This window comes from Citrus clementina, unplaced genomic scaffold (assembly GCF_000493195.1).
Source record: "Citrus clementina cultivar Clemenules unplaced genomic scaffold, Citrus_clementina_v1.0 scaffold_3, whole genome shotgun sequence".
Classification (NCBI taxonomy): domain Eukaryota; kingdom Viridiplantae; phylum Streptophyta; class Magnoliopsida; order Sapindales; family Rutaceae; genus Citrus; species Citrus x clementina.
The window spans coordinates 23,418,872-23,485,374 of record NW_006262339.1 but is presented as its reverse complement, the minus strand read 5'-3'; the positions used below and the strand labels follow the sequence as shown (position 1 = coordinate 23,485,374).

Genomic DNA, 66,503 nt, shown 5'->3' with positions numbered 1-66,503 from the left:
GGGGGGGGACACCCCCTTTTTTTTTCAACTTTTCCCCCCCGGGTTTAATAAAAAATTTTTTTTTTTCCTTTTGGCCCCCCCCCCCCCCCCCCCTTTCCAGTGCCAACGATTTTGAAATATTAATTGATTCCCACTGGTGGAGATAACGTTCATTAATGGTCTACTATTGCAACAGTCTTAGGACTTTGGTAGAGGAAGATCAAATTTCAGACATCAATAGTTGCGGTGGGTACACCTCTGTTCTTGAGCAGTTACAGATTATTCCTTGTCCATCTCTGACATCCTTATGGTCAAAAAGTGAGCTACCCGCCACGCTTGAAAATATTTATGTTGATCGTTGCTCGAAGCTTGCTTTCTTGTCATTGAGAGGCAATCTATCGAAGGCTCTTAAGCACCTTTATATTATTAGTTGCTCAAACCTGGAGTCAATAGCAGAAGGGTTGGACGACAACACATCTCTTGAAACTATGGAAATTTTTATTTGTCAAAATCTGAAAGTTTTACCTGATAACTTGCACAAGGCCCGCCATCTTCGACTATTGAGGATAAATGAATGTCCAAACCTTGTTTCCTTTCCAGAAGGAGGGCTGGCGCCTTTTAGGAAACTGACTACGCTTGAGATATTTAATTGTAAGAAACTGTAGGCCCTCCCCAACGGCCTGCGCAATCTCACATCTCTTCAATACTTATTAATACAAGATTGTCCAACCATAGGATCTTTCACTGCGAATTGCTTTCCCACCAACCTTGCTTCAGTTTGTATTGACTATGAGAAGATTTATAAGCCATTGATATTGGAGCGTGGCCCGGGATTGCACAGATTCACCTCTGTTAGACTACTCACGCTATTTGGAGGAGAATGTTGCGGCGTGGTGTCATTTCCACCAGAGAAAGATACAGGAAAGGCACTTCCTGCCTCTCTAAAGCATCTGTCAATTTGGAATTTTCCTAATTTGGAACGCATATCCTCAATTGAAAACCTCACTTCATTTGAATCTCTTCAGCTCTGTTGTTGTCCAAAGCTCCAGAAGTTTCCAGACAATGGCCTGCCTACCTCACTTTTGAGACTAGAAATCTATGGATGTCCGTTGATTGAAGAAAGGTTCGAGAAGGATAAAGGACAATATTGGTCCTTGATAGCCGATATACCTTGTGTCCGGATAGATTGCCATTATGTGATAGATCCCAAAGCACAGAGACAACTGTATCCTGTTTAAATTCACGAAATCCAATCCCAGGTATGTGTAGTTAATAAATATCCAACCAATTACAATTACGTTTTAATTATATTTCTTTCTTTTTAAAAAAATTAAATCTCATGGATTCTTCTTCTTCTTGATGTTCTGATCAGGATCCAAACAGGTGATTACACAATTCCCCACTCATCCGCTCATTTCTTTCCATATCAGCTTATCAAGGTAATTTTTTTTTTTTTTTTTATCTTTTCATGGTGAGAAATACTTTTATTTATTATTCTTATTTTGTTTCTTTTCTTGATAATTGACATAGCTGAGCTACATCTAAGTCCTTTTCCTTTCTGATGCTGACCACTAATGGTTGGTAGTCAACTATTGCATAGTAAGATGATTTGAAACTTCTTTTAAAACTTCTCTGTCATCTAGCTTAGAGAACTTGACTGTCCACCAAGAGTCTGGAGTCACCTGTTGCATCTCAAGTTGATTTGGTATTTGTTATTTTTAATGAGGAAATACTTTGCTAGAACTTTCAGATTGAACATTGCAGGTAGGATTATTATTCAAGTCGTGACCTTCGAGAACTTGTTGCAGTTGAGTGTTTTTTTTTTTTTTTTGGGTAATGACAAAAATTATTAATGTTTAGGAACAACTCTTTAGGGGAGAAGCATATATATCTGGCTGGCAATTTTGGCATATTCAACTGTTGATAGTAGAATGGATGTATGAAGGGTTGACTTCAGTGACCACAATTAATTAAGTCATTGTACGGTTAAATGGTTGCATTATGGAAAGCAGAGATGCGTTAGAAAATGACATGGCCTTTGTCACGCTTAATCTGTGCCTATGCAGCTATTGTATTATCTTGGTTAACCTGTGCTTTTTAAATTCTTGTACTATGACTGCCTGGTCCTAAGCGATATTGATGGAAATGACATCCAGCTTGAAGTTTATGTATATCTTTCAAAATAAATTCTGAATACCCTTGGATTTGGTGTGTACAAAGTCAAAGAATCCATTTAGCTGGTCCTACAAGTTTTAGACTTTGCAGGGAGGCTTCAGATTTATAAATATGTAACAAAAAAGGTGTAGACTACATAAAAAGACTTTAAAAAAAAAGTGTATAGAATTATTAGCTATGCGTAGATAAATTCCCGGTAATTACCTTTCTAGTATTACTTTTTTTCTTCTTGTTTCTTTGAGATATTTCAAGAAATATACAATATATGCAAACATATAACTTCTTGAAATTTGTAATTATAGGATTCTGTTGACTGGTTGGTTCTATACCTCTTTGTGGGAATGGGCGAAACATCCTGATACCTTTCCCAAGATCAGTTAGTGCTGAGGTTTTGGCTATTACTGGAGCTGGCGTGTGACTGCATGACCAAGATGCATCAAACCTTCCACTGTTCTATTGGTTTGCCTTTATCATTCAGAATCCAAGTTTGATATTAACAGAGATCACATCAATAATATCCTATTTGGGTAGATGTAGGTGAGGATTTAAAATCAAATTTGAAATTGAGAGGAAAGAAAAGGAACCAAAATAATTAAACAAAATAATTCTGATGAGTTTTAATCTTGAGAGGAACAATTTTCAAATGCAAATTTAACTGCTAGAGAAATTGTAGCTTTTTGTCATTAGTTAAAAGGAAAAAGAATAAGAACTATCCGGCCCTTTCCTTCATGAATGTGTGTTGAGGTTGCTGTATTATTTAGTCAGTATTTGTAATTTTCTTCCCTGCAGTGCTCTCTGCCTCCTGAATTTGCTTCCTATTGCTGTTACAGGTGCAAATCTGGGCAAGCAATAAGATACACCGGGAGGAAAGGTCATCAATGGGAAAATGGGATGTCCAATCCCTCATCACATCTTCTTCAGATTTGTATGGTCCAGAAAAGTCAGCTAGTGTTGAAAAATTACCTAGGCATGTAAAATTTACTTTTAAGAATCCTGTTAGGTGCTGCATTATTTGGATCACATTACGTCTTCAGAGACCTGGTTCGGCTTCAGTTAATTTCGGGAAGGACTACAGCATTTGCAGATGAACCTTCAGAACAAGATGATTCAGGATTGAGAGCTCCACTTGTGGTTACAGGTTTGTCTTTGTCAAACAGAATCAAGTTATATTATTATTGTGATCCTTATGAGCTTGGAAAATGGGCAAGCCTTTCTGGAGTTTGATCGTTATTTATATGTCAGAGAAAGGGTTTTGGGTTTGATTTTGATTTGTAATTTTTGTCAGTTTATTGAAATTTTTTGTTGCATAAAAGCAGAACGTAAAGGTATAAAAATTCATTGATGCTGCAATATCTGTGCTTTTGAGAAAGAAGAATTCAATGTCTTTTCTATGCCATTGGATTTTCCACTGCTTGTAAACTTGGGCTGTCGAATGCTCTGTGAACCTTAAGGGCTAAAGTAATTTTCAAGAATGAAGGATTTATTAATCGAGTTCAAAAGATTGCAAGTTGGTGAGCGTTGGCATTTAAAAATCAATTGTTATTCTCTCAATAATCTCTCTCTTCCGCCGACACCCCAAGCTCAGAAACCCATTGTTCCGACGGACGTGTAACACTTCCAGAAATTAGCCTTTTCTTCTATATGAAGGTTGATCTCTCCTCGTGAAGTGAAGGTAGTTTTCCACTTACATACGTCGGGGGCCTTATGATATCTAATGTGTAAAATTTCTTCCTCATTTTGCCATAAAGAAACGTTGGCCTTATGATATCTAATGTGTGAAATTTCTTCCTCATTTTACCATAAAGAAACGTTCTGTAATGATCTAAAGTTGGAGTCTTAAATTATCTTAAATTTATATTTAGAGTGGAGCTATTGGCACCCCTACATTATTCTTACAAAACCCCATTTTAAATAAAATTACAATTAAAGACAATTAAAAATTAAACACTTATAGATTTTTTTTACAGCAAATTACTTAAGTCATAATCAATCCTTTAAAAAAAAAAATCTATATGTTACTTCTTATCTAACTAAAATAAATTGTATAAATTTAGAATAATCTATTGTTCTCTTTCGATTTCTTATTGATTAAATATTTTTATACTTAAAATTCTTTGAAATTATAATTTTGAAATATGTGTTATTTCAGCTAATGATCAGTACTAAAAAACTTATCACCCATATAACTTTTTAATTTGTGTATAGGGTAATAATAAAATTAAAAATAATTAAAAAAATAGCACAATAATGAGTTTTAACAATAAAACAAATCTTGTTTTGTCTAATGTTAATAATGAAAACAACAACAGAGAATTAACCGATGCTTTGACTTATTAGCAGATTGCAATGAATTATTAACTGATGCTTTGACTTATTAGTTCTGCAGCTAAGTTAAATAAAATAAGTTATTTTCAAAAGTAATAAGGAATACATAGACAAAACATCATCTTAAGCAAATCATAATCTAGAATTGGAGCATTTTGGACATACCTAAGGAGAAAGAATACGTGAAAATGGGTGATTCATTTGTTAAGAAGTGTTGATTTGGTCGTCTCTGCAAATTCTTTAGGGACTCAGTTCCAGTTCCTCTTCATCAAAACTGTAACATAATTCCCCTTCATCAGAACTCGAATCGATGCAATATAATTCCCCTTCATTAGAACAGCACAAACAAGGAGAATTGAAAGCTGACGTGAAAATTGCATGAACAAGGAGAATCAACTTTCTTAAAATCAAGAACAGCACAAAAAGCAAACCCGATTAAGTTTCCGCAAAAAGAGTGCGGTGGCAGTTGAATACATATCGAAGATCATGAACTTTGATTGCTGAACTAGTCAGGAATTTCGCTCCCAGGTAAAACAATTAGGGATCCCCTGAGTTCAGAAAGTTTCTGTGAAATGACATTTAAAAAATGAAAATTGTAAAATTAAAACCATGATTTCAGATATAACAAAGAGGGACAGAGTAAACAAGAGAGGGAATTTGATACCTCGTTGTTTGCCTTTTCATAGCCCAGTCTCAGTGATGCAATTGCCATATGCCGAATTCTTAGTCGAGAATCTGCCAAAATCTTGTTGTTTGCTTTTCCATTCAGTTTCAAGCAGTTAGTAAAATTGAAATTAATTGTTGCTGACTTCACAGAGTGCGGTGCCAATTTAATAAGGTCAGGAGAGGGTTTGGATAGCTTTTCGAGTACGGATGCATCTAGTTCTTATAGACATGGCGGAATCTCTGGCAAAGATTGAAGCTGGTTGCAGTTGTCTGCATTTAGTGATTGTAGACACAATGGAAGTGTTGGTAATGACCGAAACATCTTACAATCCCTCAAGTAAAGATATTTTAGACATGATGGAAGTTCTGGTAATGACCGAAACATGTTACAACCCGTCAAGTCAAGAGATTCTAGACATGATGGAAGTGTTGGTAATGACTGAAGCATTTTACAATCCCTCAAGTCAAGAGATTTTAGGCACGATGGAAGTGCTGGTAATGACTGAAGCATCTTACAATCCCTCAAGTCAAGAGATTTTAGGCACGATGGAAGTGCTGGTAATGACTGAAGGATCTTACAATCCCTTAAGTAAAGATATTTTAGACACGATGGAAGTGCTGGTAATGACCGAAACATGTTACAATCCGTCAAGTCAAGAGATTCTAGGCACGATGGAAGTGCTGGTAATGACTGAAGCATCTTACAATCCCTCAAGTCAAGAGATTTTAGGCACGATGGAAGTGCTGGTAATGACTGAAGCAGCTTACAATCATTCAAGTAAAGATATTTTAGACACAATGGAAGTGCTGGTAATGACCGAACCATGTTACAACCCGTCAAGTCAAGAGATTCTAGACACGATGGAAGTTCTGGTAATGACTGAAGCATCTTACAATCCCTCAAGTCGATATTTTAGGCACGATGGAAGTGCTGGTAATGACTGAAGCATCTTGCAATCCCTCAAGTCAAGAGATTTTAGGCACGATGGAACTGCTGGTAATGACTGAAGTATCTTACAATCCCCCAAGTCAAGAGATTTTAGGCACGATGGAAGTGCTGGTAATGACTGAAGCATCTTACAATCCCTCAAGTAAAGACATTTTAGACACAATGGAAGTTCTGGTAATGACCGAACCATGTTACAACTCGTCAAGTCAAGAGCTTCTAGACACGATGGAAGTTCTGGTAATGACTGAAGCATCTTACAATCCCTCAAGTCAAGAGATTTTAGGCACAATGGAAGTGCTGGTAATGACTGAAGGTTCAAGCAGCCATGAAGAAAAAGATCAACCAAAGATCTCAATTTACAAAACCTAGTTGAAATCCTCTTCAGCCGTTTGCAATCCCTCAAATCCAACACTTCAAGATCAGTTAGGCACTCTATTGATGATGGAACTTCTTCTATTGCAGACTGGCCTAAGTATAGCCGTGTAATTTTCCCAGAAATCTGTGGAAACTCTATGAGATTAACACAAGAGGAGAAATTAATAGTTACTGGACAAACAAAACGAAAGTTGCTTGGAAAAGACCTAAGACTTTTGCAACCCTCAAAAGACAACGCACTGAGATACTTGAAATTCTGGATAGATGAGGGAACACAAGCCAAGTTTGTATAATCCAAAAGATATGTTTCAAGATTTGGGGCTGATGGGTATGACATGTCAATGAAATGTCGACAATGGCTGAGGTTAATAGATTTTAACTTGAAAGCTTCCTGCAATGAAAGATATATAAATACTATATTAATCAAAAAGCAACATTGAATTCAACAATTAATTGCATGTATATTTAAAGAAAGAAAAAATTAATATTTTAGTTTTAGTAAAAAAACTTACCTTTTTTCCTTCCCAAAGTTGCTCAACTTTACTAAAATGCAAATTCAGTTCAACAAGGTTCTCTGGCTTGAAATTTGATGGCAGCGTCCTTAATGGATATTTGTCCCAATGAAGATATCTCAAGTTTTTAGGAAGATAATCTAGGCCATCTGGAAGCAGCACTTTAGAGTCTGAAAGTTGCTCTTCAATGCTCATACCTAGTAACTTAGGTACATAAAATTTGAGCAATCTCAGATTAGACATATTTGTGAAGGCTCCTGAGTCTAAATTGATGCCTTTTATTTTGGACAAATCCAGAGATATGCCTTCAATTGCATCGGTCCCCTTATAAAGAAAAACAAAGAATGAGTAAGCCTAAAATTCAAAAGAAACATTTGTAAACTTTATTAACTAAGAGCTCCTTGAACAAAAACAAATTCTGCAATCTTTGAATTTTTTTAATACATTAAATATCCATATGCAAGAAAAGAAAATTTTGGGGACCATCGCAAAATTAAACTAACTAAAAAAAAAAATTCAAAATTTCTCTAATTTACAAACCTGTTATCTTAATATCTAGAAGTTGAGAAGACAGGACCTATTTGATTGGTATAAAATCTCAATTTTTTTTTAGTCGATAGAATCCAAAATGTTAATTCAAAATTAGGGGAAAAAATGAAAAAGATTTTCCACTAGCTGTAATTGTATCCAAGTCAAATTAAGATACGACCCTTTTCAAAAGGATTTAACAATCTTACAGGCTCCTTAAGGTACATTTAAACTAAATGGAGTGATTGGAGGCAGAACTAGGTGGGCCAATCAATCCATTTTATTAGCAACTGTTGCTTAAAAAAAAATTATACGCTAAAACACACTTACTTTTTTTAAAAAAATATATAATTACATTGAAGTAGAACCAGGTGGGCCAATCCTCATGGCACTTACTTTATTCTGACACTCTTCACTAAATTTGAAGAAAAATAAAATTATACTCTTCACACTCTTATTCAACATTCCAAAATTGATAAAATCTGGAGTTTTAATTTCTTTAAAAATTTAAAATTTGAAGACTACCCTCAGTCATTAATTTTACCTAATTATGGTTTTTATGATTTTGGTTGTTTCGTTCATAAAAGTGATTTTACTAAAGGATGTTCTGGTAATAATAAAATTTATAAAAAAAAACATGGGTGTGCTGGTATGGTTGGAAAAATATGAGTGCATAACTCCAAACAAATAAAAGATATATAAAACAAATGGAGGCTTCTTACCTTATTATGCTTGAGTACGCGGCGGATTTCCTTAGGATCGCACAACCTGCTGCGTTTGCCAGGCTCTTTCTCAGATTCTTGGCGAACAATCTGTCGCCCCATTTCTTGCAATAAATCATGCATTTGCAAGCAATTACCTGATATTGATATGAGTGACTTATCAATAAGGACATCCAGTCCATCAGACTCAGAGTCATCAAGAATCCTTGCCACAAAATCTTTATCCTCTCCCTCAAAGAAACACGCAATATCTAGAAATATGCTCTGCACCCTGGGCGTTAGTTCATCAAAAGTAATCTTTAATTTCTTATAAATATCATGAATATCAGATTCACAAATCCGATTTAAGTCGTGCAATAAATTTTCCCAATGGCTTTTCCTCTTGAGGCACAGGGAGGAACCCAACACTTTAGGAACTAATGGATTGCCATCGGCATACTCTACAACCCTCTGTGAGTGCCAGTTGAGATCTTCAGGACAATGATTTTCTTCAAAAGCGAAGTTACAAAAATGCTCGAAAGCCTCTTCAAATTCCAATCCATTAACCCTATATATTTTCTTCTCCCCTCTAAATTTTTCGAGAACTCGTTTGTCTCTAGTGGTTACAACAATTCTACTTCCTGGACCAAATTGATCAAGCTCTCCAATCAGACCCTCTAATTGTCCAACTTCATTCACATCATCGAGTACTATCAACACCTTCATGCGCCGGACCCTCTCTTTAGTAAAATGTGGAATATTGGCACCAGCTACTTCAAGTTTTTCGCTTAATATTGTTGAAAGCATTTGCTTTTGGAGATGTTCTAATCCACCTCCTGTTTCTGAATTTTTCCTAATATCTGACAAAAAGCACCTACCTTCAAACTCACTGGAGAATTGATTGAAAATAGCTGTGGCAAGGGTGGTTTTGCCGATACCACCCATGCCCCAAATTCCAACAATTTGGACAGTATCCGACAAATCCATGCACAGAAATGGTTTAATCTGCTCAATTCGTGAATTTAATCCAACCAGGCCATTGGATGAGTCCGTTGCGACTGTTGCTTTTTCCAAATTCTTTAAAACATCTTCGACAATTTTGTTTACAAGTTGCGCGTCATTGCTAATATAAAGGTGCAAAGATGCAAAAACATTGAGTCAAATCGGGCCAAGACAGAAACAGAGAAATGATGAATGAGAAATGAGAGTTACCTGAATTTCGTGGATTCTAGGCCAGCTAGATGGGATGTACCTGTCAGTGCATTCTTCCACTTCAGAACCATTTCTGCCTTCTCTTCGAACTGTTTTTTGAGCTCTTTAAAACCGTTTCCAAAAGTTTCCTCTTGATGCCGCACATTGGATGGACTGACGCCATAGAAAACTGGAATAACGATTTGGCCGTTTGTGTTCTTGCATTCAAGAATCTTGACAAGTTCATTCAGGCACCATTTTGAAGAAGCGTAGTCCTTTGAGAAAATGACCACCGAAATTTTTGAACCTTGGATTGCGTTCAATAGGGCATCTGAAATCTCATCTCCTCGCCCAAGCCCTTCATCATCAATAAATGTCCTGATTTTCTTTCTTTCATTCAAAGCATCATAGAGATAGCAAGTAAAGCTCCTACGAGTGTCCTCCCCTCTAAAGTTGAGGAAGACTTCATAATTGCCAGAAGAAGAAGAAGAGGAAGCCATCAAGGAAATTTTAGAAATTTGGTGACAGAAATAGCGAATTATTGTTGAGAATTGGGATCAAGCTACGGTACCACTGTTTTTGTCTTTCCTTAATAAATGACAAAGCCATTTCATTTCTCTTGTACATGTTATTAATTTTTGTAACACGGGGTGGCAACATATGCATAATCAAGTAAAGCAAAAGGGTTTCAAATTATGGTGGCAAAACGTAAAGTAGGATGGCAACTGAATAATTCCTTCGATAAAACGAAAAATAATCACAGAAAAAGGAATCTCTTATAAAATGTTTGTGTATTTTTTATAAGGTTTGAAACTTTAGGTGGTCGGTAAATAATTTATTAATTGAATAATATATAAAAAAAGTTAATTATTTATAATTTTAAATAATCCGGATTGGTATGTTAGAAATTTATCTCTTTGATTTTTGAGATTTTTTCATAAAGAAATGGGAATATAATGTTAATATTTAAAGTAACACATCTCAATTGTTGAAATTATTTTTCTATTAAATCCAACGTTGACGAATTAAAGTCAGACAAGGACAAAATTAGTGGTGGCTTGCAATAATTGCAATAATTTCAAGTGTCCACTAATTGCAAAATTAGTGGACACTTGAAAATGTGTGAAAGTAAATAATTGAATGCACGGAGCTCGCTTTCTTACTTTCGTTCCGGTTTCCTGGAAATTTCTTGGAGCTTTCATATACAGGATTTGCCAAGTCAAGAAACATAATCATGATAATGGGGCAAACATTTGATTCAACCAATAAAGTAAGGAAAATTTGAAATTATAAGAAGCTAAAGGAACATTCAACGTCATTATCTTATCTTACACCAATGGGCCTTTGGTCCAGTGGGAGAACTCTTGCACTTAGAATAATGAGTGCAAGGGTTCGAGCCTCCATAAAAATATTTATGGGGCTTAGTTACAATCCTTCCTAAATTATCAAATAATTGAGTGGAGCCAGTCTATTTCTCACGAAATGTGAGTAGAGTGGACAGCTCTCGAATATTTGAGAGGGTTTGAAGAATTTGGACAGCGCTTCAGAGGAGTATACGCCACGAAGAAGGTCCCAATTGTAGAATCTGTTTGTAAATATTAATTGTAATACCTACAGTCCTGTATAACAGTATTCAAAAAAAAAAAAACGTCATTATCTTACTGTTATAATTTTTATTGAGATTTGAATAAGCATTTACCTAAATTTTATCTCCGTCTGTAAATTCATAAGTTTTGAAAATTATAAGACCTTGGTAGATATTATAATCGAATTAAAATTTAGAATTTCAATATTATTATTATTTTAAAAAAAAAATTGAGATAACAGAGTGATTGATAATATAGGAGAACTTGTCCACGGTAAGCCAAAAGTCTAAGCAAGCACATGCATACGCAGAAATGTGATGGATTCAGACAGAAATTAAAGTAATAATGTACGTGGGTCCTTAAAATAAAAAGCCAAATCGCTTGGTGGCCCAGTAAAATTAAGACTGAATATTTTTTACACGAGAATTCAAGCTCATAAATGACAAAAGCCATTTCATTTCACTTTTACGGGTCATTGACTTTTGTAACACGGTGTATGCATCGTCAAGTGAGGCAAAAGGGTTTCGATTACAGTGGAAAAACATGAACAAGAATGTATAATGAATAATTCTTTAGATAAAGTGAAAATTAAACACAGAATAATTCTAAAATTTAAACTCTAATATCTTATAATTTATTGATTAAAAATAATCCTAAGAGTTCCCAATTGAAACTTTAAGAGATAATAGAAAATAGCTATGCTTTAAAAGGCCAAAGATTAGAGAACAAAGAAGAATTAGTTATTGATATAAATATTATTAATTTTTTTGATTTCAAGCAAAAATAGTTTCATATACCATTTCGATTTTGGAAGGGGTGAGGTTTTGAACTTTAATAGTTTCCTCTAAGATCAAAAGGCAGCAATTAAGTTAGAAAGAACAAAGAAGACTTATTGGTACCTTATTAAAGGTAACATTATGAAACTTTTAATGTCATTACCTCACTGTTTAATTTTTATTGAGATTTATGCAAATATTTACCTAAATCTTACCTCCGTCTGTAAATTTATAAGTTTTGAAAATTATGAGACCTTATATTGGGAGATATTATAATCGAACTAAAACTTAAAGTTTCAATATATTATTATTCTTTAAAAAAAAATTGAGATATCAGAGTAATATCTCAATGTCATTATAAGTTTTGAAAAACTTGCCCACGGTAAGCCAAAAGTCTAGTCAACCACATGCATAAAACGAAAAACGCGTGGGTCCCTAAAAGAAAAGGCAAGCACATAGATGTAAAAGCCATTACATTTCTATTTTACATGTCATTAATTTTTGTGGCACGGTGTGGCTGCATATGCACAATCAAGCGAGGCAAAAGGGTTTCAATTATTGTGGCAGAACATGAACGAGGACGCGTGATGAATAATTCCTTCGATAAAACGAAAAACAAACGCAGAGAAAAGAATTTCTTATATGCCTTGATATTGATTAATATTCAGCGATAGCTTAATGCTTACCATCAAGCAACTTTGAAAGCAGGAAGCTATATATGACAAGAAATCAAAGTAATGCGAAGGCACATGATGATGAAATTGCAGGCCAGCACAAAAACACCCATACCCCTGATTTGTTTAGATGTACACGAAGACCTTAAGGTTTGGAAAAAGAAAATTGAATTTATATTGTACTATAATATAATTTTTTTAAACCATCAATCATAAAATCTTCATACTTCTTCCCATCCTTTGGATCAATAAGTACAAATTTCTCATCTAAATCTTCATACTTTTTACAAATGACTTTTGTGCCATAGATATATATATTTTTTTTTGGTTTTGCCGAAAAAACAAAACAAATTCATAAACAACATTGTATTTCACCAATTAACAGTGCAAGTGTCATTATTGTTTCCACATATTAGTTCTGTTTTTGTTAGTTTCATTTTCTTTCTGTTATGTAACTGATGTTTCATTGCTATAAAATTGATTGTCTGTTTCTCTTCACAACTGTTATTTTGAATGATTTTTTCTGAATTTTATAAAGAATTTGTATATGACAGGAAATGAAGCAGAGTGCGAGCAACTTGTATGGATTCCTAAAAGGTCTGGTCAGAGTGTTCCTTTCAATGCATACATACATCTGGCGGCGAGGGACTATTCCAATATGGTGGGGTGCAGAATTAAAGCTTACTGCTGCTGAAGCAGAAATTTATGTTGCAGATCGGGATCCTTATAAAGGAGGAAAAAGCTATTTACCCCGAAATGCGCCCCGACTTGCGCCCCAATGAAACTCACCGTTTTACTAAAATTGAAAACGCACCGTTTGGAAACTTTTTTTCCTTTCGTTTGGAAAGACTTAGCTAAATTGAAAACACCCCGAATGAAGCTCCAAAACGAACCGTTTTCATGAAGCATTCCTCTGTCAAAAATAGATGTTGCAGCGTGCCAACCACCATTTGTCAAGATCAACTTCTGCAGCATCTTCTTCATTCTTCTTTCTTCCTTTTTCTTCATTCCAAAATTACTACTGTCGAATTCTTCTTTCTTCTTCAACAAATGTTAGCATCTTCGAGTTCTCCAGCCACAGATCATACAATATTATTAGAATCAAAAGGTTATAGAACAAGATTTACAGATGCGGGAAACGAGGTGTAAATGATCAAGATTCGTGACTAAATTCTTCTACACCCAGTTTGCATCATACAAACCCTTCAACAAAAATTACTATCATATAGGAACAAAGCCATCTACGTTTGTAACAAAATATCATTCAGAAAACAGATCCCAGACGCAAATCAATTCATAATTGCGTGCAAATAAAATTTTAGGATGAGGAATATAAGCAGGAGTGCGCAAGCACGTAATGGTGCACAACCGTTTTCACGTTAGCTTTGTGGCCGGGTGATGGCTAGCGTGATGGCAATTGTGGCTGGAGGCTCGCGGCTGAATCAAAACGATTCGTTTGGAAATTAAAAGGAAACAGATTACAGCGAATCGGCGTCGTTTTGGAGATTTTCGGGGTTTGACTCGGGGTTTGACTCGGGGTAAATAGCAGCGCTCTATAAAGGAAGTCTGCAGTATTATTAGAGGTTGAGTAATCGTTATGATGCCCGAAACTTTGACTTAGCTGTTGGGGAACATCAGAAGAAAAAGCCTTTTATTCCAATTGTATGCATTAACTTGCTTAGGAATGCGGAAGGGAAATCAGAATCTATTTTAGTTCAGCATTTTGAGGAATCTTTGAACTATGTCAGATCAACTGGAAAACTTCCTTATACTCGAATTATTTTAATAAATTATGACTGGCATGCCAGTACAAAATTAAAAGGTGAACAACTTACAATTGAAGGATTATGGAAGCATCTAAAAGCACCCACTCAGGCTGAAGGGGACTATTTGCCATCACGGCAACGACTTAATGATTGCCGAGGTGAAGTCATCTGCAATGATGACTTTGTGGGTGCCTTTTGGTTAAGATCCCATCAGAATGGAGTGATACGCTTTAACTGTGCAGACTCTCTTGATCGGACCAATGCTGCTAGTTATTTTGGTGCTCTGCAAGTATTTGTGGAGCAATGTAGGCGGCTTGGGGTCTCCCTTGACAGTGATTTTGCATATGGCTATCAGTCAGCTAATAACTATGGTGGATATACTGCTCCTTTGCCACGAGGATGGGAGAAACGAGCTGATGCAGTGACAGGAAAAACATATTATATCGATCACAACACTAGGACCACAACATGGATTCATCCATGCCCAGACAAACCTTGGAAGAGATTTGATATGACATTTGAGGAGTTCAAGCAATCAACAATTTTATCACCAATGACTCAGCTAGCAGATCTTTTTCTGCTTTCTGGTGATATCCATGCAACCCTTTATACTGGTTCAAAAGCAATGCATAGCCAAATTCTTAATATATATGGGCTGGCTGGCCCTTTTTGGTGTATTTGATGAACCATTTCATATCATGCTGGTAACTGCAGGTTCTTTCTCGACCATCTGGTGGTGTGAATATAGTAAACTTTGTCAAACGCAGCTAAGATGAACAAATTGTTTCATTAGCCTTTATCTTATCTGCTGTGATGATTCAAATTAATGCTGTTTGGTAGGTTGTAAAAAACGAAATGAGCTGACTGTTCGTATTATTTAGTCAGATCTATAGCCAATAAGTTGAAAGTTCATCGTCACATGGGTTGGGAGTAGCGTGGGCTGTGAGTAGTAGAACGGATTTATGGAGTTGATACAAGTGCCCACAATCTATCATGTCATTTGTAACAATAAAAGAGGAAGCTTGAAACAGGGAATATACTCACACGTGAGATGGAGAGAAGGAAGCTGCCAAACCGACCCAACTACATACCCAAAACCCGACCCGTTTGACCCGAAACCGACCCCGCCTTATCTTCCGATTCCGGCCACCCCACCGGTCAAGCTTGGTACCAATCTGAAGCTTGAAGACCGGCCATCATTTGTTGTTTAGAAGTAATAGCTAAACTAGATACACTCCCACTAATTAGCGATTCTGATGAACAGTGCCCATAGCTTCTTTTATACCTTGAAGTTGCAGAAATTGATTCTTGGTGAATTAAGTCACTTACAGACATAACTTTTTCTTCCATCTAACTTTTATTAGGTTAGATAGGAGAAGACTTGTTTCAGGGTGTCCTGACCCTAGTATTAGTTTTCTTGTCAGACTTTTCAAGAAAATTTACAATGCACGCTACATACAACTTCTAGTAATCCTAGGACTTTGTTGACAGGGTGCTTCTATTCCTCGTTGTGGAAATGGGACAAACCTTTTGATACCTTTACCAGGATCAGTTAGTGCTTAGGATATGGCTATTACTGGAGCTGGTGCACGACTTCATGATCAAGATGCACCAACCCTTCCACTGTTGTTTGATTTTGAAGCATTAGAGGGAGAATTGGATTTTCTTACTCGTTTTGTGGCAGTTACCTTTTATCCTGCTATTTCTGGAACAAGCTCCATGACTCTTGGTGAGGTAGAAAATATTTTCATAAAATGTTAATTGATGTATCTACGCACTTTATTCTTAAATTAGTATTTTAGACCATGAGCTTTGTGGAGCGGGTTTGCTGTAACTGCTGCTGGTGACAACATAATTGTTAATATTATTACAGATAGAGATTCTTGGAGTTTCTCTTCCATGGAGGGGGGTATTCAATAATGAAGGCCCTGGTGCTAGATTAATTGAGCTAGGCAAAAAGTTTCAGAAGGAAACCGATCCATTTTTGTCAAATTCAGTTACAAATACAGTTCCGTTTTCCAATGAAAATGTGTCAACATCAATGCAAACAGAAGCTGCTTCCAATCGTTGGGTTGACCTGTTGTCTGGAGGGGACACATTTTCTGATCCTCTTTCAGAGCCGTTTTCTAACCCTCTTTCTGAGCCATTCTCTGATCCTCTTTCTGAGCCAGTGACAAGAAATGTTGCGTCTGGAGGGGCTAATTTGCTTGATTTCTTGGACCAGCCTATAGTTGAAGATCATGGCGTGGAAACTTATAAAAGATCTTCAACACAGGATGGCTGTTCTCTAGCTAGTGGTGCCCAGCAGTACATAAGCTCTCTAAAATCCCTTGCAGGGCCACGCGAGGTATACTGCTCTCTTGTGTTTTTTGCAGCTCTACATCTTAGCAACTTCATCTTTTTTATGGAATAAGTTCTAGAAGTTCAACAAATTTTGCTTTGCTAAATGTATAACTTATTAATCAGAGTCCTGTTATTATGTTTTGACACTACTGAACATATTGTGTTGGTAATTTATTTGTACTTCCGTTGGTTGAATTATTTGTTGTCTCCATGCCATTCGATATGGTGCTACTTGGTTTTTGATCATCCATGATTTGGTTTTTGATCATCCATGACACTATATATATGTAAAGGATGAATTGATTGTTTTGGCTTGTATTCTCACATTTTATGATTGATCGATGGAAAGGTCTTCATGAAATTCAACCTCATTAGCGTAAGATTGACAGATTCTGGGCAAATTTTCAGGAAAAGAAACTAGACTTCATGGAATCAATGAAGATTGAAATTGAACGTCTGCAGCTGAATCTTTCTGTAGCTGAAAGGATAGAGCTTTATTGTCAATTGGAACTGATCCTGCCTCTATAAATCCAAATGTATTGCTTGGTGAATCTTACATGGGAAGACTGTGTCGAGTAGCAAACACTCTTGCATTACTTGGCCAAGCTTCCCTAGAAGACAAGATTGTTGGTGCAATTGGCCTTGAGAATAGTGATGATAGTGTTTTAGACTTCTGGAATATTACTAGAATCGGAGAGAATTGTTCTGGTGGAGGTTGCGAGGTTCGTGCAGAAACTAAGGTGCCGGCTCTTGCTTCCTCAACTGCAACATCAGTTCTCATCATATTATGTTTTCCTTTTAAATTTCTTTTCTTGATTAAAATTTTTAGAAATATGTTTTAGCATTTATTCTTATGACATATGCCCAGAACATTCATCCCACTTATCCATGAGAATCCTTGTCTGGTTTGATTTTCAATTGAGACATTTTTGGAAACCCTGAGCAGGTTTCATATGCTAATAATCTTTGAGGTAAGGTGTTGTAGGATGCCTTGAGAAGCTAAAAACCTCTTACAAGGAAAAGCTCTTGCATTGTTTTGTGCAATCTGTGTGCTAGCTAGTCATGTCTCTCATAATTTCATAGTTTGCTTGATTGGAATTTTTTATCTTGATATGGATTGTTTATTCTAGATTCCTTGGTGCCACTGTAGGTTGAAACAACAAAAGATTCAGCACCGATTTTGTCACTGCTTGCTCCATTAAATTCTGGATCAAGGCACTCATATTGGAGAGCTCCACCTAGTACTACTTCTGTTGAATTTGTTATTGTTCTCGGTTCTGTTCCTGATGTCAGTGGGGTTATCTTGCTTGTTTGTCGTTGCGGCTATTCTGTGGCTGACACTCCGATGGTAAGTGCCATATTTATTCCCTGATTTCCTTGTTGTTCAATAAATTTGGTGATAAGCCAAGTGGCCTTAATAATGAAGCCCAGTACCAGGGGTGGCAGGTAATAGATATTCAACTTGTGAATATTCCTAAGCAAACACTGAATCAACATATACCTCGGCAAAAGTTCTCCATGCTATGATAATGGAAGTCATATTTTGAAATGATTAAAAGAGTCCCTGTGTAGTGCCATTTCCAAAGAAATTGAAGCTGGGGGTTTAGTTTCATGTAGGTTAGTTTCCGATAATAAACTTTCCATTTCATTAATTGCTGATGAAAAAACCAAGTAAGAACAGTTTTGTAGCTCGTCATTTATGTGTATTTTGGTAAACTGTAATTTTAAATTCTCAACGATCTTCCCTTTGTAGGTAAGAAGATGGTCGACTCACTTGATATTTATGATTGTAGATCAGGTTTCTATTGGTTTCCCTTTATCAGTCGGAACCCAAGTTTGATATTAACAGAGATCACGTCAATAATATCCTATTTGGGTAGATGTGGGTGAGGATTTAAAATCAAATTTGAAATTGAGGGGAAAGAAGAGAAAAAGGAACCAGAATAATTAAACAAAATAATAGGAACTATTCCCATGAGTTTTAAACTTTTAATCTCGAGAGGAACAATTTTCAAATGCAAATTTAACTGCTAGAGAAATTGTAGCTTTTTGTCAATAGCTAAAAGGAAAAAGAATAAGAACTATCCGGCACTTTCCTTCATGAATATTCTGGGGCATATAATAAATGAATCCCACATTCTTTCACCGGGCAGCACTGCAAGCACTAAGAATCACTTCATTCCGTTAAATAGAACCGGACAGCCTCGGGGACTATTATTGTAAATTATTGTATTCCCAAAAACTTTTAAAATCCTGATCATCGAAGAAATAGTTGCCCAACTATAAGTGGAGTACTGGACTGCCTCCACCTAATCAGCCAAACCAAAATGTCTCTTTATGATGACACGCAGACTTTGCGTTTGAGTTCACTTAACCAGGAAAACAAGCTTTTTCCGTTATGATGATCCTGATACGCTACAATAGCACTAAAAGCAAGGCCGAGTACTTTTCTATTACTGGAGCAACGTGGTGGCATCTTCCAGGTTATAGAAATCAAGAGATCCCATACTTTGAAAGCTAATAATATATCTGTACCACAAAAATATGACCTTTATGTGCTGGATAATTATATTTCTGTACCACAACAATCACAAGTTTCAAAAAATATAAATTGTTAACTTTAATTTAAAGAAAAACAGAAAAAAAAATCATTGTATAAATTAGGAAGAGAGAGCTAAAGGCACACCTCCTCTCGTACTATAAATTAAGAGGGATGGGCAAGAAAACTCATTTAAATAAAGTCAATTCATAGCTCTTCTACCCAATCTATGAAACAATCCGTCCCGAATCCCCAGGACGAGTTTATTTAATCTCGCCTAACTGAATTAGTAATAATTCTGATATTTAAGAATTCTACAAAAAAATTCGAAAGAGTCTCCTATATAATTATGACATCCCCAAACCTGTAATTTATAAAATTAATACTCCAAAAAATAATACAATATTTAATCAACCTCTACAATCAACTTCCTCAATTTAAATACAAGTAACCTTTAAACATATAATGTCAAGAATATAATAATTTATCCTTAATCACAAATAAGTAATAAATTATACAATTCAAAATATCCCAACAAAGCATCTATGATTTTTAACACCATCACGTGGCTATAGCTTCAAATCTAACTATCGTTGTTGGGTCGACTGATGTACCTGCAAATTTCCTGTGGGGGGAGGGGGGGAATATAATAAAAATGGGATGAGTATAAAACTCAGTGAGCTCAGTGAGTGGATAGTAGTTTTTAGAAAAATAAATTTATTTAAAATGATTTAATCTTTTCCAAATTAATTTCATCAAAATATCATAAGAACTTACATAAACTTATTTAATTCAAATCATGTACTGAAATAACAATATTACATAAATCTACATAAAATCAATGAAATCATAATACTTATAATATCAAATACTGAATACAAAAAACTATCATCAAACAAGTACCCAGGGGAATAATCTCATCATATCCGGACCTCGACGGACGGACAATCAGGGAACCATCATGCCCCGGAGCTACAATAGATAGACGGGGAAATGCCATCTCATATCTTATATATCTCAACATTTATATCTCTGTAATCGTCATACTGCATGCATAAGCCCCCAAAAGGCAAAAGCGTTCAAACACACGGCCCAAAGCCTCTATGTGTATTCAGACGGGCCCCAAATGCCTCTCATCTCATATCATCTGTATCACTGTATTCATCTCATATTATCTGTATCTCTATATCTGAAGGGGAAGGGTACTGTCCAATAATTTTCCAAACAACTTTTTATACACATGTACATAAAAATAAAATCACATCTGAAATCTCATTTCTTTTTTATTCAACATATCTCAAATCCACTCAATTCTATTATCATGCATTTACTCAAAAACGATAAAAAAATCATTAATCGAATTCATTCTTAATAACAATAAATATCAGCACGTAGATAAAAATCTATTTTTCTAAAAAATCAATAAATCAAAGCATTAAATATTCATTTATCAAAACAAGCTGTATTGCACTGTAAAATCAGAATATATTATGAAAATAAGTTTTGTATATTCCACTCACAATGACGATGTCCAGACTCGGTATCACCAACGTCCGCGGAATGATTCTCGCTCGCGGATCCTCCTAATTAAATAAATGACATAATTATTATTTGTATCATGAAATACAACTAACAATACGAAATAAAGCTTAAAACCAAACTCCTAGATACATAAAATTTCTAAATTACCCTTATATCCAAAAATTACCAAAATGCCCCTGACACCAAAATTTACCGAATTACCATCGGAATCATAATTTATCGAATCATCCTCAACATCTTAAATGACCAAATTATCCTCAATTCAGATAACAAAATCAATCACAAGTTTTGAATTTACGAAATTACTCTCGAAGTGCGAAGTTACCAAAATGCCCTTAATAACTTAAATTACCGAATTACCCTCGAAATCTCAAATTACCTCTTTCTTAATCGGAAATTACCAAATTATCCACCATTTTCATGAATTACAAATTTACCCCAAATTTTTATGAAATTACCGAATTACCCCTACCGGTCAACGGTGACCGGACTTCAGTCAACGACGACGGGAAGCTCAGGTCTAATAGTTTAGACCTCGGTGAGTCCAACTGTGCCGACGGTGACCTTCCACGCGCGGTGACGGCGGCGGATAGAAGCTCCAAAATCCGTGAGTTTCCCGGTGGTCGTTTGCGGCCAAGACGGGGTCCCCGGTGGTCGTAGTCGGTCGGAAAGTGATGAGTGTGAGTTGAGGAACAAGATCCAGGCGGTTGTGCGGCTACAATCCGGCCAGATCGACGATGACAAAAACGGGTTGAGCCGCGAGTTTTTAAGCTAAATCGGCGGCGTTCTGTCCGTTTTCCGGCGATTAGGACGGCTTGGGTATGACGTCCGGCTTCCAAGCTTCATATCGGTACCTTGATCGGCCGGTGAGGAGGCCGGAATCGCGAGATCCGACCGGGTCAAGGTCGTGGGTCGGATTCGGGTCGGGTCAAACCCGGTCAATTTCTTCCTCTCTCTCCCTCCTTCCCCCTCTCTCTCTCAATTTATAGAGCCGGCTCATTTTTTTTTTTTTTTGCTTAAGCTTAATACAAATTAAGATAGTACCGGATCCGTGACAAAAATAAAATCCAACTACCCAAGTTTTTAATCGCGCTCAATTTGTCTCGATTTAATGTCGTGACAATTTTAAAATAATTAAAACATGATCTAATTAGTAAACGTGTTAAAATTACGCGTAACAAGTTGCAGCCAATTTGATGACTTAAAGCGAATGTCGAAATAAAAACTATAATACACTCAATTAAAGAAATCGAGGTGCATATATTACAATCTAAGCAGATGATCTCGATTCATTGAAAAGAATTCTAGCAACGTACAAATTTACAGCACTGCAAGCATAAGTTTCCAAAATCCGCATGCACATTTCCATGTGAGAGGTAGATTAATAGTTTATAACTGAAATAAAATTAATCTAATTTACATGGTCAAAGTGAACTTATTAGCATGAGAGGATCGACATAGAATGAAGAGGAAAAGTCAAATACACTCCCATGATTTGTTTAAAGTAATGTAAACAGATTCTTTGAGTTTTAAAAATGATCACACAGACTCCTTTTCGAATAGTATGACTACTATATAAAATAAAGTTAGCTGACTACAGTCAAAGGAGCTTCATGCATGCATTTGCTTTTAAAGGGAAACAAAAATACATTAGCGCTATTTTTTTTCCCCAATTTTGCCAGAGTCAAATATAGGACGTGCAAGTGAAAGATGGAATATTATTATGTGATAATATAAAAATCAACAAGCAACCTTTTATAATGTGTTTGGGTGCTTAGATTAAAAATGCATAACCTAATATCGTTAGCAATCTTGATGGTTAAAATTTATTAATTGTCAAAATAATTAATATACATTGTTTAAGGAACAACTTTACACTTCTTTACGAATCTTGTCAGATCATCTTTGATGCAGCTTAATTATATTTTCGCGGATCTAATTTGGTATATTAATTTTTTTTCGTAATTCTTTTAACTTCTACCTAGTTTTCTTCTAACTAAGTAGCCTAAAAATAAACATATAATATACTTCTGAAAAATGGACACCTTTTTTGAAAATTAAATGAAAAAAATTATATATTCCCCGTTGAATCATTCGGAGAAAGATAAATAGAAGTGACATGAAACCAGTGCTTCACTATAACCACAGAAGTCAAAAATCAATTCCGTTAATTAAATTAAATAATGTAGGTGTCACGTGTTTGTACTTGATAGTTTGTGCATATGGTTTTTTAGAATTTGAATTCAGAACTGGCCACTCTGTGGAGCTTTACATGATGTTGCCATTGGTAGTTATTAGATAAAAAATAATATAAAATTAAACTTTAATCATGCACTGTTATAAATGCATGAGTGGCAAAATCTTATAAAAAGCACAGCACAGCTCAACTTAGTACTAAATTCAAATTCAGTTATTGTTATCTCTAAAGCTACTCTCTTAGGAAATCAAACTTATTGATCATATTTATCGTTTTCATAGCTTTTCTACCCAATCAAGCAGATGATCGTCAATTTATTGAAAAGATTTGAAGCAATGTACAAATTTACAGCAATCCGAGCATAATTTTTGAAAATCCATTCACTTTTTTTATATAATTTGATGTATTTCAAAATCCTCATGCACATTTCCGATCCATGTAAGAGATGGACAAATAATTGGGTATATCAATGCTCATTAATTTAGTCCCTACAGCTTGAGTCAATTAACCTGTTAGTTACTATATTTTTAAGGACTACTCAAAACACCTGTCAGCTATTAGATTTTCACTTTCTCAATGATAAATTAGTATGATAAAATTTAAAATTCAAACAGATATAATATGTTACATGTAAAAATTAAATAGATATTCAACAAAGACCTTTGAATAGCTTTTAAAAATGCATAGATTAACCGGATAATTTGCTCAATCTGTAGAAACTTATGGAACATTTACCCAATTAGTAGCATGAGAAGATCGAAATAGACATAGAGCAAATGAACAAATTAATGAAGTAATATCTTGGCTTTCCAGCTGAAGATCAGTGACATATATAATAAATATATGTATCGTGGAGGACTTCAAATGAATTCTTCAATCTCGAAGGATTCTCTATTCTCTATTTCATCTTACGAGAACGGCATTGTACTTCAGCACTGCATCCTCTTTCGTACTCATTACTTTGTTGATGAGCACATAATTCGGGATGCTCTTTGCTACATTCATTATTAATATCCGCAGCAATGGCTCCGTAGCTAATTTCATTTGCATTTGCAACTCTTCCTGACAAACCGCATGTTAACAGCATTATGGTAAGCCCGAAAACTATCATTCCCTTTGTCGTCATCTTGATAAGAAATCTCACCCCTTAAACACCAGACCGCAGATGCAGTGTGTATCCACGACGAGCCTAGCCACAACCTGTAGGACAGCCTATGGGAATGAGGCAACTTAAGAAGTAGTGAGTGACTTAATTCTTATGTTTTTGCCAATGGCAATGGTAATATCATATATATATAAAGAAGTTGCGATCTAATTATAGCATATTTATGTCGTTATTTCTTGGAAGTTCGAGTTAATTAAGCTGGCCTTAGTTTTTCGGTTCTTCAAACCCAGTTATGCAACAGTTTCGCTAGCTAAAAAAATGAAAAATCAGTAGATTTGGTACATCGTGGTGGTTTATTTTCATTTCTCCTACTGAAAACTTTCTGTCCTCAGAGGCTATTATTAATTGTTGTTGTTTATCAGTTCCTTGAAGGTGTATTTCAAGGCTGTAATATTTGTCCACGAATTTGGTAATTTTGGGGAAGATGTCAAAGACCAAACAACTTTTATATTTTGTACAAAAAAAGAAATTACGTTTGAATACATTTTGATGGACTACGCAAATAGAACTTTTATTTATTTATTTTAAAAGTACTATTATTTTTTTGATGAACTACCGGCCCTTGACCCTTTTATTATTTTTCGAATTCCAGTGACGCACAATAGAACCTTTTTTTTTTTTAATAGTCTTAGCTAACAATTTATGACGTACAATAATATTTTTGCCCCCCTTTACTACTGTCATCTGTCTTTTTTTGTCTATTTTTTAATATTGGTTAACATACCATTAATAAAATTACATGAAAACATGTCTGACGAATACATTCGATATTTTTATCGTTTTCAATTGCATAGAACTTCAGTAAATTAATATTCGATAAATTGGTAATTTCAATTACACAATAATCTTTATCAATCTCTACTTAAGGCCAATGTGATATTTTAATAATTTCTTAAATTTATAAAATATTAAAACCTAAAAAAAATTCCTATTTTCCTATAGTACCCACTTACCATAAAAATTAATAATTCCTAATTCAAAATTAAAATTCATATGATTTGTCTTTGCGGCTTCTAAGCAACCTGTATGTTCTTATCGTTTTTCTCGTAATTGATTTGAATTGGATCTCATCTCTACCTTTTTTTTTTAATATGAAATTCTTGTTAATCGTGACAGTTTGTAACAAATACTTATCCAATATTAGTATTATGTACTAATTTGCACGAGAGGGGCTTTATATATATGTGTCATGTTTAACATATAAAAAAATTGTATTATAATCTTATTACTACCAATGTAAGGCAACCAAATATTATTCACATAAAACATAATAAATATCATCAACGTAAATCGATGCTGCAGATGTGATTATATTTTCTAAAAGAAGGAACATCTTCCTAAATTAGTAATTTATTAGTTTATCAATTAATTCATATTTGTTAAATTAATAGATTTTTCGTAGTCTATCAAACATATTTTCATAAAAAAATTACAAAATCATGTTTGACCCATATTCAAATTTAAAATATTATAAATCAAAAACACCATTCTCATTTTATTAAAATGATTTGTAAGTACCATTTGAAGAATAATACCCAACTGGCTATTATTAGCATCTAGTACCAACAAGAATATTGGCATTACATGGCATATATGGTTTATAATTTGCAGGCCACTATCATGTGTGGATATGGTTGATCAAGAGAGATCATTTTGATTCTAACAAATTCAGATTACTCCCGCCACGCTCAACCGCCAAGATGAAATTCCCAAATTTGCTTTGTGGGTTACTAACCATAGACTCCCATGATCTGTTTAAATTAATGTAAACATAAACTCTCTTATTTTTTAAAATGATCACACATATTCTTTTTTAAACAGTTATGGCCATATGAAAAAAGTTAAGCCACTACAGTCAAGGAGATATTTATATATTGGAGCTTCATGCATGCATGAACTCCATTATTAGTGTTAAGTTCATTATTTATAGAGTTGACATCTTATGGCTTTAGTTAAATTAGAATTTTATTTATTGCATGTCTTGTAATAGGGATTAATTTATTAATTCCCTAATTTAGTGAGATTCCAATTTATTAGGAATATTTATTTTCGAATTTAATTAGATGTCTAATTTAGCAAGTCAATTGATAATGAGATTCTATAATTGGCGCATGAGATCTATTTAGAGCAAGAAATTTATTCAAACAGGAAGTTTATTAAATGCTCTAGATATTTCTTGAGAGACAAACAAGACAAGAATATCATATTTATTCCTATTGAGATTCATAGGAATTATAAGATGAAAAAAACTCTTATTTAGAAAATTAATAACTATGAATAGTAACAGTGAACAATATTTTCAAAATCAATTAAGTTGTTAATTCTAGGATTTTAATTGCTTACATCTATTTATAATAGATCTAAATTCCTTTCAATTGACTTTCAAATAGAAAAAAAATATATATAAAAATCACTACTACAAAAATGACATTTACTGACACTTTGTTTCTGACACTTAGTAAAAAGTGTCAGAAATGGTGTACATTTGGACCATTTTCCGCCTTTAACAAGTATGTATCATAAATCATTGATACTAAGGTGTCAGTAGCTTAAAAGTCAATGATTATTGATACTAAAGCATCAGTGATAAAAAAATAATATTATTAATTTTGTTTTAATTTGAACTCGAACTCAAGATCTCTAAACTTAAAATTTGTAAGTTTAGAGTGCAGACCATTGATGCATGTGTTTTTAAATTTTTAATTTGATTAATTTTTTTATTTAATTAAATTTTACACAATTACTTTGTGGACAATAATAATAATAATAATAGTTTTGAGAATAATATTTTATATTTTGCCACATGTCAACTTGTAATTCGTTGTTAATAATAATAATTTTACTTGACCACGTGTCGACTTATAGTTTGTTGTTTTATTAAATTACAATGTGAACAACTACACTATATAATTTTTCAAAGTATAAAATGAAAATAAGAAACCCTAAATCTAACCTAATCAAACACACCACTTCTTAAGTTGCTGCCGCCGCTCTCCTGCTCCTTGACTTTCACTGCTGTCGGCCGCTGCTCCTCGACTTTAACTGCTGCCGGCCGCTGCTCCTCGACTTTCACTGCTGCCGGCCGCTGCTCCTAGACTTTCACTGCTGTCGGCTATCATTCCTTGACGTCACTGCCGCCTTTGCTCTGCTGTTGTCAAGCTTCAGCCGCCGACGACTAGCTAGCCACCTTTCAGTACGTCGCTGCTACTGCTTTTATGCCGTCACATCAACTTCATCCCAACCAGCCACCGTTCCTTTACCGCCGAGATCAAGAACCATTTCTTTCTCTTCTCTCTTTTGGCACATGTATGAAAATACTGCAGAGGAGTTAATCTGTTAATTACGTTTCTGTACGTCGCTGCTGTCATTTGTGTACGTCCCTGCTACTGCTCATCTTGGTCACTGCTGCCGCTCCTCTGCCGCCACGACAAGCTTCAGCCTTTTTGACAAAACATTTTACTTGGAATTATAAGAAACCCTTTTGAAACCATAAAAAACTAAGCCAATTTCTTTGGTTTCAAGGCCTTGTTTTTTCACTTTGAAATCGGATTATATAATGACAAGCCAATTGAAAACTTCTGTTCAAGATTTCATTGTTAAATTCAGCTTTATTTTTATTATTTGTGTTCCTTTCATTTTCTTTCCCTTTTTTTGATTTTTAATTCAATTTGGGATTTGACAGATATATTTTTTAATTTTTATAAAAATTTATCTTATTTGCAGGATGCTAAGGGACAGGATGTTGATCTTAGCATCTACAAGGGAAAGGTTCTTTTGATTGTCAATCTTGCATCACAATGGTGTGCCTCAGCTCCTTTCATTTTTATTTTTTTTTTCCATAATGATTTATTGATTATTGTTGATGCTTCCATTTAATTAATGCTAATACGTGTTATCTATCTATCGGGAGTCTAAATTTTATAGAATTATATCATACTCGGAAGTATGCATGCTCCCAATACAAATAAGTGTTTATAAGAGAGGATTTCACCCAAAATCTTTAATTCTTGAAAAATGCTAGTGGCTCCGTTTGCACAAGTTTATTTTTCATCCATGTTTGTTCCTTTACCATAGCGGTTCCTTTACCACTGAGGTCAGACACCATTTCTTTCTCTTCTCTGTTTTGGCACAGGTATGAAAATACTACAGAGAAGTTTCTCTATTAATTACCTTTTATGAAAATAATATATATATATATATATATATTATTCACATGTTTAATTGAGAACATCTAATAATATAGTGGGCAAACTATAGGAAGGTTGTTAGTAGACAATTCTAATTTTAGCTTTACTTTGCAAATAAAAGATTAGAAATAGTCCGTCGAACCCATTTTACTATATTGGAGGTTTGGGCTAATCTTGTATAGATTTTTGCTCAGAAGAAGGATGGTTCTCCAAGGGCGGTGGGTTGGTTTTTCTATAGACTATTCCCCTATTTTCCCATTTTGCTTTTCTTTGAGGAAACCTGGTCCATTTTTTTTTTTTTTTTGTGTTTTCTTTCTTCAATCAAATATGTATTTCTCAATCTCCTCTAAAAAAATACCTATCTCATTTTACTATATGTTTATGAATTACTAATTGTATTTTGTTAGTATTCCATGTTCGAAGAAGAATATTAGATTGAAGAAAGAAGAAGTTGTTCCTTAATCGTTTGAAACCCAGGTTTGCATTGAATCTGATTTTTATCTTTTACTTTTTTACTTGACCCATACTTGAATCTAATTTTTGCTCCACTTTCCTTTCTTTCGTCAATTTAATTATCAATCCACTTCAAACCTAAAAAGATTTAGTAATTGGGAAACCTTTTTTTTTTTTAAAGAATTGCAAAGTACTGTAATTGGAAACTGGGTTCATGTCTTAAAAAGCAACCTGATTTGTAATGTTTGGCTTATAGTGGGCTTCTATTTCTGTTTTTCATCTCGACTTGGTTAATTTCTTCACTAGTCGTTTAAATTTTGTTAATTTTTATTTTTCCTCTTTAAGCTCATTAAATATCTTTTTTTTTCAATTTATGGCTTTCGGTCCAACCAATCATCGTTGAATGTGGGCACTATAAATGTTATAGTGCTTGTTAACTTAATGTATTTGATCATATATTATAGTATTGTTTACTTTAAATTTAGACAATGAAATAGATTACAAAAAAAATAACTTATGCTCGTCAAGTTGTAGACACCATCGTTCATGTCATCATTACTGAATATTGATGTACTTATTAAGTGTTCTCTTTATACTTTTGGTGAAGCAATTTTGGTATCATTATTGCAGGCTGTAATTAACTTGGGAACCTGTAGATTCTACAATTTCTTTTTCTGATTCCTTAACTTGCTTCTTTTAATCCTACTATTCCATATTGAAGTAATTTATGAGTATTTTTGCTTCAAAATAACTAAGATTTATTTTTCGCAGTATACTAATTGATTTTATGCATTTGTAGGTGGGAAAAAAATGAAGCCGTGGATGGATATTGAGTGACCTTGTGCTTTTTTTTTTTTTTTACTTTAGGTTGGAAACTTAATTGAGTAGTAGTTAGCACTTGTTGTTTAGAGATTGTTGAAAATTTAATTTGATACTTATGTTAAGTCTTTTACATATAGTGATGTAGTTGAATTGTGTGAATTTATGTGATCTATTTGAGATGTTTATTATATGAATTGTGTTGCAAGATATTTAATAATAAATATATTTCGAGTTTTCTTTTGGTTGTACAACAAACACGAAAAATATAATTAAAATAAAAATATACTATTAATCAAAAGCATCATAACATTACTAAATACTGACACTATCTATTTAAAATAATAATAATAATTTTTTATATTATCGAGTCAGTTTCTGATACTATAGTCACATAAATTACTGACGTGTAAATAGTATCACTAAATACCAACATCATCGTGTCATTATTTTAGTGATACTATAGTGAAACAAATTACTGACATAAAAATCACTGACACCAAAAATTAGTGTCAGTGTGTTCTGGCTTGAGCAACACTGACACAATTAACAAGTGTCAATAAAAATAATTATTGACGCTAAATTAGTGTCAGTAAAACTCATTTTTCTAGTAGTGAATCTAATAATAAAAAATCAGCAAGCAACCTCTTATGTTGTGTTTAGGTGCTTAGATTAAAAATGCATAATCTACTATCGTTAGCAATCTCGATGGTTAATATTGATTAAGTTGTCAAAATAATTATTGTGTATTGTTTAAGGTTTCCACATTCCTTCTAATCTTCTCTGATCATCTTAGTCCTTTGATGTAGCTTAATTGGATGTTCTTGGATTTAATTCGGTATATTTAATTTGCTTAGTTCTCTTAACTTTTACCTAGTCTTCTTCTAATTAGTAGTATAAAAATAAACATATAACATACTTCTGAAAAAATGGATATTTTTTTGAAATAAAAAAAAATCATATATTCCCTGTTTATTCATTCAAGAAAGATAAATAGAAGTGACATGAAACCATTGCTTTACTAAAAACACACGAGTCAAAAATCAATTCTATTTATTAAATTAAATATTTGTGTGCCACGTGTTTGTGCTCACTAGTTTAGTCATATAGTTGTTATGAATGTTGAAGAATTTGAAGGATGATTGATGAAACACTCAAAACACACTTTTTTTCTTATAAACTTAATACAACTCCTCAGTTACAACTCTTTTATAATAAAGAAGCTTGACTATTTCTTGTTGCTCAAATCAACAAAGAAATGGGGTATTTATACTTATTACAACTTAATCACAACCATATATTAATTCAACTACCACACAAATCATAACCACACATCAAACCTAATAACCATACTCAACACTACAAATTCTACTTACCACATTACCATATTCAACACAACAAATCTCAACTACCTAAAGAAATTTCCATGGGCTAGATCAAAGATAATTTTGGACTTCAAAGTTCTATGGATCAAATTTATGACCCAGCACCCTGCTTAAACTTGACCTTGTGACACCAAGCAAATTTCTCAATCTAAAAAAGTCTTCTTGTTTCAATGGCTTAGTAAAAATATCAACTACTTGATCTTGTAATTTGACATACTTTATTTGTATATTTTTCTCTCAATGCACTCTCATATGAAATGGTAACGAGTGTCAATATGCTTTATTTCGATCATGGAAGATGCAATTCTTAGTTAAGGCAATGACTGACTTGTTGTCAATGAAAATCTCTGGAGGTTCTTCTTGTGACAATCCCAACTCCTTTAATAAATTCCTTAGCCATATTGCATGAAAAATACTTGATGTAGCAACTACGTACTTAGCTTCATAGGTAGAACGTGTGACAATCAATTGCTTCTTTGACATTCACGGCAAAAACAATATCTCCCATGAAGAACAGAAAACCAGTGTACTCCTTCGATCATCTGTATTTCCACCCTAATTGCTATCACTATATCTAATGAGCTTGTAGTCATTGGATAATGAGTACAACAAGCCGAAATCAATAGTGCCTTTAATGTAGCGAAGGATTCTTTTTACAGCTTTAAAATGAGTGGGCCTTGGATTTCCATGTATCGACACTCAACCCCATAGCATAAAGGATGTTGGTCTCGTGCATGTCCAATGGCATAAGCTTCCAATCAAACTCTTAAAAAATGTAAGATCTACACCTTTTCCTTCATCATATTTTGATAGCTTGACTCTACATGCGACTAGTGTGTTTATAAGCTTGCAATCATGCATCTTAAACTTCTTGAGTATTTCCTTTGCGTAGCTTTCTTGGGGAATAAATATTCCTTCTTCCTTTTGTTTAACTATGACACCAAGATAATGCGCCATAATTTCGATATCAGTCATCTTGAACTCTTTGGTCATCACTCTCTTGAACTCTTTAAATAAGCTTGGATTACTTCCAGTAAAGATAAGATCATCCATGTACAAACGTACAATCAAAATATCTTTATTTTTTCTTTAATGTAGAGAGCATGTTTACATGGGCATTTGGTGAAGCTATTCTCTTGAAAATTTTTGTCGATTCTGTTGTTTCATGCCTTAGTGCTTGCTTTAACCCATAAAGGACCCTCTTTAATCTCAAAACTTTGTCTTCATGTCCTTTCATAATATAGCCTAATAGTTGTTCAATGTAGACTTATTCTTCAAAGGGTCTATTCAAGAAGGCACACTTCACATCCATTTGAAAAATCTTCTACTTCTTTTGGGTTGCTAATGAAATAATTAGTCTTATAATTTCCACTCGGGCAACAAGAGCAAATACCTCATCATAGTCAAAGTCGGTTTTTTAACTATAGCTGTTTTCAACTAGCCTTACCTTGTGCTTTTCGATTACACCTTTAACAATTATTTTCGTCTTATTCAACCATTTGACACTAATGGCTTTGTGGCCTTTAGGGGGAGTGGCAAATTCCCAAGTGTCATTCTTCACAATAGGTTTGATTTCTTTATCCATTGCTTTTCTCTACATCTTATCTTGTATAGCTTCTTGGAAGTTCACTGACTCACAATTATCGAAGAGGAAAAAGAGAGTAAGAATATCAAGTACTCACAATAGCGTTGAAAACTCAACTATTCCCTCGTTTACAGAGATTTTTTTCAACTGCAGGTACATCTCCTGGAGTCAACCCAACTATTGATTTAGTACGGCTACGACCACGCCTATTGCTACAACGAATCATGATGATGCTCACAAAATATCAATTACGACTTTAACAACAGCAAAACTTATTCTAATCACAACAGTAAAGTCTACAGAATCTAAAACCATGCTCTAATACCAACTAAAACGACCCGGTCCAAACCCCCAAGGCAAGTCTACCTAAACTCGTCTAATTGAATCGGTAAGAAATCTAATATTTAAGGATACTACCAAAACTTTGACAGAATCTCTCTTATAAATTTAAAACATTCCCACTTATGCAAATTATAAAATTAACACTCCAAAAAATAACTCAATATTCAACCAACCTCCACAACAACTTCCTCAATCAACATATCGAATATTACCCAAATAATATAATGTCAAAATACAATAGATTATCCTTAATCACAAATATGTAATATATTATACAATCCAAAATATCCAAACAGAATATCTATGATTTCTAACACCATCACATGGCCATAAAATGAAATCTAACTATTGTTGCTGGGTCGACTGATGCACCTTCAAGTCTCCTGTGGGGGGAAATATAATAAAAACAGTGTGAGTATAAAACTCAGTGAGCTCAGTGAGTGGATAGTAGTTTTTTAAAAAAAATTTACTTAAAAATAATTTAATTCTTCTCTAGACAATCTCATCAAAATTTCATAAGACTTTAAATAAACTATAAATCTTTCCCAAAGACAATTTCATCAAAATATCATAAGAACTTACATAAACTTATTTAATTCAAATCATACACTGGAATAACAATATCCCATAAATCCGCATCAAATTAATGAAATCATAACACTTATAATATGGAACACTGAATACCGAAAACTATCACCAAACAAGTACCCACGAGAATAATCTCGTCATACCCAGACCTCGACGAACGGGCAATCAATGAACCATCATGCCCCGAGCTACAACGGGTAGATAGTGAAATATCATCTCATTTTTCATATATCTCATCATATTTGTGCATGCATAATTGGTCCCCAAATGATAAATCGCCCAAGCACATGGCCCAAAGCCTCTGTGTGTACTCAGACGGGCCCCAAAGACCTATATCACATCTGTATCATCATATCTCATCTGTATCACCATATCTTATCTGTATCATCATATCTCATCTGTATCATTTGTATCTCAATATATGTATCTTTGCAATCATCATATTGTATGCATACGCCCCCAAAAGGCAAAAGCGCCCAAACACACGGCCCAAAGCCTCTATGCGTGTGTTCAGACGGGCCCCAAATGCCTCTCATCTCATATCATCTAGATCATTGTATCCATCACATATCATCTGTATCACTGTATCTGAAGGGGAAGGGTACCGTTCAATGATTTTCCAAACAACCTATTATACACATGTACATAAACATATAATCAAACCTGAAATTTCATTTCCTTTTTATTTAACATATCTCAAGTGCACTCAATTCTACTATCATGCATTTAATCAAAAACCATAATAAAATCATTAATCAAACTCATTTTTAATAACAATAAATAACAGCACGTAGATAAAAATTCATTTTCTAGGAAATCATCAAGTCAGAGCATTAAATACTTATTTTTCAAAACATGTTGTATTGTATCATCAAATCAGGAAATACTATGAAAATAAATTTTGTATATTCCACTCACAGTGACAAAGTCCAAATTCAATATCAACAACGTCCGCGGGTTGATTCTCGTTTGCGGATCCTCCGAATTGCCACGGTCGGTCAACGGTGACCGGAGTTCAGTCAATGGCAAAAGGGAAACTTTGGTCCGATAGTTCTGATCTGGGTGAGTCTAATGGTGTCGTCAGTGACCACCCACGCGCGGCGACGGCGGCGGATCGAAGCTCCTAATCCCATGAGCTTGGTGGCGGTCGATTGGTGGAATTCCAGCCATTTAAAATGGCAAGTTTGGTCAGAAATGGAAGCTGGTGACGTGAGGTAGGGGTGTTTAGAATCCAATCCGATCCGTTCAATCCATCTGATCCGCTGAATCCGATCCATATAAATCTTATCTGTGGATTGGTGGATTGGATATGGATTGAAAATTTAAAAATCCACAGTCGATGGATTGGATATGGATTTACTTCTGTAAATCCGCAGAAATCTGTGAATCCGCAAAATATATATATATAAAATTAAAAAATTATTATAAATTTAATTAAAAAAATTATAAATGTGACATTGCATAGTTATTAAGCACTATAATATATCTTAGCCATTACCCAATAATAATATAAAATGAAAAATAATTAAATAATCAAATATACAAATATAACTTGTAAAAATTGTAAAACAAAATAAAAGCAAAGTCACACGCACTAGCAAAAGCAAAGTAACATAACGCCAAGTCACCAACAATTTGCAAACAAAAAACCCTAAACTTCTTTGTCGTCACACACACTAGCAACACTCAATACTGGTTGGATACACTCTCGACACGGATTTAAAGGACATCGATCGCGCGATTCCGGCGAGAGCAACCCATCTTCTTTCCCAAGTTCATCGAGCCACTTCACATTCACTGGTTCCAGCTGAACAATTTCACTATCACAACCTTCAAGATCACCACCTGTACGGCTTCTCCTGGTTCCCATCGTGAATGGCTCCGTAATCACCACTTTTCGACAGGCGCAACAGCCTTGGTGAAGGATCATACTGTGTTTGGTTCCCGAAATTTCGCCATTTCAATTAATTGTGGCTTTATTTGAACAATTAATTTCGGTGTTATATTAACGTATTATTGTAACTTTATTTGAACAATTAAACTTGGTGTGTTATATTTTGAAACTTTGAACGTATTATTGTAGCTTTATTTGAATAATTAGTCTCGATGTGTTACATTTTAAAACTTTAAATGTATTATTTTAGCTTTATTTAAACAATTAATTTATTTAAATTTTATTCAATTTTAAATTTAATTGGTAGCAAAATTATTTTTATATTAGATTTTTTATTTCATTAGTTGGAGAGAACTAAAAATTTTTAATTCAAAAACTAATACACAAAATGGTGGATTGCATATGGATTGAGTCAAATCCGCATCCGATCCACAGACGCATGGGTTGGATATGGATTGAGTCAAATCCGCATCCAATCCGCAGATGTATGGATTGGATTTGGATTGAATTTTATCAATTCGTGGATTAGATTGGATTGAAAAATTATAATCCGCAACATCATGGATCGGATATGGATTGATGTTAAATCCGTAAAATTCGATCCGCAAACACCCCTAACGTGAGGAGTGGAACCTAGCCTGCGGCGCAGCCTAATTCCGACGAAATTGATGGCAATGGTGATGGGTTTTGGCCGCGGCTTTTCGAGCTTCAAACAACGGCGTTCCAATCAGTTTCCGGTGACGATGATGGTAGGGGTATGACTGGCGTCTCACAAGCTTCAAAACGATAGCTGGCTCGGTTGAAATGGTAGCGGGAATCCGGAGATCGGGCCAGGTCACGATCACGGGTCGGATCCAGGTCGGGTCGGGTCAACCGGTCAACTACTTCTCTCCCTCTCTCTCTCCATTTCTCTCTCTCCCCTTCTCAATTTATAGAACCGGCTTTTTTTTAGCTTAATACAAATTAAGCTAATACCAGACCCGTGATGAAAATAAAATCTTACTATCAGACCCTTTTATGACGTTCGGTTTGTCTTTATTTATGTCGTGACAAATTTAAATTTATTCAAAACACGATCCATTTATTAACTCGACCCAAATCCATTAATTCATGATAAGAAATCGAGCCACGTCAAGTTTACCCGTAATAATTTGTAACCAGTCTGGCGACTTTAAAATTAATACCGAAATGAAAAACACATAATACACTTAATTTGGAAAATTTAAGGTGTATATGTTACAATCCTCCCCCCTTATAAAAATTTCATCCTCGAAATTTACACATCTGATGAGAACAGGGAAGGGTATTAGGCTCGCATTAAGTCTTTGCGTTCCCAAGTAGCCTCTTCCCTTGTGTGATTCCTCCATAACACTTTTACTAATGGAATGGTTTTAGAACGTAAAACTTCGTGATTTTATTCCAGTACTTTTACTAGTTCCTATTCGTAAGTCAAGTCTTACTTCAACTCAATTGGTTGCCTTGATAACACATGACTGGAATTATACATGTACCTTCGGAGCATCTAGACATGAAACACATCGTGGATTATGGATAACTCAGGTGGTATAGCTAATCGGTAAACCAACGGACAAACACGCTCTACAATTTCATACAGCCCAATGTAACGTGGGCTTAGCTTCCTATGTTTTCCAAAACAAAGTACCTCTTACCAAGAAGATATCTTTATGAAAACTCTATCACTAACTTCGAATTCAAGTCCCCCCGCCTATGCTTGTCTGCATAACTCTTCTGCCTATTAATAATCCTTTTACAATTCATAAAAATTATAGCCTCGAAATACAAATATATTATGCAAACTGTAGCGGAAGAATTTAAAATTCATGTCAAACCATCTATTTCCTCCATTCAAGTTCTCCTCGTCGATTATCATAAATCAATCTTGATTTCTGAGAACTGAATCATAACAAACTATAATGAGTACTAAACTCAGTAAGCAAATCAGTTTTTCATATACCAAAATACATACATATATATATATGTATATATAATGCAAATGGATGACGTGCCATGGTATTCGAAAACATTGTAAAACAAAACATCGAAATCTCATTCTGTCATTTTCAAACTTTCACAAACTCTTTCAAACCACTTACTTCAACTTGAGCTACCTTCATTCAATTACCGCTTAGTAGGACACTCCATTAACGTTTATACACTTTGGACTTCTCGCCAACGCGTCCCTCGCCCACTTATCTCATAACTATAATATAACATCCAGAGTGCCCTCCTCTAAGCCAGTAACGAAATCAAGCATCCCAGCCAAAACTGTAAAACAATCTTTCTTTCTTCAAATTCCGTTTGCTAAAATCCACTTTCTCATTTTACATAAAATATAATGCATTTTCATGCTCATGCCAATGAAATTTCACACATACGCATGCCCATGTTCATAAACACACATAACAACACATCATATCAACACATCACATAAACACATAGGCAAAACATATAAATCTATATTCGTATATACCACAATAGGCTTTTCAAACATGTCAAACATATATATTGTTTATTGTGATTCGTTTGGAAATCCAGTTTACTTACCTCCTGGCATCCTCGAGTAACAAAGCATATCGATATCATCGGCCTAAAATCAATAAAATACTCTCATAATAATAAAATTAAACCATAATCATAAACTCCAATATTCTCAAATTCCTTAATATAATCGCATTCCATACTTAACCTCAAATAATCTCAATTTAAATCATAAATCACCAAAATACTCATAATTCCATAATGAGCTGCATCTTCTCAAAGGTATCTTGAACTAATTCGGGACCAAATAATCTCTACTCACCAACCTCATCCCAACATACTAGAGTTTTACATTTCCTACCATACAAAGCCTCATAAGGTGCCATTTTAATACTAGCTTGATAATTGTTATTGTAAGCTAACTTAATCAAAGGTAAATAAAATGTTCCAACTACCCTTAAACTCCAAAACACAAGTTCGCAACATATCCTTCAGTTTCTGAATAGTACCCTCTGACTATCCATCAGTCTGAGGATGAAAAGTTGTACTAAAATTCAACTTGGTGCCTAAAGCCTTCTGTAAGCTGGCCCAAAACTTAGAAGTGAACCAAGAATCTCTATCGAAAAATAATAGACACAGGTGCTCCGTGAAGACGAACTATCTCAGCCATAAAAATATTCCCTAACTTATCCATCGAATAAGTGGTCTTGAAAGGTAAAAGGTGAGCAAATTTTGTAAATCGGTCAACAACCACCCAAACACTATCGTAACCCTTCTGGGTACGTGGAAGTCCTGCTACAAAGTCTATAGTGATGGGTTCCACTTCTACTCAAGAATAGGAAGCGGTTGCGATAACCCTGCAAATCTCTGATGTTCAGCCTTAATCCACTGACAAACTAAACATCAAGATACAAATTCTGCTATTTCTCTCTTCATGCCTTGTCACTAGTAATGATCCCTCAAGGTGCGCCACATCTTCGTACTACCAGGATGCATCACATAAGCTTAACAATGAGTTTCTTTCATGATCTTCTTTTTTTAGCTCTTTAATATCGAGTACACAAAGTCGATTACTCATAACTAAAACACCATCATCTCTCACTGCAAAATCAGTTTGTAAGCCTTTATGCACATCCTCTCTCAACTTCAGTAACTACAGATCCTGATCTTGCATCTAATGGACTTTGTCAATCAAAGTCGGCATAACTCTGCAATTAGCTATCAAAGCTCTTCAATTATCAGTTTTCAACTCAATTCCCAAAGATCTCAGCTTAATCAACAAAGGCATATATGTCACTCGCAAGTGAGTTATAGAGCTGGAGTACTTCTTACTTAGCACATTAGCTACCACATTCACCTTGCCCGGATGGTAATCAATAGTACAATCATAGTCCTTAATTAGCTCAATCTATAGAAACTCATAACCTCAATAACATTTGTAGGTTGTTCCCAATTCATAATTCCTTCGATCTTTTGAGGATCGACATAAATTCCTTCAGCTAATATCACAAGGCCCAAAAATACTACTTTGTCTGTCCAAAACTCACATTTGTTGAATTTGGCATACAACTGCTTTTGCCTTAAAGTCTGCAAAATAGTTCGCAAATGCTCTGCATGTTCCTTTTGATTGCAAGAATACACTAAAATACATCAATGAACACAATCACAACAGATCTAGATAAGGACAAAATGCTCTATTAATAAGATTCATAAAAGTTACTAAAGCATTAGTCAACCCAAATGGCATAACCAAGAACTCATAATGTCCATAACAAGTTTTGAACGTTGTTTTAGGAACATCGGCCTCTTTACTCTTAAACTGATGATATCCCGAGCATAAATTGATCTTAGAAAACACCTTCCCTCCCTGAAGTTGATCAAACAAATCATCAATACGCGGAAGTAGATACTTGTTACGTACTGTAACTTTGTTTAACTGCCTATAGTCAATATAGAATCTCATAGTACCATCTTTTTTTTCTTAGCAAATAAAACCAGAGCTCTCCAGTGGGATACACTAGGTCTAGTAAACTCTTATCCACCAATTCTTGTAGTTAAACCTTAAGTTCCCTTAGTTTAGCTGGAGCCATCCTGTATGGTGCTACAGATATAGGAGCCGTCCCAGGGACTAAATCGATAGAAAACTCAATCTCTCTGTTAGGTGACATCCCTGGAAGTTCATCTAGAAATACATCTGGAAACTCCTAGACTACTGGAATATCCTCCAATCTCAGCTCCCGAGCCTCAATGTCTATCATGTGTGCAAGATAAGTCGAGCACCCTTTTCTTAGTAACCGTCTAGCACCAATAGTCAATATGACACATGAGGGTAAAACTCTATGTTTGCCACAAAATTTCACCTCAGCTTTTCGTAATTTATTAAACACAACTTTCTTTTTGAAACATCTACAGTAGCATGGTGAGATGCAAGCCAGTCCATGCCCAAAATGATATCGAAATCTTGAATGTCTAAAATAATCAAATTTGCCACAAATTCATGATCACCCAATCTGATAATACAATCTCGATACACACTCTCGGCAAGCAATGACCCCCGGTAGGTGTACTAACAACTAAACCACATTCCAGTGATTCAGGCTCTCGTATTATATGCATGGCAACAGTACGAGAAACAAAACAATGCATGGATCCATGATTAATAAGAATATGGGCCTACGTAATTGCAGTATGTCCTTGATATTGATGTTCTACTATTTGCCACCAATGATAAGCTCTATCCTCGAGTAGAAAAATGGCAAAGGGAAGTTTATTTTCCTCTGAGCATTTAATCACATCAAAAATACGCTCGACTTTAAAAACCTACGACTCGGCCTCATATGGCTCTCCAAAACTATTAAAACTTCTTGCTCTTAAACTTCTCACGCGTTCAATAGTATTTGCATGACTACCATGCACATGAGTCAGATTAAGTAACACTGTAGTCATAATCTGAGCTTCCCAATCAAATAATTGCTCAATGTTCGAAATATTTCTTAGTGCCCGTTGTGCAACCTCATGCGTTGAAGACTCAACTACTCCTTCGTTTACAAGATTATTTTCCCCTGCAGGTACATCTCCTTGAGTCAACCCAACTATTGATTTAGTACGGCTACGGCCACGCCTATTGCTACGACGAATCACGATGTTGCTCACAAAATATCAATTACGACTTTAACAACAGCAAAACTTATTCTAATCACAACAATAAAGTCTACAGAATCTAAAACCATGCTCTGATACCAACTGAAACGACTCGCCCCGAACCCTCAGGCGAGTCTACCTAAACTCGTCTAATTAAATCGGTAATAAATTTAATATTTAAGGATTCTACCAAAAATTTGACAGAATCTCTCTTATAAATTTAAAACATTCCCACTAATGCAAATTATAAAATTAACACTCCCAAAAATAGCTCAATATTCAACCAACCTCTACAACAACTTCCTCAATCACCATATCGAATATTACCCAAACAATATAATGTCAAAATACAATAGATTATCCTTAATCACAAATATGTAATATATTATACAATCCAAAATATCCCAACAGAATATCTATGATTTCAAACACCATCACGTGGCCATAAAATGAAATCTAACTATTGTTGCTGGGTCGATTGATGTATCTCCAAGTCTCCTGTTAGGAGAAATATAATAAAAACAGTGTGAGTATAAAACTCAGTGAGCTTAGTGAGTGGATAGTAGTTTTTGAAAAAAAATTTACTTAAAAATAATTTAATTGACAATCTCATCAAAATTTCATAAGACTTTAAATAAACTATAAATCTTTCCCAAAGACAATTTCATCAAAATATCATAAGAACTTACATAAACTTATTTAATTCAAATCATACACTGGAATAACAATATCCCATAAATCCGCATAAAATCAATGAAATCATAACACTTATAATATCGAACATTGAATACCGAAAACTATCACCAAACAAGTACCCACGAGAATAATCTCGTCATAACCAGACCTCGACAGACGGGCAATCAAGGAACCATCATGTTCAGAGCTACAACGGGTAGACAATGAAATGTCATCTCATATGCCTCATATCTCATATCCAGACCTCGACAGACAGGCAATGACGTACCATCTAAGCATTGTCATGCCCCGGAGCTACACGGATAGACCGGTAAGTATCATCTCATATATCTCATCATGTCTCATATCCGGACCTCAACGAACAGGTAATGACGTACTATGTAAGTACCATCATGCCCCGAAGCTACACGGATAGACGGGGAAATATCATCTCATATATCATATATCTCATCGTATTTGTGCATGCATAACTGGTCCCTAAAGGTCAAAGCGCCCAAGCACACAGCCCAAAGCCTCTGTGTGTACTCAGACGGATCCCAAAGGCTTATATCACATCTGTATCACCATATCTCATATGTATCATCTGTATTTCAATATCTATATCTCTGTAATCATCATATTGCATGCATATGCCCCCAAAAGGTAAAAGCGCCCAAACACACGGCCCAAAGCCTCTATGTGTGTGTTCAGACGAGCCCCAAAGGCCTCTCATCTCATATCATATGTATTATTGTATTCATCTCATATCATATATATCATTGTATCTGAAGGGGAAGGGTATTGTCTAATGATTTTCCAAACAACCTTTTATACACATGTACATAAACGTATAATCACACTTGAAATCTCATTTCCTTTTTATTTAACATATCTCAAGTGCACTCAATTCTATTATCATGCATTTACTCAAAAACGATAATAAAATCATTAATCAAACTCATTTTTAATAACAATAAATAACAGCACGTAGATAAAAATCCATTTTTTAGGAAATCATCAAGTCAAAGCATTAAATACTTATTTATCAAAACATGTTATACTGTATCATAAAATCAGGATATACTATGAAAATAAATTTTGTATATTTCATTCACAGTGACAAAGTCCAGACTCAGTATCAACAACGTCCGCGGGTTGATTCTCGTTCGCGGATCCTCTGAATTGCCACGGCCGGTCAACGGTGACCAAAGTTCAGTCAACGGCAAAAGGGAAACTCTGGTCCGATAGTTCTGATCTGGGTGAGTCCAATGGTACCGTCAGTGACCCACACGTGGTGACGGCGGCAGATCGAAGCTCCTAATCCCAAGACCTTGGTGGCGGTCGATCTGTGGAATTCCAGCTATTTCAAAAGACAAGTTTGGTCGGAAATCGAAGCTGGTGACGGGAGGAGTGGAACCTAGCCGGCGGCGTAGCCTAATTCCGACGAAATCAACGGCGATGGTGATGGGTTTTGGCTGCGACTTTTCGAGCTTCAAACGGTGGCGTTCCAGTCGGTTTCCGGCGACGAGGATGGTAGGGGTATGACTGGCGTCTCACAAGCTTCAAAACGATACCATGCTTGGCCGAAACGGTAGCCGAAATCGGGAGATTCGACCGGGTCACAATCACGAGTCGGGTCAGGTCAACGAGTTAGCTGCTTCTCTCCCCTTCTCTCTCCCTTTCTCTCTCTCCCCTTCTCAATTTATAGAACCGGCTTTTTTTTTAGCTTAATACAAATTAAGCTAATACCAGACCCGTGATGAAAATAAAATCTAACTACTAGACCCTTTTATCGCGTTCGGTTTGTCTCTATTTATGTCGTGACAAATTTAAATTTATTCAAAACACGATCCATTTATTAACTCGACCCAAATCCATTAATTCATGATAAGAAATCGAGCCGCGTCAAGTTTGTCCTTAATAATTTATAACCAATCTAACGACTTTAAAATTAATACTCAAACGAAAAACACATAATACACTTAATTAGAAAAAATTAAGGTGTATATGTTACAATCAAAGATCATTTTAGGCTTCAAAGTTTTATAGGTCAAGTTTATAATCCAACATTGAATTTGGATTTAGTTGAATTGACAATTGTGAGGAGTTTTATATGATGTTGTTATTAGTAGGTATTGGATAATATATATATATATATATATATATTATTAAATCTTAACCATGCACTGTTATAAATGTATGAATGGCAAAATTTTATAGAAAGCTCAATATAGCTCATCTCAATACTAAATTCAAATTCAGTTGTTATTATCTCTAAAGCTTCTCTATTAGGAAATTAAACTTATTAACCACATTTACGTTTTCATAGCTCTTTTACACAATCAAGCGAATGATCCTCAATCTATTGAAAGAATTTAAAGTAGCATATAAATTGACAGTATTACAAGCATAATTTTTTAAAATTCATTCAATTTTTTATACAATTTAATATATTTCAAAATCCACACCCACATTTCCAATCCTTGAAAGAGATGGATATGGGTATGCTAATGCTCAATAATTTTGTCTCTACAATTTGAGTCAATTATCCAGTTAGTCACTATATTTTTAAAAACTACTTAAAATACCTATATATGCTATTGGATCTGGACTTCTTTTAAGGATAAATTAGTATGTTTGTATTGTAAAATTTCAAATTCAATCAAATGTAACACGTAACATGTAAAAATTAAATAGATATTCGACAAAGAACTTTTTGAATAATTTTTAAAAGTACATTGATTAACTAAATAATTTATTCAAACTGTAGAAACTAATGGAGCATCTACCCAATCAATAGCACAAGAAGATCGACATAGGCACAGAACAAATGAACAAATTAATGAAATAACGTCTTGGCTTAGTAGATGAAAATCAGTGATATACATAACAAATATGTGAAGGATTTGAAATGAATTCTTCAATCTCCAAGGATTCTCTATTCTCTATTTCATCTTACGCGAGCGACATTGTACTTCAGAACTGCAACCCCTTTTGTACTCATTATTTTCTTGATGAGCACATAATTCGGGATGCTCTTTGCTACATTCAATTTCAATATCCGCACCAATGGCTCCGTAGCTAATTTCATTTGCACTTGCAACTCTCCCTAAGAAACAGCATTATGCTAAGCCCGAAAACAATCATTCCCTTGGTCGTCGTCTTGATGAGGAATCTCACCCCTTAAACACCAACCCTTACCCCGTCCTTAATCTTATTTAAATTCGAGTGACCGTAGATGTAATGTTAACTCCTATGTTTTAGCGAATGGTAATGATAATATAAATCATATTTATATAGAGAAGTTGTGGTCTAATTATAGCATATTTTTGTGGTTATATCTAGCAAGTTTGAGTTGAGCTGGCCCTAGTTTTCAGTTCTTCAAACCCAGTTACGCAGTAGTTCTGCTGTGCTAAAAAAATGAAAAGTCAATAGATTTGGTACATGGTGTTTGCTTGATTTCTTGCTTGTTTTCGTTTCTCCTATTGTAAATTTACTGTCTTCAGAGAGCATTACAATTGTTCCCGTTTATCAGTTTGTTGCAGGTTTATTTATTGGCTGTAATAATTTGTCCACGAATTTGGTAATTTTGTGGGAGCTGTCAAAGACCAAACAAATTCGATATGTTGTACAAAAGAATTATTACGTTTGAATACATTATGATGGTCTTTGCAAATTCGGTTGATGAACTTTTTTTGCCGGCCCTTAGACCTTTCGTTGTTATTAACATGTCATTAATAAACTTGTATAAAAATAAGTCTAGCGAATACATTCAATATTTTTATCATTTTCAATTATATAAAAGCTCGGTAAATCAATACTTGATAAATTAATAATCTCAATTAAATAATAATTTTTATCAATCCCGACTCAAGGCCAACGTAGTAAATTAATAATTCGATAGACTTATTAGATAATAAAATTTAAAAAAAATCTTATTTTCCTATAGAACCCGCTTACCATATAAATTAATAGTTCCTATTCAAATTAAATTCAATATGATTTGTCTCCGTGGCTTTTACAAAATATGTATGTTCTTATTGTTGTTCTTGTAATTGACTTCAGCCTGGAGCTCATCTCTATTTTTTTTTTCTTTTAACACGAAATTCTAGTCAGTAGTCTTGGTTCGTAACAAAAAAATTACACAATATCAGTAACATGTGTTTCTTTGTAGGAGACTGGCTTTATATTTCATATTTAATCTTCCACTTGAAATATACACTTCCTCTCATGCTTCTTTCCAATCTGCAGTTGCCATAAGCTGAGTTTCTTGCAAAGCATCTACAAGAATTCATCTGATCTCATTCTGATCCAAGTTAAAATTATCTCTTACGTCAAAATTCTGGTTATAAGATTCATAACTTGAGAATAAACCTGATAATGATTCCAGTGCCGTGCAATGATGTGCGTCCAACTCGTGTAGTTTGCATGGAAGCTTTGGTAAGAATTGAAGCCTCTCACAATAACTTAAGTAGAGAAGTGACAACTTAGAAAGGTGTGCGATGCTTTCTGGTATTCTCTCAAACTTGTTTTTCTCTAGATACAATTGTCCTAGTGAGAACGACTGACCAAGACTTTCAGGTAACTGCGTGATGCCGCAGTCCCTAAGATATAAATACGCTAGAATACTATGCAAGCCATCTAAAGATAATGTGATAGGCAATGATAAACCCATTTGCTAGTCACCCCTGCTTTCCTTGAAACTTACGAAATGAACACTGATCGGAACAATGGATGACGGTGTTGGAGAATTAATAAATAAAACACACAAAAACACACTATTTTATTTCTTCAACAACACTCCTCACCAATTACAATTCTTATTTTTCACTCTCTACACCTTAGAGATTTTGCTACTTCACTTGATATTTAAACCAAAAGGGAGAGGGGGTATTTATACATGAAACAAACTAATCACAACCATTCATTTATTCAACTAATAAACAAATCATCACCATCCATTAAAACCTACCACTTACCTACTTCACCAACCACACCTAACACAAATAATTCAAACCTCACCAACCATACCTACTCATGGAACCTTCCATGAGTTGGGCTTGATTTATTCATCTTGGATCAAGTTTATGATCCAACACCTCCCCTTAAACTTGATCCTGTGACACCAAGCAAAATTCTAAATCTTACAAAGTCTTCTTGCTTGAGTGGCTTAGTGAAGATATCAGCTGCTTGATCTTGTGATTTTACATACTTGATTTGCACTTCTTTTCTTGCAATACACTCTCTTATGAAATGATAGCGAGTGTCTATGTGTTTACTTCGATCATGAAAGACTGGATTCTTGGATAGGGCAATTGTTGATTTGTTATCAACACAAATCTCAGTTGGCTCTTCTTGTGCCAAACTCAACTTCTTCAGTAAATTTCTGAGCCAAATTGCATGACAAACACTTGATATGGCAGCTACATATTCAGCTTCACAGGTGGATAGCGTGACAATTGGTTGCTTCTTTGACATCCATGTGAAAGTAGTATCTCCCATGAAGAACACAAATCCTGTTGTGCTCTTTCGATCATCTACATCTCCACCCCAATCGCTATCGCTATATCCAATAAGCTTGTAGTCATTAGAAAATGAGTATAACAAGCCGAAATTAATTGTACCTTTGATGTAGCGAAGGATTCTTTTTGCAGCTTTAAAATGGGTGGTCTTTGGATTCTCCATGTATCGGCTCACAAGTCCAACAGCATAAAGGATATCTGGTCTTGTGCATGTCAAATAACGTAGGCTTCCAACCAAACTTTTAAAGAACGTTGGATCTATATCTTCGCCTTTATCATATTTGGATAACTTGACTCCGCATTCCACTGGCGTGCTTATAGGCTTGCAATCATTCATCTTGAACCTTTTGAGAATCTCCTTTGCATAGCTTTCTTGAGAGATAAATATGCATTCTTCCTTTTGCTTGACTTCAATGCCGAGGTAATATGCCATCAGTCCGATGTCAGTCATCTCGAATTCTTTGATCATCACTCTCTTGAACTCTTCAAACATGCTTGGATTACTTCCAGTGAAGATGAGATCATCCACATACAGGCACACAATCAAAATATCTCCATCTTTTTCTTTGACGTAGAGAGCATGCTCATATGGGCATTTGGTGAAGCCTTTCTCTTGAAAATACTTGTCAATTCTGCTATTCCATGCCCTTAGTGCTTGCTTTAACCCGTAAAGAGCTTTCTTCAATCTCAAAACTTTGTCTTCATGTCCTTTCACCACATAGCCTAATGGTTGTTCGATGTAAACTTCTTCTTCAAGGAATCCATTCAAGAAAGCAGACTTCACATCCATTTGAAAAATCTTTCATTTGTTCTGAGCAGCCAAAGAAATAATAAGTCTAATAGTTTCAAGTCGAGCTACAGGAGCAAATACCTCGTCATAGTCTATGGCAGCCTTTTGACTATAGCCTTTTGCAACTAGCCTCGCCTTGTGCCTTTCAATTTCTCCCTTCGCATTTCTTTTTGTTTTACACACCCATTTGACCCCGATCGCCTTGTGACCTTTTGGTAGAGTAGTAAGCTCCCAAGTATCATTCTTCACAATGGCTTTGATTTCTTCATCCATTGCAATTCTCCACTTCTCATCTAGTGCAGCTTCTTGGAAGTTGACTGGCTCACAATCAGCAAAGAGGCAAAAGAGAGTGAGATTATCATGTCTCTCAGTTACCTCATAGAGATCTTGAAGACTCCTTGTACGTTCTTCGGTTCTTTCATTTAAGAAAGACGGCGGTGAATCTCCGCATGTGGTTGATGCTGGTGAGATAGGTGGAGTGGCAGGCTCTTGTTGTTCGTTTACTTGTTTTATTTGTGTATGATCATCTTCTTCAATGGGAAAGAAGTTGAAGTCATCCACACCAAAGCCAAAATCTCATTCTCCTTCTTTATCAAAAACTATATCTCGACTGATCACGATCTTCCTGTTGTTTGGATTGTAAAGTTTGTATCCTTTGGAGTTGTTGTCGTAGCCGATGAAGATGAACTTCTCACTTTTGTCATCCAGCTTGGTTCTACTTTCGTCTGGTACATGTACATGGGCAATGCTTCCGAAAACTCTTAAATGGGTGATGCCGGGTTTTCTTCCACTCCAAGCTTCTTGTGGCATCTTGCCCCACACGCTTCTTGTTGGAGATCGATTAGATAAGTAGACTGCACATGCAACAGCTTCAGCCCAAAATTCTTTAGGTAGCCTCTTACTCTTAAGCATGCTTCTTGCCAAGTCGAGAATGGTTCTATTCTTCCTTTCTGCAACACCATTTTGTTGGGGGGATCTTGGAACTGTCAAAGGGCGTCGAATTCCATTTGCTTCACAAAACTCTAAAAATTTTTTGGAAGTGAACTCTCCACCTCGATCAGATCACATGGCTTTAATCTGGTATCCACTTTCTTTTTCCACTGCAGCTTTAAACTTCTTGAAAGCTTCAAAGACTTCTGATTTTTGTTTCAAAAAATACACCCAAGTTTTTCTTGAAAAATCATCTATGAAGAGAATGAAGTAGTTACTTTTACCAAGGGAGTTTGGCTTGAATGGACCGCACACATCAGTATGAATGAGGTCGAGTGGCTTCTGAGCTCTTGAGTTTGACTCCTTTGGAAAGCTCTTTCTGAACTGCTTGCCAAGTAAACATCCTTCACAAAGTTAATCAGGGTGATTGATGTATGGTAAGCCTTTCACTATATTCTTCTTGGATAGTAGCTCCAGTCCTCCAAAGTTGAGATGCCCATATCGAAGATGCCAAGTCCAGGATTGATCTTTGTGACAGGCTTTGAGACATTTTGCAACATCATTTTGAATATTTAATGGAAACATTCTATTCTTCGACATTTTCACCTTTGTAATTAGATTTCCTTTGTCATCTCTTAGGAAAAGACTATAATCTTTTAAGTGAATATCATAGCCTTTTTCTAAAAGTTGACCTAAACTAAGAATGTTGCTTTTCATATTGGGCACATAGTAAACATTCGAAATTATTTGGTGGCTACCATCTTTTGCACGAAAAAGAATGTTACCTCTACCCTTCACTGGTACTTTTGAATCATCTCCAAAAGCGACACTGCCATTCACAGATTCACTTAGTTGCACGAACATGCTTCTATTTCCACTCATATGATTGCTAGCACCTGTGTCAAGATACCATGTATTTTCTTGACCTCCACTTGTGTCATTGCGTGCTAGTAAAAGTGTGCCATCTTCATCATTTTTCTCTTTAGCATAGTTCACTCTCTCTTCAATTCTGGTGCTTGGAGCTCTGCATTCTGAAGCATAATGCCCAAACTTTTGACAATTATAGCACTGTACTTGGGATTTGTCATACCTCGATCTTGGATTGCCTCTGCCTCGTCCTCTGGTTGAGCTTTCTCCTTTGGCATAATTGGAGTTGTTGTTGTTGAAATTCCAACCTCGTCCATGACCACGACCTCTAACTCGGACATAGTGCCTTCTCTCGTTGTCGGAGCTTTCTTCTCTTTTCTTTGGATTGACTTCCATCTTGAAAAGTTGTTCTTCGATTCCTTGCTTCTTTTTTTATTTTTCTTCATAGGCTTGCAACCTTCCTTGAATTTGCTCGATCGTCATATCCTCCAGATCTCTTGTTTCTTCAATTGTCACAACAATATGGTCAAACTTCGAGTCTACTGATTGAAGTATCTTTTCAATGATCCTTACCTCTTTTAACTCCTCGCCATTTCTTTTTAATTCATTGGAAACGGTCACAACCCGAGTAAAGTAGTCAGAAATTGACTCCGACGCCTTCATGTGTAAGGACTCAAATTCTCCTCGTAATGTTTGGAGACGAACCTTCTTAACTTGCTCCGCTCCTTTGTAAGAGGTCTCTAGTTTCTCCCATGCTTCTTTTGAGGAGGTTGTACCAGCAATCTTTTCAAAAGCATCTTCATCTAATAATTGAAAGATGAGATACTTTGCTTTATTCTCTTTTTTCTTCAAGTCTTTTAAATTCTCCTTCTGCGCCGCAGTTAAAGTGGCTTCATTTTCTGGCATAATAAAGCCTTTCTCCACAACATCCCATACGTCATGTGCGCCCAATAGAGCCTTCATTTTAATACTCCAATTGTCAAACTTACTTCCCTTTAATTGTGGAACTTGAAATGACATCATACCACCGTTTGCCATAACTCACAAATTGAGTGAGAATTTGGAGATTTTGAAAGCACAGATGGATCCGGCACATCGAAAAACCTTGGGAAGGACTCGAGTCAACTTTTGGTCAACGGTCAACGGTCAACGTCGGTCAACGGTCAACACCGGCTTGGTAGTCTTGGTTCGGTCCGGATTGGTTCAGCTCGAGTTGGCTCGGTTCGACTTGATTCGGTTCAGCTCGGATCGGCTTGGTTCAGTTCGGTTCAGCTTGGTTCAACTTGGTGAGTCGACTCAGCTTCAAGACAGAAAACTTCCGGCGACAAGTGTGGGCGCGTCCAGTCTCGGATCAGGATGATTTTTACGGCGTCACGTTCCTTTCGTCGAGATCTTCGATTTGATATGCTATATGCCTATATATAACATCAAGCACTAGCTCTGATACCACTTTTTTGGAGAATTAATAAATAAAACACACAAAAACACACTATTTTATTTCTTCAACAACACTCCTCACCAATTACAACTCTTATTTTTCACTCTCTATACCTTAGAGATTTTGCTACTTCACTTGATATTTAAACCAAAAGGGAGAGGGGGTATTTATACATGAAACAAACTAATCACAATCATTCATTTATTCAACTAATAAACAAATCATCACCATCCATTAAAACCTACCACTCACCTACTTCACCAACCACACCTAACACAAATAATTCAAACCTCACCAATCATACCTACTCATGGAACCTTCCATGAGTTGGGCTTGATTTATTCATTTTGGATCAAGTTTATGATCCAACAGACGGTACATCTGTTATAGCAGTTCCTTCAGCATACAAACTATTCGAAGCTTCTAAATTTCCAAGTTCTTCGGGCAATCTCTGATTTCAGCAACCATTGAGATTAAGAACTTTTAGAGATTTCAACTTAAATACGCCGTTTGGGAGACTGCCAAGCCTTTTTCAATCTTCAAGGTCCACGCAAAAGAGCCTAAATAGACACTCGATGAAGGAACGCAGTTCTTCAATTGCAGTGCCTTTTAGAGGTATCTTTTCTATATTACCAGCTGATGAGATATTTGGAAAGCTCTTCAGTTTTGAGCAACCGCTTAGATTCAGGATAACTAGCTTATTCAGATGTTGAATCAACAAAGGATTTGGAGTTTTAGTAAGAATATTGCAGAATGTTGAATCAATCCGGGACTCCGTCCCCAACAGCCCAATGGGAATTGGCATACCATAATAGATAATAAGAAGTCAGAAGTTCTGCCGCCAGATTCTCCTCAACCCTTGGACACTCCACAACTTGAGTCGTCCATCACTAAGCAGATTGCAGATGCGGGGTCTCCAATTGTTCCTACGGAGAGCCGAGCTAACGCTACAGACTCTACTTCCATTCAGGAGCCGATTGGCCAGGATGTCACGACTCATGATTCTAGGATCCGAGAACTAGGTGAGTATAATACACATCTTCATCGAGCATTCAACACAGATTTTAGGCTTTACAATTCTCATACTGATAATGATGATAGTTCTGACGATCACTTGGCAAATAATGACCATTTCATGTCTGCTCCTGAGAATTCTAATAGAATTGACTCTAGCCCTGATTTTAGCGTTGTCGGTCATTCAAAAAAAGGCTTTAAATTACTTGTCGACCGCAAGTATCGTAAGAGATATTATCACCGTCTACATTAGTCTTTTTCTTCTTATGTTAAGCTATGCCTAGATCATTTCGTTTACTGTTATTTTTATTTCTCTTGATTGGAGATTTTGGTTTATGTCCCCCTCCAAATGTATTTTCTTTATCTGTTTTAAATGACAAGTAGGAGTCTCGCCTAACCCCCATAGAGTGAAAAAAAGCTATCTGCTTTAACTTACCATGATGCTACTTGAACAACAAAAGAGGTCAAGACAAATCATTAGTACCTATGATATTAAAGATCTAACATTACAAAAAAAGAGGTCAAGACAAAGCAATTTTATCTATTTTAGTCTAACATTACGCACAGGCTGCTTTCAGCACAAAATTGAGAAAGTGTAATTTTAAAATAATTAAAAAACAATCCCAAAAATCTGAATATTTATTTACAACCTCCTTCAAGGAATTTCTTCTGTATTCGCTTTACATGGCGGAGATTTTCCAGCGGCGAAACTTCATTTAAACGCCTGTTTAGGGGAAAAAAATGTCAATTTTATTTCTCCAATCCAATTGAATAAAAATTATTGTGGTGATAGAATTGAAAAATGGGTTACCTTATAATAGTGTTTGCAAGCTTTGGCTCTATTACTGAAGCAAACACATTCACTATATAAAATTTAAATTTAAAAAAATTATTTATAGGAAAAATAGAAAAAGAATATTGAGGTGCAAGAATTTCGGCGTGTGGTAAACTTACCGGTTGGTTGTTGATTGGGCAGAATCGGCGGTTTGTCTGGGATGTAGATAATTTGCCATGTGTCCGTTTCCAGCATTATAACTTTGTTTCTCCGGTTAATTCAGGAGAGATTTTTAGGGGATTGCAGACACAGAAACTAGGGTTCTGTAAGGGGGAAGACCAGAAGGGTTTACAGGTTTAGAGTGGCCACTTTTGTTTAGTGTTCAGAAAAGAGAGAACGGCATTGTTTGTAGATGAATTACGGGTAATTTACAACTATGCTTATGTAGTTTTGCAACTAGGGGCGCGCGTTTCGATTTTTGTCTCGGTTTTTATGGGTTTTGGTTCAATTTGTAACCCGTCAGGATTTGAGAATTCAACCCAAATGGTTTGTAAAGTTATTTTAGTTCGTTTTGGTTTCAAATTTTAGTACTAATTTGGGTCATAATTCCGGGTTCAAATACGGTTTAGGGTCACAATTTTAGGTTAAAACGTTCATAACAGCTTAAATCAATTGGTAAAATCTGCTCCTGTATATAGCGAATCAAGCATTAGCACCATCCAACTATAATTTGTTACAAATACTAAAAACAGAACATTTCTTAACGAGACAGCAACACAAATTATAGACAAAACAGGCAAATCCCCAACAAACAAACCCAAAACTTTGTCTAAACTATAGTCTGTAGGCATAAAAAATTAATTAATTCATACACCAAAAATTGATCATACTACACAAAAATTTGATCATGCCCCACTAAATGTGATTCCTTTCCTGTACATTTTTCTTCTTTTTATTTGGTAGCCAGCTTGCTTCAAAATATACAAGTTTGAGAGAGGTGAGGGATTTTTTGAGTAGTGGGGGAAACCAGCACTTGGCGATTTGGGAGGTATTATTTATATATTTTGTTTTTTTTTAATACAAAACCGATTCCCCGAAATGAATAGCAAAACCGATCGGTTTTACTCTTTCAATCGGTTCCGTTTTAAGTTCGAACTAAATCGAAACGAGCTAAAACTCAAATTAAATTTTGGATACCGGTTGGTTCGGTTCAACTTAACCCAAAGCCCACCTCTAGTTTTGTTGCAAATTTTTATTTCAATAATTTCATTTATTACAATATGTTAAAGAATGCTCATGCGATTCTGAAACAGTACAGGTTTTACATACGCGATAATTATTCATGATTTCTTTTCTCTCTTTCCTTTTATATATAGACCAATTTGCAATTTCTTTTGAAGGCTTAAAATAATTTTAAAAAGTTAAAAGTTAATTTTGGTGTTTGGCAAATTTTTTTTTAAAATCACTTTTGATAAAATCATATATATATATCCTCATATATATTATAAAAAACCAAACTCATTCTTATTAATTAAGAAAATAAAATCATTAAATTTAAAGAGATTATTGTCATTACCAATTATAATAAGATAACAATATAAAAATAAAAATAATGATATGAAATATTTATTTTAGTTTTGTGTAAACAATAAAAATATTTTATATACATCTTTATAAATGTTTAAATAAATTTTATTCAACATTATATTCAATTCAGCCATTTATATCCTTACAGCAATTTATTAGTAAAATTTTTTAAATACATACGACTGCTTTTAAAATTCAAAACTCTTTTAAAAATAAATTTTACTAAACGTTTAACTAATTCTCTTCACACCTGATTATTTTGAGAACACAGTTAACAAAAATTATTTTAAAAACGACAGCATTACTAAACTGGCAAGTACACACACACACATACAAAAAATGTAGATTTAGGATTTTACAGTCTACCAAAATGATTTTTACCATTGTAAAACGATTAATTATTGCGTAAAACACTAAATTCGCATTTTATTTCATACAGTGTTTGCAGAAGAGACGAATTCTCTCTCTCTCTATACACACAAGCACACATTCATTTATATACATATATAATAAAAATAATTTTCTAATGAGAACATTCTCATTTTAATAAAGTGAAGATACTACTAACAATTAGAAAATATAAATTTTAATATAACACAATCTTCAGGATCAGGCTACGGTGCAACAGTGGCACGGTGCCACTGTTGCACCTAAGGGGAATCCCAATCTTCAATATAATTCAGATCAACTTGATTTTGGATTGCAACTTGCTACGGCGGGCAATACTACCACGTGTCATGTATAACAAGTTTGGTAGTTGTTAGAAATTTTAGTTAATGTTCATAAAAATTTTATTTTTTGGCCCTTTAATTTTCTTATATATGTTATAACTAAATTAAGTTCGTCTAATTTTTATTATGATCCCATTGAACCAAAAACCTCATCCATCACTAAATAGTTGACTAATAACATAAGAATAAGTTAACTATTTACTCATCATAAGTTAACTTTGGAGTATGATTAAGGTCTATGAACTTCTTTATATGGCATTATAACTAACTTATATATAAGTATGGGCCACATTACCTTACCACGTCAGAAGGACGAGATAAAATTAATTATTGCCCTACACATAGCAGTGGTATCAAGGAGATAATCCCTCATTGACTGAGATTAGTTCTTGGACAAAGTATATATACATGAGACAATCCTTAATTCATGAACTAATTTTTTAGTATGAGATAGGCTCATTGACTAAGGGTTATTTAAAACACTGCATATGAATTTTAAAAATAATTAAATACCATAACATTATTATCACCAAGCATATTATTATCTTTAGTGGTGATATTTTTTTGGATTTTTTTTCCTAAACTTGAATTTTTCAATAACCTTTTTAGATTTTTATTATAATTATTCTAACTGATTATTGTGTTATTTGAAACACCTCATTTTATTCTTTGGAATTAAAAGACTTAATGAACAAAATGATAAAAATAAGTTGTGAGTTTAAATTACTTTCTGCTTCTACTTCATGTATAAATGCAACAAGTAAAATGAAATTTTATCTTCTAAATTTTTCATAAAATCTAACTGATAACAAATATGGACACTCAATCCTTCTGCATCTAAATTGAAAGTTTTTAGAGAAACTTTAAGAGTTCATAGTTTCTCGATTATGGTGCTATCAAACCAAAATTTTGATTCCGCCATTGGATAAACATAAGGGTTAAACTATGTGCCATTGGTTAATTTCTTTTTCTTTTTAAAGAAAACTTCAATGACATTTACCTTGTGTTCATGATTTTTTTTTTTTTTTGGCTCGTTCAAATTTCCTTTTTTATGTTATGACCTCTTTAATTTTTTCTTTAACTCCATATGACCTCCATTAAACCAAAATCTAAATTCCTCGAGTAGTTGAGTATTTTAAGGACCTAACAAAGTATGAGACAACTCTTTACACATAAGTTAGCTATTAAGTATGAGTAATGACTATGATCTTCTATATGGCATCATAGCCAACTTGTTCATGAATGAGATCACATTACCTTATCACATGATAAAGACAAGGTAATTATTGGGTCCATCTTATTTGGGTAGCCTTAAAGCCCAAAGTCTAAAGGAAAATTTAACTTCGTTTTCTTTTAAATTTTGAGGTTAAGTTTCTGGTATCGTCCTCTACATTTTTACTGGTCTTAATTTTTATTTTATCCTCTTGTTGGTTGTTATTAGAGATATTCACTTGTTAAAAAACATTTATTATAGTGACTATAAACTAAGAATGTTGAGATTCTTAATGTTGTTAACCTCTAGTATTATCTAGAGAAGAATTTCTGTTATAATCTCATTATTATATAGTGGAAGGATATATCGAACTACAGTCCCGTGATTTTTCTCGATTTGAGTTTCCACATAAAAATTTATTTCATTTGTGATTGATTTATTATTTTAGATTGTATTGGTTTAATTTATACTTATTTATTGTGGTATACATCTCGTTTTAATCACATAAACCGGGAAAGAGTTAATTTTTGCTTTATTAGCAGTTGCTTGTGTGGGTTCTTTTCCACCAGTAATACGATTGGTGGATACATGACAGGACGCCCAGACAATAATCTCTCATTGCTTGAGAGTTGCTCTTGAGCTATATAGGGAGGGGGTGTTGGGAGCAGTTATTGACTCATAAACTAGCTTTATGAGTTAGGCCATTCACTAAGTGTTATCTACACTACAAGTAGAACACGACTTATGATTTTAAAATTAACTAAATCCCATACTATCATTATCATCAAGTGCATTATCTTTTAGTGTGGCAATATATTTTAGATTTTTTTTCTAGATTCAATTTTTAAGTCACTTTTTTAAATTTTTTTAGTTATTTTTAATTGATTATTGTGTTATTTGAAACACCTTATTTAGTTCTTTTAAACTAAAAGATCTAATGAACGAAACAAAAAATATTATATTGTGATTTTTAAATAATTTTTATTTTTATTTTTCGTATAAATGCAGTAATTAAAATGAAAATCTATTTCTTAAATTTTTCATAAAGGCTAATTGATAATAGATATGAATATTCAATTCTTCTGTATCTATCAAAAGTCGTTAGAAACTTAATGTTCATATTTTCTCCATAATGGCACCAGCATATCAAAATCTTAGTTCTATCATTGGATGATAATAAGGGTAGAACTATGTGCCGTTGACCCATTTTTTTAAAATAAGGGTCTTCAATGAAATTTGACTTACTTCTATGAAATTTATATGTTTGGGCTCCTTCAAGTTTTTCTATTTAATATTATGACCACTTTATCTTATCTTCAACATAAACACATCGACCCAAGTCTTAGTTCTGTATTAACTTAGAGTATATAGTTATTAGTTAAGGAGTTGATTGTGAATAATTTAAAAAATCACATATAAAATTTTTTTAAAAAAAAAATTAACTACCATAACACAATTATCTTCATGTACCTTATTATCTCTTAGTGATAATATCTTTTCAGGTTTTTTTTTTTAAATTTAGCTATTTAAATAACTTTTCTCTTTATGTTTTTTAATTGTCTTAACTAATTATGCGTTGTTCGGAATACCTTATTTAGCTCTCACTCACTCACTCTCTCTCTCTCTCTCTCTCTCTCTCTCTCTCTCTCTCTCTCTTATATAACCTTTTTTAGTGCTTTTGAATTAAAAAAATTAATTAAAAAAATGACAAACTTATTTAGTGATTTTTAAATAATTTTTCACTTTTAGTTTTCATATAAATGCAATATTTAAAATGAAAATCTATCTCCTAAATTTTTTATACAAGTTTAGTTGATAATAAATATAAGCATTCTATCCTTTTGCGTAAATTGGAAGTTTTTAGAGAAACATTAAGAGTTTATAATAACTTAGCTATGCATTCGTTGGCACTTAACTCAACTCATAAATATGATAATAAAATTTGTACACTATAAAATCTCATCACCCCCTCTTTCCTTCTTCACTTACCAACTTCTCATTTGCTCGTTCTTTTAATCTCCATGTTTTTTTTCCCCTCTTTGCCATCCCTTTTGTTTATTCCTACCATATCCATAATCATGTCTGGCAATGGACACCCTGATGGTTTCAGCCTAGCTCCACCGCCTCATCGTTCAAACTCCAACCCAGTTCAAGAGCATTGTGCAGTATGTCAACAAGTCTTTTTTAGCCCTGAGGCTCTTATAAACCACTATCAAACTCACATCAGGGGGGAAGAGCTCATGAATTTTCAGAACAACTTCATCCGTGTTCGGAACCAAGCAGCACTTGAAGCTCAAAGGTTGTTTGGTTTTGATATCCCTAGACAAAACCAACATCTTCATCCTCCATCATTCTCGCTGCCACCAATTGCCAGTTTGAGTACTCATACTAATAATATACAGGACCAACATATGAAGCCAGTTGTTATTCCAGTGCGGCGCATACAAAGTTTTCCTCCTCCTACTAATGATGGTACCGTGATCAGTGCTGCTAGGGCTAGGGCTGCAGTTGCTAATCAGCTGAATCAACCTGCAGCTGCAGCTATCCCAAATCAAATTGATCTAAACTCAGATTATAATGAGGAGAATAACAATCCATCTGATGGCATAGATGATGGATCCATCAATCTTGACTTGACTTTAGGTCGTTAAAGTAACATTGAGGGTTGTGAAGATGGGGTTTGTGCGTGTGTGTGTGTGTGTGGTGATGTCCTTCAACTTAATTTCTATTATCGGAATCAAATTATCAGTGCAATTAGAGAAGCTAATTGAAAATAAAGAAAAATACGAGTTGAAGCAGTTTGTTGTTCAATGGAGTCAATATTGTTATTTGCCTTATTTGAGTTATTTAATGTTGTTATAAGTGTTGCTGCTTTATTGTCATTTGTAATATGTTTTAATTTTTCTCTTTGGTTTCTATCTAATTTGTTCTATGGATGATTGTGATTTGATTTAATGGTTAACTCTTTTGTTGATTTTAATCTATTGATTTTCATACTCATTTAGTCTTGTTGAGCAGGTGATCAAAACTATTAAATCAAATGAACCGAAATCTTGACATTTCTCACATTTCCTTAGGAATTTTTTTTATATGTTAAAAAAAAAAATTTAACATGGCATATACCATTGAGAAATAGTTATAAAAGAAAGGTAATGATTGGCAAAATATGTTACTTGTTAAATAAACAAAGCTGGACTGAAAGTTTTGGCTATCAGTTCACTTTGGTTCCAATTTTGTTTATAGTCGATCAATTTGATACGAACTTTGGTTGACTATCAAACCAAACTGACATTCAAAACTATACAAATATTTGCAGCTTGATCCGGTTCATTTTTCTAAAGTCGGTTCAATTCGGTTTGAAAATTTTCGGAACCCAACCAAAACTAAATTAACACTGATAACAAAGAGAAGCAACGCTAACAGCCGAATTAACTACCATAACACTAGCTATCGTCACATGCATTGTTAACTTTTAGTGGTAATATAATTTTTTATTGTTTATAATTAAATTAATTTAACTGTTTAAACCATTATTTTTTATATTTTTTTAATTGTTTTAATTAATTTGTGTTGTTTGAAACACCTTATTTAGTTATTTTAAATTAAAAGGATTAATGAAGAAACGATAAACTTATTTAGTGATAAATGATAAATGACGAACACCATAGTAAATAATTTTCTACTTTTAGTTTTGTATAAATGCAACATTTAAAATGCAAATCTATCTTCTAAATTTCTCATAAAAATTAACTGATTATATAGATACAAACAGATAATTCTTTTGCATAGATTGAAAGTTGTTCGGCAAACGTATGTTAAGGGTTTATAATAAATTTTAAATTAAAAGAATTAATGAAGAAACGATAAACTTATTTAGTGATAAACGATAAATGATGAACACCATATTAAATAATTTTCTACTTTTAGTTTTGTATAATTGCAATATCTGAAATGAAAATCTATCTTCTAAATTTTTCATAAAGGTTAACTGATAATATATAAATACGAACAGATAATTCTTTTGTATAAATTGAAAGTTGTTTGAGAAACACATATTAAGAGTTTATAATAACTTAGCTATGCATTCATTGGCACTTAACTTCAACTCATAAATATGATAATAAAAATATAAAACTTATATATCCACTATAAAATATATCAACTTCATTGTAGTTACCTTAATTAGCCCAAACAGATTAGGTTATCTCACTTCACACGAAGAATTTTGTCATCTTGAACATCCATACAATTCAGTTTTTTTATGTTGTGTGTGTCATCAACCTTAGATACAAACGTGTTCTCCATGAATATTCACTCACAAAACTAAGACTAATCAGCCTAGTTTTTGAGGAAAGAAAAGAAAAAAAAATGGATTTGATTGACCCAAATTGAACCGACTGGTCCGGACCAATTTTAAAACCGCTTCGGTTCGATTAACATATCTAATTAGACTAATAAATTAGTTCATTATTAGTTTCGTAAGATTTTCCAGGAAAAAGCAAAGTATCGAAATGAGAGTGGCACGTGCTGGAAATTGGAATGAGAGTTGGTTTGACTGGCGTTGACTAGACCAGTGAGACCGTAAAAGTAAGTGATAAATGGGGCTCATTTGCAAGCTGATATCCTGTGATTGAGAGACAGTTAATGAGTGATTTAGGATTCATTAAAAATTTTGTAATCTCCTCTTGTGATCTGGTACAATTTATGCCAGTAAAGAGAGCTTTTGGTGCTCGTTCTCGAGACAAGAACATGTGTAGTTTTTCTTCTTTGCCAGTTCTCTGCATTGATTTTTATTATCACAATCACTTTGATCATGTGTTTTCGATTAGTTTGTTGTTCAACTCGTGTATTTATAAAAGTGTAAGGTTGAGATATATATATATATATATATTTTGAAATACTTACTGATCAAATTAAACCTTATAAAGGAATCACAATCCAAATCTCATGCTTACAATTGTGATACTAGATTAAGGTTCTATTTGGAATTAAGGTATTGTACCTTTTAAGTTACGGTTGCTATGAAAAAAAACTGTAACCATCAAACAACAATTAACAACATGTAGTAAATATAAATTTGAAATAATAATTTTGAAAAAATTATTAAAGATATATTAGATTTTTCATTATAGAAGTGAAAAAGCATATCAACATAACTTTCAAACTACAGCAGCTGGTGTTTATTAAATACTTTAGTGCTGTAACTTTTAAGTTACGGCTGCCCAACCTCAATTCCAAACGAACCCCGAAAGTAATGACACGTTATAAATCAAGGAGCTATGCATGTGTTTTGTAATAATTAACCTTTTATATTATCTTATAGGGTCCAATTACGATGCAACGGTGATACGGTACCACTGTTGCATCTAGCCGTTGGATCCACTTGGATAAATGGATCTATTGAAATTCAACGGCTGGATGCAACGGTGGTACCGTACCACCGTTGCACCATCGTTTTCTCCTATCTTATATTAACGAACAAATGAGATATCTCGTGCCACGTTGTTTGGAATACAAATTGTGTATCCTAATTTTATAAATATATAATTACTCTTACATTAAAGAGCAATAATATTGCCACATCCATCAATGAATTGTGGTTAAATGTGTATCAAAAGAAGTTTACGAAGTTAAAATTAGCCACCTAGAACAACATTTTCTTTGCCGCTAATTAACCTTAACTAGATTAATATAATTTATTTCGGAAGTCGATACAGTTGGTAATTTTATTACTTAAAATTATGAGAAGTATATGTGCTATTACTTGCTATCACTGGCCGGTCAATTTATTTGAAGTCATTGCATTTACCATGAATTAATAGTTAAGATGATTCTTCTTTTCATTTATGGTAACATATCTCATGAGTAATTACCAGATATGAAAAAATTTAATGACATTGAAATTATAGGAATGCAAATTTAATCTTCTTTGTGTCACTCTTCCTCAATATACTCATGAAAATAAATCCTATTTCCTCAATATACCCATTCACGTGCTAAAAATCTGCTTAAAAACGTTTATACAGGAGATCATCTTGAAATTTAAACACACAGAGAGCTCCCTCTATAATAGTTCTGTTGTTTTTTTTTTTTTTTTTAAACTCTTAACACAAAACGAACTACACTCTCCTTTCTCCCTTAAATCTTTCATCTGACTATTTTTTCGCACCAATTTATAATTTTTCTACTCCTTTTTATTTGTTCGGCATAAAAACTCCGACAAAACATTAATGACTAATAAAAATTTAAGGAGTTTATAAAAATATATTAAATAACCACAAAGAAAGTAATAAAAACTAATTTGAAATTAAGCACTAAGCATTCAAATATCAATGCTCCATTACTTGGGATGCAATTTTGTTACCCTGATGTTACGCTGTTCAAATATTATTGCTCTGTTATTCATGATGGTGCAAGTAGCCTTTATACATTTAGATAGTTACAAAAAGTTATAAGTGACATTGTACTTGAAACTTATTAATCATTTTTAATAATCAAACAAGAATTAAACAAAAATTAATATAATCATTTTTAATAATCACATAAGAATAAAACAAAAATTAACATACAAATAGTTATTAGAGGCTGATGTCATAAATTCAGAAGATCAAATATCACTGCTCCTCCTTAACTAAAAAGAAGTGTATTTAGACAAATATTAGGGTTGAGACAATTATTGGATTTTGAGTTACCTTTTCCCATGATAAAAAGAAATTGTCAAAAAGCAATCAGATGAATTTCTAGATCATAAGACAGCAGTCTTTAACTTTTATTCCATAGCCAATAAAATAAGTCATAATTTTCCAAGAACTAACAAAAAAAAAAAAAAAAAAAAAGGGCATGTCAATCTTGAAAGAGATTAAAAATCTCTTATATCTTCATACTCCGTTCTTAGCAATTGAACAAATAAAAAAGATTGAAATTAGGTAAGAATTCCAAAAATTTCTTCAACGTCAATTTATTTACAGGGTGATATGAAAACAAACAGCTAGAAAACGAAGCACAGGATTAGCAAATTCTTATAAGAAACCAGCATGAACAAAACACGAAATTGCTCGTCTTTAAACAGTTGAAAAAAGTTACAAGCAGCTTTAGCTATCCTCCAAATTAAGCACTGGTCAAGCACAATTTCCATTGCAACATTGCAAAATAATATCTTCCCCAGACAAAATATGCCAACATTTTAAAGTAGCCAATGCTTTAAGGCTTTGGCAAGAATCTACTTCATTCAGGAAAGAATTCAAAACCAAAACAACCATTGGATAGGTCCATTGCAAATAATATAACCAAGAAATCTTCCCACATTCAAAATAAAATAACAATTTCAAGCCTAAAGCTAACAGATTGAAATCACTATAACAAAATGCCAAAAACAGGCCCACATTCAAAGTGTTGCTTAAACAAGTTTTTTTACTTCTTCTCTTCCTTTTCAGCCTCTGCAGCCTTCTTCATCCTGGCACCAAAATGGCGCTCGTTCACACGCTCGATACGGAGTTTGTCATAAGCCTTGAAGGACTTCATATCTTGAGTAACCTTAACAAGCTCGACAGTAGGCCTCTCAGGAGCAATGGGCATGTAAGGTCCTTGTACTTGAGTTGCTGTTGCCAATTCCTCAGGAGCCGAATCACCAGCCTGCAAAGAGTCCAGATAAGAATAAATCAAGATAACAGATGACAAAAAATAGATAAAATAAAATATCTTACTCAGCAAATTTAAATAAAATGATTAAAAAAAATTACCTTAAACTTGCGAGCACGTCTTGGGAAAACAACCAACTTAGCCTTGTAAGTCTTGAGCCTCTGAACATTAGATTGAAGACCCTCAAGAGAACGGTTCTTGCGTCGATGATCGACTGAAACACCAATTGTCGGAGCCAGTTTCTTGGGAATTCCAGCAGCCTTAATGTAAAGAGAATAAGATTAACTAGGGCAAAAATAACAAAGAAGCATCAACCACATACAATGCATTACAGACATATGATCATTACACTTCAGCCGCGTTATTCTATTCCACCTCTTAGAAAGAAAAGTACTTAAATCAAAGTACTTAGTAGCATGACAAGACATTTATTCAAAACTTCTACCCCGAGCACACGCAATGGAGCCATAGACGGTCAAATGAAATCCAATCCATGAAATAATTTGATCTATGGTTAGCATCCTCTTGACAGATACCTTTGGCATTGATAGTACCGTAGTAGCATCTAAATGGGCAAACATTGTGGCAGGAGCAAGATCAGTCAAGTCATCCGCAGGCACATAAACTGCTTGCATAGAAGTTATGGACCCTCTTTGACAGAAGCTATTCTTTCTTGTAAAGAACCCATTTCGGTACTAAGGGTAGGTTGATAACCCGCAGCAGAAGGCATTCTACCCAATGAGGCGGATACTACTAACTGAATTGGGGAATCAAACTGTATCACTTTTTTTATAGATCGTCCTACAAAACCTTTTTAATTATATAATTAATATAGTAATTAAGTTAATATGCAATTCAGTAATTTAATTCCATGCCTTACAAGATATGAATTGTTTGTTTGTTTCTTTTGAAAATGAAAAAGGAACTAAAAAAAAAGAATAACTTAAATCTCCAATTGATTTGATTATTTTGTAGATCTATTTAACATTATAATTCTATACATACACATAATTATCACTTCTAACCATTTTGTTTTGAGAAAATTTCTTATACATTTCTAGGGGTACTGCTCATCCATGTCTATCCCAATGAGCCATTTACCGAATCGTTGCAATCATAATTAACATAATGTGAATGCATAAGCAACGTATGAATCAAATCAATTATCGAAAATGAAACTAAGAAAACAAGAAAGAAACCTTGAGTTCCTCAAGAGTAAAGCCTCTGCCAGCCCTTAATTTCATGTTGTATTTCAAAGTCTGGCCATGAACGACGGGACGAAGCGGCCCAGCAGTAGGGCGAGGGAAGATTTTAACGGCCTTCTTTTGACGAGCTGTTAGTGGTTTTCAAACAAACAAACAACGAATAAGCACCACGAAAAAAAAACGACATCAACAGTAACAAGAAGTAAGATAAAGCTAATTAAGGAAAAAGACTGACCGACTCGCCGTCGACTTTTGCGAGCAGGTTGGTTGAACCAAGTCTTGACATAGTTCTGCCAATGCTTCTTAAAGTGCCCATTTGGAATTACGTTGTTATGCTTCATTTCTGCGATCACAATCACATTCACAACTAACTATCAAATATAAGAAGATTAAGATTAATGGGCATATAATCGCATGTAATTTTAATTAAAGTTGATTGAATCCAAGGGCTAGATGCTAGAAGAGAGAACCTGCTTATTACATACCTGTTTACAGAGCGAAATGCAGACGACTATGCCCGTTTCTCTCAGTCTCGACGGCAACAGAGCCAACCACTTTTAAGGGCGAAGCTTTGCTTCATATATAATGTCCACAAAACTAAACCCTAGCTCGCTACTTACCTTATCTATTGGGGCGGGCCGGGCCTTCAATCGGTTTTAAGAGTTACCAAGTTCCATTAGTAATTACTAAATTTTATTTACTTTTACATACAATATTTATTTATTTAAAGTGGTTGAGGTTCGATAAATATTGGTCAGAAAATAATTATTGTATCAATGACTTCTATATAGTCAACTGTAAATAGAATCAACTAATAGCATATTAACTCGTAGATTTGAGGAATTGAAATCTAAAATATAATGTTTACTTATTAAAATATAAGGAGAATGGAAATGAAAAATGCAGGCCCATATATTTTATTGGCGTTTGGTGGAGCTTTGTGAGGAGTTTATTAGGCTTTAGGAATTTACTTTTTTCTTTAATTTTTTAGTATTTATATTTTTCATTTAAAAAGAAGGCATGTTAGAAATATTGAAATGTTAATAGGGTAAAATTGAAGCTCTCAAGAATGAGAGACTCATTCCCGCCCCTTGGGGAAACAATTTCTCATCTTCCATTCTCAATTGGGATAGGGCTCATGATGATTCTAATTCTTACTCTATTTCATAAAGTAAATACCGTCAATAATTTAAATTCTCCAATTTGAAAAGTATAACACAACATTAGAGTATCACA

At 34.3% G+C, this 66,503-nt stretch overlaps 2 protein-coding genes, 4 long non-coding RNA genes and 1 pseudogene across 7 annotated transcripts in view; 3 read left to right on the top strand and 4 right to left on the bottom strand.

The window, feature by feature from the left end:
* The window catches only part of LOC18046447, a 3,335-nt gene extending 723 nt beyond the window's left edge, over positions 1 to 2,612 (top strand). The window contains exons 2-4 of the long non-coding RNA XR_002906453.1: positions 176 to 1,238; positions 1,352 to 1,418; positions 2,457 to 2,612. This is a non-coding gene — a long non-coding RNA (uncharacterized LOC18046447). The remainder of the gene's footprint in view (positions 1 to 175; positions 1,239 to 1,351; positions 1,419 to 2,456) is intronic.
* A 3,172-nt stretch (positions 2,613 to 5,784) lies between these two features.
* Positions 5,785 to 9,921, bottom strand: LOC18046446 (disease resistance-like protein DSC1). Its single transcript, XM_024188434.1, has 4 exons — positions 9,423 to 9,921; positions 8,232 to 9,333; positions 6,982 to 7,305; positions 5,785 to 6,860 (listed from the first exon to the last, which is right to left on the bottom strand). Exons 1-4 carry the CDS (start codon positions 9,899 to 9,901, stop codon positions 6,036 to 6,038), a joined length of 2,730 nt encoding a protein of 909 aa, XP_024044202.1. The 5' UTR covers positions 9,902 to 9,921; the 3' UTR covers positions 5,785 to 6,035.
* A 3,040-nt stretch (positions 9,922 to 12,961) lies between these two features.
* On the top strand, positions 12,962 to 17,918 carry LOC112099716 (annotated as a pseudogene).
* Positions 17,919 to 19,494: 1,576 nt separating this feature from the next.
* Positions 19,495 to 21,590, bottom strand: LOC112100145. Of its 2 annotated transcripts, none has more exons than XR_002906475.1 (3): positions 21,007 to 21,590; positions 20,606 to 20,668; positions 19,495 to 19,710 (listed from the first exon to the last, which is right to left on the bottom strand). It is a non-coding gene; the product is annotated as an uncharacterized LOC112100145 (long non-coding RNA). The 2 variants fall into 2 exon arrangements; XR_002906476.1 differs by having other exon boundaries at positions 21,086 to 21,590.
* Positions 21,591 to 27,236: 5,646 nt separating this feature from the next.
* On the top strand, positions 27,237 to 29,641 carry LOC112100209. Its single transcript, XR_002906526.1, has 3 exons — positions 27,237 to 27,361; positions 27,713 to 27,789; positions 29,429 to 29,641. It is a non-coding gene; the product is annotated as an uncharacterized LOC112100209 (long non-coding RNA).
* Positions 29,642 to 52,755: 23,114 nt separating this feature from the next.
* On the bottom strand, positions 52,756 to 53,288 carry LOC112099532. Its single transcript, XR_002906273.1, has 3 exons — positions 53,073 to 53,288; positions 52,930 to 52,981; positions 52,756 to 52,842 (listed from the first exon to the last, which is right to left on the bottom strand). It is a non-coding gene; the product is annotated as an uncharacterized LOC112099532 (long non-coding RNA).
* Positions 53,289 to 63,520: 10,232 nt separating this feature from the next.
* On the bottom strand, positions 63,521 to 65,862 carry LOC18046443 (60S ribosomal protein L13-1). The gene is made up of 5 exons (XM_006441753.2): positions 65,753 to 65,862; positions 65,503 to 65,610; positions 65,262 to 65,395; positions 64,164 to 64,322; positions 63,521 to 64,056 (listed from the first exon to the last, which is right to left on the bottom strand). The coding sequence occupies exons 2-5, from the start codon at positions 65,606 to 65,608 to the stop codon at positions 63,835 to 63,837; spliced, it is 621 nt and encodes a 206-aa protein (XP_006441816.1). The 5' UTR covers positions 65,609 to 65,610; positions 65,753 to 65,862; the 3' UTR covers positions 63,521 to 63,834.
* Positions 65,863 to 66,503: the final 641 nt, after the last annotated feature.

Excerpts from the sequence above, each read along its gene's own strand:
- LOC18046446 (XM_024188434.1), bottom strand. The coding sequence starts at position 9,901 with ATGGCTTCCTCTTCTTCTTCTTCTGGCAATTATGAAGTCTTCCTCAAC. Across the intron at positions 9,334-9,422 it reads CTAGAATCCACGAAATTCAG|CAATGACGCGCAACTTGTAA; the intron begins GTAACTCTCATT and ends CCTTTATATTAG. Across the intron at positions 6,861-6,981 it reads AACTTTGGGAAGGAAAAAAG|GAAGCTTTCAAGTTAAAATC; the intron begins GTAAGTTTTTTT and ends CTTTCATTGCAG.
- LOC18046443 (XM_006441753.2), bottom strand. The coding sequence starts at position 65,608 with ATGAAGCATAACAACGTAATTCCAAATGGGCACTTTAAGAAGCATTGG. Across the intron at positions 64,323-65,261 it reads TTACTCTTGAGGAACTCAAG|GCTGCTGGAATTCCCAAGAA; the intron begins GTTTCTTTCTTG and ends CTTTACATTAAG. Across the intron at positions 64,057-64,163 it reads GACGTGCTCGCAAGTTTAAG|GCTGGTGATTCGGCTCCTGA; the intron begins GTAATTTTTTTT and ends GACTCTTTGCAG.